Genomic DNA, 72089 nt, shown 5'->3' on the forward strand with positions numbered 1-72089 from the left:
GACCAGTTTTGTGTAGCAGCTAAAGCTATGACTGCCCTGACAGTGCCCATTTTCATAACAGGAGAGAATTTTTCCTGATAATCCAGGCCTTCTTTCTGATTGTAACCCTTGGCTACCAACCTGGACTTGAACCTATCAACTCACCATCAGCCTTGTATTTGATTTTATATACCCTATTGTATCCTATTTCCTTTTTATCAGGTGGCAACTTAACAATTTCCCATGCATTATTATCTTCCAGTGCTTTGATCTCACTCTGCATAGTTGCAACCCACCTAGGATCATGCATTGCTTCCTGATATGAATTTGATTCCCTCTCTTGAGAAAACTTAGTCACAGAACTTTTGTAAAAAAGTGATATGTTATCATAGTCAAGTATATCAGATATGGAATAAGAAATTGCTGCTTTTTTTTGTGTCGACACATAATTAGTATATTCCATAATGGAGGCTTAGCAGGTCTTGTAGACTTCCTGATGGCAACTTGTGGTATAGAATTATTTTCAGGAATAATGACGGGAACTGTTGAATGCCTTGAATCGGACCCGCTACAAACAGAAAGGACGGGGGTCTCGCTGCCCGGTCAGCGAGTCGGGGGGTCCAGGGGGGCGACGCGCCCCCTGGCCTGGGGTCCGGGGGCGGAGACGCCCCGGCCCGACGGTATACAATGTTGTTGTATTGGGCCCTTAATTTTCTGTTGATTCTGTATGTTGGGCCCAAGCCTTTTAGGGCGTAGCTTAGCACTATATATAGACGCTATGGCAAACCCTATTCTGTAATTCTGTTTTTGCCTCTCCATAATAAAACTGCTCCCTCTCTTCCCGTGGACGTAGCCAATTTATTGGTGAACCACGTAAATCTGTTGTCTTGTTTTTCGCGTTTATATTTTCTCGTATTATCTCAAATTCCGCACAACAGGAACATAAGGTAATACTGGATCTTCTGAAAAAACTCCAACATCTGTAGTGCTCTCACCAATGTATTCATCATTAGTGCACAAGAAAGGACCTGTACACTCAGTAACATTAGTAGTCACTGCACTCCGAAGGACAACACAAGGTGTTAGTTCAGAATCTCCTTCATGGAAAAAAAATACAGAAAGCTCATGATCATCATCTTTATTCAGACCTAGGAACTGACAAGGAAATTCAGTCTCGTGAAAAATGACATCTCTGCTAACAAATATGACTTTGGACTCAATATCCAATAATGTGTACCCTTTTTTATTGATAGCATATCCGAGAAAAACTATTTTTCTAGCTTTAGGAGCAAACTTATTATCTCTCCTTAGGTTTGTAGCAAATGCCAAACACTCTACTACTCTGATATGGGAAAGATTGGGTTGTTTGTTGTACATGATCTCATATCGTGACATGTTTCCTAATACAGACAATGGTATTCTGTTGATGATATATGTTGCAGCTTCCACACATTCACCCCAAAATCTATGTGGCAAGTGTCCCTGAAATTTGATAGCCCGAGCAGCCTCTAGCAAGTGTATATGTTTCCTCTCCACAACCCCATTTTTTTGAGGAGAATGGGAACATGATCTTTGGTGAATAATGTCATGTTGAACAAATAAGTCATGACAATTGGTATTAATAAATTCCCCTCCATTATCAGATTAAAAAACTTTAACACCTTTCTCAAACTGTGTCTTTATCATTATCAAGAACTGTCTCAAAACAACAATTACATCAGACTTCAAGGCAATCATAAAAGTCCATGTCCATCTAGATTTATCATCAACTAAAGTAAGAAAGTATTCATTCCATTGTGAGTAGTCACCTTATATGGACCCTATACATCCAAGTGAACTAAATTGAAAACATCATCTACTGTAGTATGACTCATAGGAAATGGAACTCTATTTTGTCTAGCTTGTGGACAAACCATACACTGTTCAATAGAAAAATTACGACATGTATTGAAATATTTTATTCTCCTAAGTACTCCCATAGGAAAATGTCCTAATCTCTTGTGCCACAGTTCTGGATTTATTTCTCCTGATCCAGCTGCAGACAATGACTTAATCTTGTTTTGATGTGACTTAGTGTCCCAATTCAACAAATAAAATCCATCCTCAACTTCACCAATCCCCTTGACCTTCCCAGACAAGAGATCCTGAAACACACAATATGTAGGAAAAAATCAAACATAGCAGTTTAATTCTTTTGTCAATTTGTTAACAGACAAAAGATTAAACTCAAAGGATGGTATGCATAAAACATTTGTGATCATATCAGTATCATTAAGTTAAAGACTGCCCATGTGTGAAACCATGGTTGAATCCCCTGTAGGTAATTGTACTCTTCCTATACTTCCCACTTTACTCTCAGAATGTAACTTATTATGATCATGTATCATATGATCTGTAGCACCAGTGTCTATGATCCATTTTAAGTATGAATTCTTACCTGCCATGTGTGCACTCTTCTAAGTAGTCAAAGTGTTATCGTTTCCCTGCAGAACATTTAGTATCTGGTTGAGCCGTGATGGTGAAGACTTGTTCTTTATATGCAACAACTGATCATGTGTAATTTTATCTCCCATCAGAGACATATCACGATTTGACTTCTCTCCCATAATTGTGTGTGCCTTCCATGCCATTTGATCCTGCATAAAAGGCATTGGTTTTCTGCATAGCACTATCTCCTGTTACTGCATTTACCTTTTTTTTACCTTTGAAATATTCTGGATATCCAATGAGTTGGAAACAATCAGCCTTTACATGTTCAGTAGCATTACAGTGATCACATTTATTCAGCTTATTGAATTCAACTCGAGTATGCTCCTTCATATTACGAAAATCACAGAATAATGAATGGAAGTTCCTCCTACAAAAAGCCTGCCCAGTATTTGGTTGTGGTGACCTAAAATGTCTAGCAGTATACAATGCTAAAGATTCCATTTCTTCATGTACAGATCCAGCAATTCCTTTTTGACGTTCATCTTGTATAATCAAGGAATAAGCCTGATTCACATTAGGAAGGCAACTCATCATCAAGATCTGACCTCTAGCCTGTGAATAACTTTCATTTAGCCCCATGAGAAATTGAAGTAATCACTGGTATTGCATTTGTGCAACATATTCCTCTGCCTTGTTACAATCACAGCTAGGTGGGGGTAAGATTGAATCGTATTCATCCCATAGATTTTCAATCTCGTGTAATATGAAGAAACTTGTAGAGTCCCTTGTGTGAGAGTGAAAATGTTTCTATGTAGTTGATATAGTCTAGATCCATTTACCTTATCAAATCGCTCCTTGAGATCAAGCCATACCTGATTCGCACTGGAGGAATACGAAAATCCACTGAGTAGATCCTTGCTCACATTACAGGTTAACCAAGAGAGTATAATTACATTACAACGATCCCAGATCTTCTTCAAATCACCATCAAAATCAGTCCGCAAGACAGAACCATCAATAAATCCCACTTTGTTTCGTCCAAGCAATGTAATCTTCATAGCTCGACTCCACAAGGTGTAGTTCTCCATTCCTGTTAGCTGAATTCCAACAGAAAGAGCTCCAGGAACATCAGAAGAACTAAAATATAATGGATGATTATGGTCAATTACCACAGAATTTCCATTGACAAAATCTCCTTGAACTCGACCAGCAGTGCTTCCCGTCAGTTCTTCCTCAATCGCCATGGTGAATCTCTCGATCTACCTCCAATTTTCACGAAGATAACCCTAGATCCCTATTGCTGTGATAACATGTTAAGATTAGTGCATATGAAAGAATTGTATATTGATTGCTTGAAGAAATTTACAGGTGCTAAAAGTGTGTTTACAACTGCTACTTTATCCTCTATATATAATGAATTATCTAACTGAATTATTGACACCTCTAACTAACTCATAATCTATTAACTTCAACTAACTATCTTCTGTTAACTAACAGTAGTACATTTAACTATCTGCTTAACAAATAGTTGTATGAAGTAGCAAAAATATTGGTATTATACACCGACCTCGAATATTAAGGCTTTAAACAACTATTTAAATTGGTATAATATTTGATGTAATAATGGCAAATGATTATAAAAAAAAATGTGATATGTAATGAATAAAATATTGATATTATACATCAAACTGACGCATTGAATTGTAAATGTGAAAGACTGTATATGTTGAGAGCATAAGAAAGGATAAAATATTTTATTATGTACCAAACCCACACAATTCAATTAACCAATAAAAAATAATTTGACACCACAATGAAACACAGAAGTTTGACAAATATTTGTCAAATAAGTGGACATATTATAAGCACCAAAACTGAACAAAAAAGTGAGATATTCTCGACGAACATATTCCGCAAAATCACAAATATACAAACCCAAAAATAAAAACCATATGGCAAGATAAAACATTATATAGTTCAAGCAATTAAGAAAAAAAATACAGTACTAATACATTGAATCATCAACTTGTTGTGGCATGTTTTCACGCTTGATGTGGGACAATGAATCACCAATTGATTATTTTAGCATAATGTGAATTAATATTTCAGTCAATGTATTTCAATTTCTCATAGTAATCAATGCAAATAAAAAATTAAGGCATCATATTTGATAGTTTTTGAACCAATGTCATGACAACTTTAGCATTCTTTCCTCTTTGTCATTCGTCTCCCAAGTATCATGAATTTGAACAACCAATTGATGAAAAATGAATAAGTTGTAATAATTCTTGAATTATTGTTACGAACATACTTGCAAAATTTATGGAGAGAGTACATAATCACATCAACATGCTGTATAAAAATTATTTATCAACCAATAAAATATATACAAAGCTAAATGAATTCACTTTAAACATTTATTTATGATAATTAAGTATTATAGTCTCTATTTAATGCTCTATGTTTGTATACTACAGTTCTTGTTTGTATACTACAGTTCTTCTTTCTTATACATAAAGCACATAAAAATGAAATTCACAATTTAGACAAGATGAAATTAATAATAATTTTACTTACAAAATCAAACAATAAACACACCAAACATAAAAATAATAATTTAAGTTTATCACAAAAAAAAGTGACAATAAATTTAATTACCCAATCTTCCAAGGATATACAAAAAGGTAAATCCAATCAATTAAGTCCACTGTACCAACTCCAAACTCAAAAGGAGGGCCAATGGATTTTTAGCTGCCGTGAAGAAACTACTTTTCCTCACAAAAAAAATATCCACTTGTAAACATGAATCATATTATATTATATACATAATACATAAATGTACCATTTAACTTGGATTTAAATTACATTTATACCCTTCAACTTTGGTGTACACAAATAGATACTTTAACTGTATAAAGTTGAACCAATAGACACACATGTCCTACATGTTATTTTTTGTCATATGTGGTGTCCTATGTGTATTATGTCATGTAGGACTCATGTGTTTATTTATTTAAAAGTTGGATAGTTAAAGTGTTTGTTTGTACATTATGAAAGTTGGAGGTCACAGTTATAAATTGAAGTCAAGTTTAGGATGCAATATATGTATTATGTCTATATTATAAGTGGGAAGCTCCAAGATATGAAGTTGAATTACCTTTTTATCCCTATACAAAATAAAAATGTTATCTTGATTATTTTATTTTAAAAAATATATTGAGCAATAATTATTTCTTTTACTATTAATATATTGAGAATATTTGAACAATTATGAAAATTAAATAATATAAACGTTATAGAAAATGAAGAGACAAACGTTATTAATGATAGCAATTAGGTAAAAATTTAAGTTGCATATTAACCAAAACATAGTAACATTACCTTTCCATTGTTAGAATCTTAAAAGTTGTAGATTTCAATACAATGAATTCCATAGTTAATAAATGTTATTTTCAATGATAAGTACTTGAAAAGAAGCTAAAAAGACTAATTAATCATTTAATGTGAAAGTATTATATAAATCCAAGTATAACTTTCATTTCCCTGAAGTCCCCCTCTCCATTTTATGGACTCTAAAGAAGAATATATTATTTCTTTCAGCAGTTTTCTCTCAATCAATGTCAAAGTTGAAGGCTATTAAATACGTTCTGAATGTTGTTGGATTTGTCTAAGAATTTCAATTATGGATGTTGTTGGATTCGTCAAAGAAATTTCTTAGTGCAGAGGAGTATTAGTTTTTTCAGTCGAAGAATATACTCACGTCACTTGTTATTTAATTTACTTGCCATTAATTTTGCGGTAAAAGATCTATATATATATATATTACTGATTTACACATATTTCATTAACATAACACATAATGTTTCACTTTCTCATTTTAATATTGTAGTTGTACTTTATTTAGTTATTTTACTTTATAAGATTATGTGTGTAGATTGATATACTAGTCTTTTACTTTTTATCAGAAAGAAGATATCTCGTAGAAGTTACACTGAGTGATAGACTTCGTACATCATGATTTCTATTTTTTTTTGTTAAAGTAGATATCTATAATTTTATGATGATTGCTAAGTTTACCACATAAATTGCTCTATGCAATACAACACATCTTAAAAATAAAGCAAGAATAAATAAATGAATAATGGTATATGCAAATAGTTTTTTTGATTTTGGATCTTAGAATCAAAACACCATATGAGATATTTATCAATTTTAAGAACATATAATTTGTATTTTATAACATATAATATAACTTTAGAATTTTCCAGCGGTCTTCACAATTATTTATTTATTCATATGATCACACGCCTGTCGCGCGTATCCAGACACTAGTAATAAGAAAAAGAACTACTAAAGTACATTCAAATTACTATCCGTACTTGCCACATTTTTTGTATAGTTTATTATCAATCTATCTTTTTGAAATTAGGAATTACATTATCGTGCATATTAAACTCTAAACTTCACTTCAAATTTTAACTTTGACCTCCAACTTTCATAATGTACAAACAAACACTTTAACTATCCAACTTTTAAATAAATAAACACATGAGTCATACATAACACAATACACGTTGGACAAAAAATGACATGTAGGATATATGTGTCTATTTGTTCAACTTTATACAAGTTTAAGTGTCTATTTGTGCACATCCAAAATTGAAGGGCATAAATATGATTTGAAGTCAAGTTAAAGGGCACATTTATGTATTATCCCTTAGATATAATTAGGATAGTAAATATAATTGAATTTTTTATTTAATAGAAAATATTTAAGGAGAAAATCTCAAAAAAGGGAGAAAAAAAAGATAAATATGAATGAAAGTAAGAGAAGTGTCACATCACTTTATCTATGTTTCTTCTTTATATTATATACAAATATAAATATTGATTTAATGAGGTTGTTGACTTTTGACACAATACATATATATGACCTTTAATTTGACCTTATTTTACATTTATATCCTCCAACTTTGAATGCGCACAAATAGACACTTAAAGTTATATAAAGTTAAACAAGTTGACACACTAGTCCTATGTGACACAATACACATAAGACACCATGTAGGACACAAATTGCCATGTAGGAGCCACATAGGATGTATGTGTCTATTTGTTCAGTTTTACACAAGTTTAAGTGTTTACTTGTGCACACTAAAAGAATAAGTGTTATTTCTGCATTGACTTTGTGAAATGACAAATATACCTCCATCCACTTTTAATGGTCATATTGCGTTTTTGAAAGTTAATTTGACTAATTTGACTAAGTTTTAAAATAAAATAAAATAAAATTAATTTAATATATTTTTAAAAAAATTAGATATTCAAAAATATACGAAAAGTACTATAAATTACAATTTTTAGCATATCAATATAATTAAAAAATACATCATAAAATATTAATCAAAGTTCTTATAATTTAATTTAAGTCTAAAAAGGAAAATCATGACAATTAAAAGGAACGGGGGGGGGGGGGGGGGGGTTGTTAAAAATCATCTAATTTTAGTAAGAATGACATATAAATAGGAATAAAGGAAGTATTAGCTATGCTTGCATAGTTATACACCGATTATTTCTTATACATTATATGGATTGCAATAATAAAATTATACATATTTTATTATTTCTTATGCATTATGTGATTCACAATATTAAAAATAACATATATTGTATAAAAATATTTATTTACAAAAATATTTTTCACAATTATAATGGAAAAGATGTTAGAGGGCTTTTGAGAGATAGTTATATTTTTAGAGAAAAGACATAAAGTTACTATTAAAGTTGTCCCGTATATATAAAGACACCTTAACTTTGAAAGTGTCCTATCACCCCACAAAACTATTTAATATTTTTGTAAATGAGTCATTTCGATCCATTTCCTCATTTGAGTTATTACCACGCACATGAGGCGCGTGAGAAAGTGTTTTCACTGCCATAAACCAGTTATAAAGTGTCACGTGTCGTGTTATTTATTTATTATTATTTATTTAATTAATTTACATCATCTTCCCAATATTAAAGAGAAAAGAGCCATTGATAGCCCTAAATCGATTTCAACTTCCCCCCCCCCCCCCCCAAAGCAAATCAATGATGGTGCTCTCTCTTTGACGAATTCATTCTTCCATTATCTTTTTCATCGAAACTCAAAAATTCAATTACCTTATCTTCATCTTCTTCAACTTAGAAGTTCAATTTACTTCATCCATTTTTATCACTTTTTTTCTTGGCTATTGCTTTTCTTTGTTTTTCTTCTTCTTTAATCCTCTTTTTTTTGAAAAAAAAAACAAATGTGAATTCCATTATTCGATTGATTAGTGAGTACTATGAAACTCCAATTTTTATTCTTATTTTTGGTCTGAATATAATATTTCATTACCTTGCTTTAGTAATATGAAAGTTGAATCGACTTTTATCTAGTGATGATTTAGTGGCAAAAATAGTGTTGTAACAGGGAAGCCATCACGGGAGGCGACGTTGAAGGCGACAATGAGCGCTACTTTTGAAGGATTTACAACAAAGATGAATAATTAAGGTCGAAGAAGAAAGAGGGAAAAAATGAAAATAAAGTTAATAAGAATTAAAAAAAATTTAAAATGAACCTAAAAATTAAAAATAAAAAGAATTTAATATGTGTCAAATAATCATTGATGCATGGTGACACTTCTTTTTTTGCAATTGAGGTTGGGTGAAAATGAGATAGCTATAACACTTTTAAATTGTTTAATGGGGAAATAGGACACTCACAAAATTACGGCGTGTTTTTGAAAATTCAAGACAATTTCAGTAGTGACTTTATGTTTTTTCTATATCTTCGCCATGCCAATGCATATATTAAATCTTTGAGAAAAGACTAAAGTCACCATTCAAGTTGTCCCAAATTTTTAAAAGGACACCTTAACTTTGCAAACGTCCTACCACCACTAAGCAATTTTGAATAGATATAATTATATCATTTTTCGTCCATCTGATATAGAGAGTGATGTGCACTCTCTCAAAGAGAGTGAGCAGTCTAAAATAACCAATACAATTTTATTTTTACAAGTATTTTATTATAAATTATATTTTCTTATTATTTTAACTTTTTTATTTTTTCTCTTTTTTCTTCTTTCTTTTCAAAAATTCATTGTCAACTCCATTCATTGAAGCTACTTACTTTCAACGCCACCATTTTTATCACAACTTCACCTTCCTTCTTTTTTTAATACTATTAGTTTTATTCTCTTTAGTTTTAAAATTTTATCTAAATATTTTCTTACATTTTGAACAATTCGATAAACTCATTAGATTTCAAGATGATTAGGAAGTATCATATAATTTTTTTACTCGATTTCAATTAAGTTCTTTCAATTTTTGAGGAATTAATTGATTCTTTTACAATTATCATTTCTAATATATATGAAAAATGAGTAGTTGATAGTACCTTCAAAAATTTAAATTTTCTTATAAAAATAATTAATTTTATTATCAATAATTCAATAAAGTCTAAACAATAGTATAAATTATATAAAAAATTTGACGAGAAAAGAAGAAAAAAAAAAGAAAAAAATAGAAGTAAATTTCAATTTGACATGAAGGGTGGGAGGTGAATATATGTTCAAAATTATTTAGTGAGATAATAGGACAATTACAAAGTTGATTTCTCTTTATGAAAATTCCCATAATATCAATAAACTTAATGTCTTTTTTCTAAATCCTTTTACATTTTTAATATTTAAAAATTTATTAAATTAATAATACACTTCTTAACACATAATAAATGAAATTATTATACATAACATGGAATAAGTACACTGTACACCAAACAAATTTACTGATATACAAAATTAATATCTATATTTTTGCCCTATCAAATGACGGCATTGCATAACACTCGGAAAAACAAACGGAATCCGACAAATGTCCACTGAGACACCAACGTACAAGAGAGAAAGAGAAAAAAAAGAAAAAAGAAAGAAGAAGACTTTTCAAGATATGACCAATAAACTTGTCTTCATAGTTGTCTTTGCTTGACTTTCACTCCTATACCCTTTTCCAGAATCGCCACATATAGTCAAGAATCTCAAAACCCTCTAAAGAACATAGTCTTGATCCTACCATTAATGGCTGCTGCTGTTCCAGTTCAAAGGGTTCAAAGAAATGAAGGTTTACCCACTTCTACTACTTCAGTTGTTCCTCAAAAGAAATTGTCTAATTGGTTGCCTTTGTTGGTTGGTCTTGTGGTTTTAGTTGAAATTGCTTTTCTGGGTCGATTAGATATGGCTGAAAAAGCTAATCTTGTTAACTCGTGGGCTGATTCATTTTACAAGTTTACTACAACTGGTAAAGTGAGTAGTATTAGTAGTAATGGTGATGATGACCCTACTGGGTTAGTTGACTTGAGCGATGAGGTTGATCAAGATTTGGTACCTGGGAGCTGTGAGGAATGGCTGCTAAAGGAGGATTCCATGGAATATTCTAGAGATTTTGACAAAGATCCAATTGTTGTTCATGGTGGAGATAAGGTTATATTGTTTTTCATGTATTAATGTATATACTTTCTATTTGCTAAGAGATCAAATTAGCTTTTGAGGTTGAGCTAGGCCGTATGTGTGGAGCAACAGTCATCTCAATTTTCATTTTCGATGTTGGGCCTCCTATATATTGTCTACGCTTTAGTTAACAAGATTTGGGCTTGTGGGGGGAGTGTTTAGAGTCCCACATTGGATATTGGGATGAGTCTCGTTATATGATGTTGGACAATCCTCATCGTGTGAGCTAATTTTTGAGACTATTGAACTTTTTTCTTATCAGGATTCGAATGAAATGAGCCGGAATAGGGTAGAATGAATATAGAGGGTTAGACCCCAATAGTATGGGAGACGGTTGATTTTTTTGTTTTTGTTTTTTGGAGCATTTCTTTAGAAGATGTCTGCACCTAATATGGATTTTTGTTGGCATTTATGTTTTGGTATTTACTTCATTTAAAATGCATTATAAACTGTTTGCCTATATGTCTTTGTCTGTTCTAGACACGAGGCTTGATAGATGGAAGAACATAAATTTGTAGTTTTAAATTATGTTTTGGCATTTTGAAGCTTGTATGCACAAGATACTGACAAATTGATGGGTTCTTGTTACATGTTTCTTTTAAAATGTGTACATCCCTAAACCAAACACTAAATACCTACCAATTATAGATCAATCAATATGCTAAGCTAACACATCCATGGTGGTGATCTGGATTTTTGTTCTTTTATCTTGGTTACAGTAAGATTTGTTATAAAGTACTGGCTTTTCCAAAGCCTATTCGATATGGGTAAAGATACTAATGGATTTTATATACAAGTGGGGGATAAAATATGTGGAGGAACCATGAGTATCTTCTTTTCTTTTACCTTATTCCTTCATTAAATCAAGTACTGGCATGTAGGTGAGAGCAGGTAACAGTTATCTGGTTACCGTCTTTCTTCTTGAATGTTTTTGTTTTTACCATATTAAAGATCTGATGACCATTCTTTCATAATCTAGGATTGGAAGTCCTGTGCCGTGGGATGCAAGTTCGGAGGGGATTCTGATAAGAAGCCTGATGCAGCATTTGGAACAACACAAGAGGCTGGCAAAGCTGGCGTGCTTCGGTCAATGGAGTCAGCTCAATACTATCCTGAAAATGATGTTGCTATGGCACGACGGTGGGTAAGCACATCTTGAAAAAGACTTAAACATTCCTACCTACATGGTGCTCCTGAAAGATAATAGCCTTTGCCAGAGATCTTTTTTTTTTCTCGCTGTTAGTTTCTGGCAAGAGCTTATAACATTGTGAATGCGAAAAGCAGTTGCATTTTGCTCAAAGAAGAGCTAAATCCAAATAGAAGTGTGAACTTATGCTTAGTCCCTTAGGCCTATCATGCTGTGAGATAATTGCCCCAGCTGACTAGTAACACCTTTATTGAAGAAATAATTAGGTAAATAAAAACATGCTCTCTTTGACAACTTAAGCTTTCAGATGAGATGGTCACACTCTGACCACACTTAAACATGATATCAAACAAGCAAAGGTTCTGCATTTGTCTCACCGTACCACTACCAACGAAGAATATCCATGTGCTTAACTCATGAAAAAGATCAAGGCTCGCAGATTGGGGTGGTGGATGGTGGGGCATTGAAGACATAAATTATCAAAAATGTGGTCTCACAAACAATTTAAGCTTTTAGATGAGATGCTTCTACACTTCAACATCCACAATGCAAAGAACAAATGACTGTTATTCTCTTATTTTGCATAGAATTAATAATACCTTGAGCTTATCTGAATTCCTCCTCTTTGAATTATCCTAGGTTAAGCAGCTTGCCTGGCCACCAACCGCACAAAACAAACTACTTTGAAAGGAGCCTTGATTTTACTTGGCAATTTTCTTTTTTAGTACTCAATGACATTTTCTTTCGTTATGCATATGCCATATAGCAATTCGATAACCATGCTAGATTACATATTTTAAGGTTTAGACAAAATGGGATGTAAATGCCATGTTCCATGGATTTCTGAGACATTAATTTGTATGAAGGTGAATTCTGGATGCATCAAGTGACTCATTTAGAAATATGCTTAACTTATTGGAAGAAAAATGCTTAATACCTACATATACTTAAAGCCAAGCCACTTTCCACAACAGAGGCCAGACAGGTTGTCTACAAATGCTTTGATCATAAATTGGTGCAGGGAGACCACATGCACACAATAATTTTAGGATCATATCGTGGTTATAATATAAATTGTAACTCTTCCATATATTTTTCTTAATCTTTATATCTGTTTGGAGAAATCATTTAACAACTTTATAATTGTTTCTCCTGTTTCAGAAGGGGATATGATATTATAATGACAACAAGCCTCTCTTCAGATGTTCCTGTTGGGTACTTCTCTTGGGCCGAGTATGATATAATGGCTCCAGTGCAACCTAAAACTGAGAATGCATTAGCAGCTGCTTTTATTTCTAATTGCGGTGCTCGCAACTTCCGGTTGCAAGCTCTTGAAGTTCTTGAAAGAGAAATGATCAAGATTGATTCTTTTGGCAGTTGTCATCATAATCGGGATGGAAATGGTCAGTGTCTTTCCATTATACATGATGATATATTGATCGTGTCTTTTTCGAAGTAGTTACCATTAAGGAGCTCATTGTCTAAAAAGTATTACTCCTTCCTTTTCAAAAAGAATGACCTCCTTTAAAAAAGAATGACCTCTTTTTCTTTTTGGTAACATTTTAATTTCAGATTTCCACGTGACATGTTTAAAGCCACAAGATCAAATGACAGTTTTGTACATTTGACCTAACTTTAATTTAGGACCACAAGATTCAAAAGTTTTCTTTATATTACTAAACTCCATATCAAGTCAAACCAGATCATTCTTTGTGAAAGGAGGGAGTATAATATAATGGGTTTGTCACTCTTCCTCAATTGTTATACATTCCTTCAAAACCAACTGGAAGTAGAAACCTTATATTTGTTTCCTTGCAAAATGTGCTTATAAACACATAAGGGGTCGTTTGGTAGGAAGTATTAGGAGGAATAGATCACGTATTATGTATGGTATTATTTAGTACTATGTTTGGTTGGAATTTGGGCCTATATATGATTAGTGATACACCCTACATGGTATTATATGATGTATTACTAATACATTCCATTTGGAGGTATCGGTAATATATATGATTTAATATCACGTGATAAGTCTATGTAGAGACAAAACTATTCCTCAAATCATTTTAATTATTTTGTTTATTTTCTTGATTTTATGTTTTATATTTGTACTAGTAAATTTATTTAAACAAATTAGCTTATTAATCATTTATAGAGAGTTGTTTGTTACTAAATAAATCAAATACAAATCAATACAATATTTGAAATGTGAGTTGTTTAGCATTTACTAACTGAAAAAAACAAATAATTCACAACACATGACGTTTGTGATCTTTATTGAATGTATATGTATTTGTGTGGTTTTCTGATTATTTGTATTTTGAACCATTTCTAAAATTTCATACATATTAAAATTATAACTTACGGTTTTTATATGTAAATGGAGATGGTTTATTCAATTTTACTATTGTTTATCGTTTTTTTGGTTTTAAAATTAAATGGTTTATCCTTTTTTAAATTAAAAATTGATATTTTTTTAGTGATCAATTTATTAAGATGATAAGTATCCTCGTATAATTCAAGTGAAAGAATAGCAAACATGACAACAAAATTTTTTTCTTAGAAGGCCAACAAAATAATTGTCCGACAATTATTTACCTTGACCCAATCACATAATAATTTAAGGGTATAATTGGAGAGAAGTTTTTTTTATAGAATTTTAATCTGAACATAAGATGAGGTGAGAAACAATGAATCAAACACTTGATAAAATTAAACCCTGCATTACTATTTTCTACACTAATTACTGCATTACTAATCCCTATGTTGTTAATCTTTGTACCAAACACCCCTAAATCCTCTAAAGGTCTTTCTGGAAAGCTACCTCGTAAAGCTACCTTGTAAACAAAACAAACACTTGTTTGTTTGTCATAAGCCATACAGGGGTTAGTAATGCAGGGTGTATTTTTTTTAATAAAGTGTTTGGTTCACTGAATCTGGCCTCACCTTGTGTTTGGATTAAAACTTTATAAAAAGTTTTTTTCCAATTATACTCTTGCATTGTTATAAGATTTTCTATTTTATGTAATCCGTCAATAGATGATTGAGGAACAATATTATATTTTTATGGCCTTCTAAGTAGCTAGGAGAAGAACAATTTTGTTGTCATGTTTGCTATTTTCTAACTTAAATTATTTGAGGGTAAACAATTGTTATCTTAATAAATTAATCACTTAAAAAGTTAATTTTCAATATAGAATAGATAGACCATCTACTTAAAAATCAAAAAGTCGGTAAATAACAATAAAATCGAATGAATCATCTAAATATACATAGAAAAAAATTGCAAGTTGTAATTTTAATATGTATGCAATTTATAAATTGTTCAAAATACAAACAATTAGAAATCACATATAAACCAACAAATAATATATTCAATTACGATCACAAACCTCATGTGGTGATATAGTTGCCTTTTTCAATTTGTAAATGTTAAACAACTTACATTTCAAATATTGTATTGATATGTATTGCAATTATTTATTAACAAACAACTATGTAAATAATAAAATTTGTAAGCTAATTTATTTAAATAAATTTACTTGTATCAATATAAAACATAAAATCAAGAAAACAAAATAAAATGATTTGAGGGATAATTTTTTCTTTACATAGATAATCCTATGGTATTAAATCAAATGTATTACTAATACCACCACATTTCTATAATACCATGTAGGGTGTATAACTAATCCATGGATTAGTTATACTTAAACCCAAAAATTCTACCAAACATAGTACTAAATAATGCCATACATAATACATGGACTATTTCTGTTTATACCTCCTACCAAACGACCCCATAGTGTAATTACGAACACAATATTTTGTTATACATGTATAATTACATAGTTCAATCCTTTAAATTTTAAAATTAAAAATTAATTATTATCAAAATTTAACATTTATTATTTGACAAATATATGTCTATATCAGAAATATTACTAAATTTTTATCTATAATAAGTGTAGATACGTATTATTTTTTAGTAATGTAGTATTAAATAATTATAGATTGATAACTAATATTATAAAAAAACTGGTCTATAAACTTCAAATAGATAATATTCTAATTTAATAAATAAATATTCTAAATAAGCACACATTTTGGAAGAATATTATGGATTGCATGTTTAATTAAAAAATAAATATTTGGAACCCTACACCCCCCTACGTGAAAAGCTGAAATAAAAGTATCTACGTAGCACCACAAAAAAACCAGAATTTTCTTATAATTTATTTATTTTCAAAACTTGCATTCCCTTCCTCTCATAAAACTTCATAACCGTCACCACCATCTTACAAATTAAGCCTCCACCATATCTTCTATATGTATAAATATAAGTCCCTTTTGAACTTACGTGAGCAACTGATCGCCAGATAGAAAAACTAGGCCAAACTTAAGTTTAACCAACTAATACCACAATGAAATGTTGGGCCAAACTATGTGAGTTAGTTGGATCAGATGTATATATAACAGTTATACCTTGAGAATATTCTTTTTAGTTTTGGAATTGTGAATGCTTCTCCTTTAATTCTGTGTACTTGCACTATGGCATGCATTAGTCTACAGTTTTTCCATAATCTTACTCTACCTTTGGTGATTTGAGTTGATGATTTTCTTTTGTCTAGGAGTGATACAATATAAGTTGAAGATTAATGTCATTTAATTAGAGCTTTGAATTGATATATGAAGTACATATTGTTGGTTTTTTAAAGGTGTCAATGACATATGAAGAGTTGCGATTTACATAAAAGTTGTGACTTTAGTGAAGAGTTGTGACTTTTATGAAAGATTGTGGCCTTTCCAAAGGATTGTAACTTTTCTAAAGAGTTGTGACCTTTACGATAAGGCACAATAAGCATTTGTTCACACTACCCTTTGTTGTCTATAAATAGAGGGATTTCCTCTCATTTTAAAACAACATAAATTCTAAACTACTACTGCTTCTGCACAATTAAATATTCCTGTACTTTGTTTCTGTTGAGTGACTCACTTACACCATTGTTATTTATCAATACACTAGTGAATTAAATCGTTTATCTTGAGATGATCTATTCCTTTAAACCTCGGGTACTAGAGGGGAATAATTACCATAAGGGGACATTGTGCATTTAATGAGTGTAACTTTTTTCTCTCTTTCATTCTATTGTTATAGATCCTGAAATGTTTTTTAAATCATTAATTTACACTTATGGTATTAATTACTGTTTTTGAGTACATGCTTTAAACTTTGTTGTTTATGTTTCTTAAAGTTATTGTCTCAAGTATTTGTTAGTACAAGTTAAATAACACACATTAATTGAGTGTTCACGCAAGTTCTCTACTAAAACTTTTTTTGAAGGTACAATAAAAATATTCCTTAAAGATCTATACTACCATCTCTCGAAGATAATTCAAATTTGGTATATGCCATTGTAAGGACATAAAGGACGTAAAAGCCTTATCACACCTTGATGTGCGAAGTGAACCAGGAAAAGAAGAAAAAAATAATAAACTTCTGACATGGCTTCAAGGATATTGTATCGGATGACCTATAGAGGAATATCATTAGGCTGGAGCCTCTTTTAATCCCAAAGACATAGATAACTACACAATAAATTAATTGCTCATATTAAATATGAAGTATGGATAAATTCTCACATTTACTGCAAGTTGTATATACTTTTCTTAAAGTAATAAATGTGTTTCTCGACACTACAATTGGAATAGAAGTATCGTTTCATATTGAACACCATCACTCTGGTATGCTGGTTTTTGAAACGCATCCAAACACACTGAATAGTTTTGTGTAATAATTTCCCTTTCAAGTATATATAATAAGTCAAATTCTTGTCCAATATGATACATTCTCTCTTTAGTTTTTCATTTTAATAATTAGTTATGATACATTTAAATGAGGAACTTTAAAATGATATATATAAAGCAAAATGTAGGGCTTAACTTTCTACACGTTAAAATTAGAATCCTTTTTTTTTTTGAAACCGGTAACATTTGTATTTCATTTAGTACTTAGGTAGTGTTGGGAAACCGTATTTACAAATGTAGAAAGTATGTATAATCTATCCAAAAGCTGAACGAAATATAAATGGATCCTAAAACATCTATGAATTGACTTAGTTACATTGGAGTAGAAATTTGTACACCAAAAGCAGAACAACAAAATACACTTAAGCTTTACTTCCTGCTGGTTGTTGTTCCTATTCTCAAAACATCTTTCGTTTCTCTCCGTCCATATAGTCCACCAAATACTAGCAGTGATCATCCTCCATGTTTCTCTGAAAATCTGCCCCAGCTACTCAGTAAAGTTGCAATGCAAGAAGAGATGTCTCACTAGCCTTACCACATAAGGAACATCTGTTGCATAGAGAGATTCCTCTCTTGGCCACATCATCCAATGTCAAAACTGCTTCATTGGATAGTAGCCATGTAAAGCATGCCACTTTGTGTGGCATTTTAATCCTCCAGATTTGCTTCATAAGCCATTTGAAGTCTTGAATGCCACCAGGACTTATCTTTTTGTATCCTTCTTTCACCTTGTAACTACCTTTGTTGTGCCCCTGCCACCATAAATAATCCTCTCTTGTTTGTATACCTTGAAAATTCTCCAGAAACTTAAACAATTCAAGTATTCTGGGAATTTCCCAGTCATTCAGATTTCTTGGGAGGATCAGATCCCAGCCTTGTTGTGTCCACATGTTTTGTTGGTGTTGAGCCAATGTAAAGATGTCAAGAAAACGATTTTTGAGGCTCATACCATCCAACCATTTATCAAACCAAAAACTAGTTTTTCTGCCATTTTGTACCTTGACAGTTGACTGATTACTGAGAGAAGGCCAAAATATTCTGATGGATTTCCAAAGGCTAATCCCATAGGGGTACTTTCCTCCTTGATTACCCATATATTTAGCTCCTCATACTTGTTGTTGATCACCCTATACCATAGTGCTTGGTCCTCCTGATGGTACCTCCGTAACCATTTCACCTTTAGAGCTTTGCCACGGTTTTGGGGATTCTTGATACCTGATCCACCTTGCATCTTACTTCTGATGATATTCTTCCACTTGACTAAATGAAAGCCTTTTCTTTCCTTATTTCCTTGCCACAAGAAGCTTCTTCTAATTTTGTCCAAACGAAGATAGATAGCATATATGTAGGGAGAGCATCCAGAACAGAGTTTATCAGAGTTAATCTACCTCCCAAGGAGAGGAGGTATTGTGATCTCCATCTGGCTAGTTTCTTTTCACATTTCTCCAATATTGGGTTCCAAATGTCTATGGCTCCAGACTTTGCCCCCAAAGGCATGCCCAAGTATACTGATGGCAGAGTACCTGTCACTCCTCCCAAGGTTTGTCAGATGTGTTCCATATCCGGAACCACATTAATTGGATACAAATGGCTTTTGTTCCTGTTTAAGTCCAGATATGCTTCAAAGTAGACTAGTATAAGTCTCAAAATCATCAATTGCTCCTCCTCATCCCCACAAAAAATTAGTGTATCATCAGCATACTGTAGGTGTGTGATCTCCATACTATTCCCAGCAATCTTACTGACTTCAAATCCCTGTATTCTTCCTGTTGTCTTGCTATCTTCAACATATTGTTAAGCCCCTCCGTAGCTATGATGAACAGGAAGGGTGATAAGGGATCCCCTTTCCTGATTCCTCTGTGCATTGAAAAAGCCTTCAAAAGACCCATTTAAAATTTATTTATCCCTTCACCGACATTTATTTGTTTATTAGAAGATTTAATATCTCAAGGTGGTATTGATTTGATTCCCTCAAAATATCAAATAGTAACACTTTCCGGTAGCAAAAGGATAAATTATAAAGATGTTATAATTATCATTTTCCTTTACATTAATAATGTTTGTTACTATGTAATCTTGTATGTAAGATAATATATTCTTTTAGTTTTAACGACTGATAGGTTTTAAGTATTTATTTTATAAAGTCTGTGATATTAAATTTCCGTGCAAGGCGTGGGTAATTTTAGTAGTTGCCAAATAAAAGAAAGGGGTAGTTGTTTTTGAAACAAACTACAAAGGAAAATGTCCTTTTAATCTATTCAAATGGATTACTTCCTCCTTTCGAAAGGAGGAAGTAATCCATTAGAATAGAGTTGAAAAGCAGACATCTCCTGTAAATTAAACACAGTGCAGGCATAAAGAGAATTCTGCTTTGCAAATTGCAATTCACTCGAATAGAGTTGAAAAGAAGATGGCTCCAAAGCTTTAGTCTAGTGGTAACTGGTAAGAGTGCAGCGCATAATGTTTGGGTTAGATGCCCATCACAGTTTGGGCCTTCCGATAGATAAAAGCCTTGTATTTAAGTGGAAAAGAGTGTTGGGAAAGACAAGACACTAACAAAGAATGCTTGACAGGATAACAGCGGAAGAATACCCAAGTCTATACTTTCCCTTCTCGATTTGAACCAAGAGAAGACAAACAACCACAAGCAATATAATAGTAAGGCAGCAAGTAATTCAACCAAACAAATATAACAAGACAATAATAAACCAATCACACAAGACACCAAGATTTACGTGGAAAACCCTTGATGTGAAGAGTAAAAAACCACGGGACCAAAAGCTCCACTATAATCACCAAGAGTTACAATATTGTTCCCCAAAATTGGCCACAAAACAAGTGTCAAACAACGAGCAACAACAAAATAAGATTGCACCAAATCTAGAGAATTAAAGGAGCAAAATCACCAATTTCGCAGCTACTGTTCACGACAGAAAAACTGAAGCTGCAGGCCATCAAATCCAACTCTGTCAGTTCCTAATCAAAGATTGAGATGAAGATAATATGCTGTCCAAAAATCAGCTCAATCGGACAAGAAACGAAGCGGGAATCGCAATTTGAAGTTGGCTGTTAGGGCTGAATTTTGACTGCGAAAACTGCTCTCTCTCTTTTTGGTTGCTGAAAAACTCTCTGTGTATTTGAAAATAAGACCTAAATAGGCTTATATTTGCCTCGTAAGAATGGGCCTATGGGCAAAAATGGGTTGGTCCAAATTGGGCTTTTATTTATCCACATAGGAAGGGAAAAAGGCCCATAACCCAACAAAGAGTAGATGGTCTGGCTCGTTATCTACTAGTTTCAAATCTTGCACTATTGACCATTGGGGTTTTTCCAGTTATAAGAAAAAAGTTGAAAAGCAAACCTTTTCCTGTAAAGTCATAATGGGAAGCTATACCTTGATTTGTTGGAAAGAGAATAGGTAGTCTGGATAAATCAAATATTTGGATGCGGAACATCTTCATGCATGCATGTAAGCTTAATTTTACATCGCCTTTTAACTCTCACTTATCCTCTTTGTTCTCAATTTTGTGGCAGTGGACAAAGTGGAAACTCTCAAGCGCTTTAAATTTAGCTTCGCTTTTGAGAATTCTAATGAGGAGGATTATGTCACTGAAAAATTCTTCCAGTCTCTGGTTGCTGGTATTAACTCTTGACTGTTAACTTTTATTCTGATTTGTTCACTTAGTTTCCAATGTTATCTATTACTATATCGAAAGTGCCCATCCCTCTATATTGATCCCTTTTTTTTTGTTTTTCTGCAATGCAATATTTGTCACAAAAAACCTTGAAGATATTAGCTTTAAAGTGTGCCATGAAGAACAAATGTTGCAAAAAAAAAACGTTTACTTATGAGTACCTTTTGGTACTTCAAATATGTTTCGTATCTTGATTTGTATATTCTGGTACAGCGCACAGATGCTCAGCTCTTGCTCATTTTGAGAAGATTTAGAAATTTTGTTGAAATGATCTTACATGAATTATCCTGGTTTAACCATTTTCTTTTGTCTTCCTGGGTTTATTATTTTTCGCAAATTACTACTTCGGAATTAAGATTTATGGTGCTCAACTCTGCTGATCAAAGCAAGCATATAAACTTGCAGGATCAATCCCTGTGGTGATTGGTGCTCCAAACATCCAAGAGTTTGCTCCTTCTAATAATTCACTTTTACACATTAAAGAGCTGAAAGATGCTGAAAGCGTTGCCAATACTATGAAGTACCTTGCAGCAAATCCTAGTGCATATAATGAGTTGTTAAGGTATGATCAAAAAGTGGTGCTTTTCTTGCGTCAAATTCTTATTTGTTCGGCGTTCCTCTTGATTTTAAGTGTTTTTTCTGTCCTAAATCAACTCTTTTTTGGTTTATCTTGAAGTTTTATCCGCTCTCAAAAAAAAAAAAAAACTTTTTTCCAACATCTTTCTGTACTTTTTCAATATCTTTTCACTAAGAAAGTAACAAATGCTTGTCTCTATAGTTACATAACTTTTACTACCTTGTCCTAGTTTTCAACGTAGGGATATATTATTTTGGACAAATTAGAACTCCTGCATAGGGATGAATTGAGTCTCGGTCTGCCGCTCCCCTTAGGCTTGCTGGAGTTGTGGTTGACCCTCTCCATACAAAATTTATTAAAGGTTTCTTAAATTTCCTGGTTCTGACTAACAAGTGACTTGTTTTGATTATATAGGTGGAAGGTTGAGGGACCATCTGATTCTTTCAAAGCCCTGGTTGACATGGCAGCAGTCCACTCTTCATGCCGTTTGTGTATCTTCTTAGCAACAAGTATTCGGGAGAGAGAAGAGCAGAATCCAAAATTTAAGAAACGTCCCTGCAAATGTACCAGAGATTCAGAAACTGTATATCATGTATATGTACGTGAAAGAGGGAGGTTTGAGATGGAGTCCATTTTCCTAAGGTATTTTCTGCCATGACTACAACTAACATATTATATATATATGTGTGTGTGTGTGCGCGCGCGCGCATTTTCATCAATGTCCTCTCTGATTCTGAGGAAATGTCTCAAAATTTGAGTTTTTTTTTCACTACATCATTAATGGGTTGCATTGTTTTGTCTAACGATTGTAGCATGGGTGATGATTCAACTTTCTAGTCAAGGTTACGTAATATATGGCATTTCAAAATGACATTCTGTTGGTAAAATTGACGTGTGTGTTTTTTGGGGTAGTTTGCTTCGTACTCAATCTTAGGTGATATGAAGGCATATTGTAGGTGAAATGAAATTGGTTCTGTTTATATTTAAGAGTCAAAAAGTGTTGTTGGGAATGAAATTGGAGTATTGTGAAAGTTGAGTTTATGGTGCAGAACTTAAAGGTATAGGGTGGTTAGAATTGCTTTACAGGAGTCATATTTACCTTGATATAGTGTGAGAGTTTAATATTTGCCCTTGCATACGTGGTAGTTCAAAATTAGCTATATATTATACATGGTGCTTTAAAATGGTGAAGGGGGGGGGGGGGGTTGGTTAATAATAGGTGGCATTTCTTTTGTTTTCAAAGCATAAATTGTGCTCCCTCCGTATTATTTTATGTGACACCATGTCAAGTGACACCGTGTCACTTGACATGTTGTTTAAGAAAAAAAAGGACCTTTAGAAACTTGTGGACTAAAACCAACGTGTGGGTGTAAATCATGTCATTAAGTGTAAAAGGGAATCATAAAGTCAAATTGTTCTAATTATAGTAAGGGGACACTCTTTTTGGGACGGACTAAAAAAGAAAGAGTGCCACATAAAGTTAGATGGAGGGAATAACTTTTAATAGGGAAAACAGTTTCTTTTAGCCAATAATGGCAAATTTGGGGCATTTGGTTACAAACAAGACACTGTTGAAACGAAGGGTAAAATTACTCCATATCGAATATGTATTAAGGGTATATTTGGCCCCTTAACTTTTAAATTATTCAGACTGTCCAATAAAGTCCAACTGGTTAGTGTTGTGGGCGGCCATGTTTTGGAGCTTTGTTAGTAGTGGTGGTAGGTTTGAGTATGTACTAACACTTATGAGACCAATAACTTCTCATTTCTCCACTAAAATTGGACAATAAAGCTACAACAAAGCTGCTCTTAGATATATCTAGTATGTATCATAATCTCAACGTTTGACTAGTCTTGTTTATTTCTTGATTAAGTTGATATATAGAATGAAGCAGCAACGTTCCAGAAAATATTTGGTAAATGGTGTTTGGTTCCCACTAATTATGCCACTAGCTGGATCATTAGCATGTTGAAGTTTAGGGGATCAGACCATGAAAAACAAATTTGAAACCGTTGTCATTATATGAATTCTCTCTTGCACTTTTCCTTTGTCGTGCTGAGCATGTACAACTGTTTTCATGTCTCTTTCTTACAGCTTACCTAACTATTGATGTAATATTTCAATCAACGTCATTGCTGAAACCTTTGCAGGTCATCTAATTTGTCGTTGGAGGCTTTTGAATGTACAGTAGTGTCAAAGTTCAAATCTCTAAAGCATGTTCCCATTTGGAAAGAAGAAAGACCTGAAATACTACGCGGACGAGATGAACTAAAACTCTACAGATTACATCCTCTTGGCATGACACAACGACAAGCATTGTACAACTTCACATTCAAAGGAGACACTGATTTTAGGGATCACATTGAAAGCCACCCATGTGCAAAGTTTGAAGCCATATTTGTTTAAGATCATGCCAAAACACAGTTGGGTCTCGACAGCAGCTTGTTGTAAGCCAATGGCTTAGTGCTCATTATCCTTACAACCTGCCCCCATTGTCTACATTCTGGTTACAAATTTTTGCAGTGTAAAATGTTGTTATCCTGTTGAGTAAGGATTTGATTATTACAAGGACAGTCTAATTTTGGGTGGAAAATTCTCACTTTTTACATTTTCAAGGAAAAAGAAAGGGTTAACCTTGAATTGTTTGGGAATTTTCCCTTGCAGGATGGTTCTAGTTGCTCAATTGTAGTGTAGTTCAGAGGTTCCATGTAATGACAAATGCAAAAACTTCTTTCTGTGTGTTGGGTGGATGGATGGTGATGGGAGTAAACCTCTTCCTCTTTTTTTTTTTTTTTAAAAAAAAAAAATGGAAAAAGGGTAAAAAGGCCTCTAACCTATTGGATCGTATTATATACTCTTTCTGTCTCAATTTATGTTTTTGTTGTTTGTCTTACACAAAATTTAAGAAACATTAAAGTTATTTAAGCATCTATTGCTAGACAACAAAAGTTATTTACCTCGATCTTACTTAAGAAAAAATTGGTGGTGCCTTTGTTAAAATTTATTCTATCTTATAACTTTTATCACCTTTGTGTTGCAAAATGTGAGATTTATCATTCATCAACAACCAAGAGCCCAACGTCAATGTATAACATGTATATGAAATAATCAAGGGAATAAATGAATTAATAGCATTTACTTCTAGAAAATAATCATCGTTCTTCCCAGAACGCCGGCCTTGATCTTCAATAACTTGTTGCTTGCATTATGAATGTAGTATGGAGGCATCTCTCTTTTAGCTGACTCCAAAAAATGTTAAGTCTGGCAACCTCTTTGCACCTTAAAGAATACTAGGATTCCATAGTGAAAAAAGCCTTTTCAAAGCTATCATCAATGTCTGCTAATGTTAGACAAGAAAAGTGCATTAGATATTTAACGTTTTCCATTATCTTAGTCCTCCATAACATTGATATCCTTGCGTGCTGTAATCTTCTGCACATAACCTGTAGCGACAAAGATTTTGTGTTAAAAAAAAACAAGTTTGCTCCACGATCTTGAGAACAAGCTGAAACTTCTTTACTGATATAAAGTGAGTTTTTGGCCAAATGCATCCCTAATGTATACCAAGACTACATCTTTAGAAGATAACCGTAAACAAAGAAGTTCCTTCACACTTTTGGAAATGAGCATGTTTCATTCTGCAATTACCCATGGTAATAGACCTAACAGAACCTGAAAAGACACAGACAGGGCATGACATTCGGAAATAAGATTACAAGCTTAGCAACTCCATTCCAGATACACTGATCCTTAACTACAAACAGAAAACTTCAAAGATGCTTGAAGTTGGTACTTACAACACTGGTAAACCACTAGACTATCCTTTTAACTGATACTTATACTTATAACTATTGAGTTGTAATTGAGCATGATGAAGATGCGGCTTCAAGAGAATGATCATTCAAATTGTACTAGAATGTTACTGTTAATTAAAAAGTCTGGCCAACTCATCCATTTCACAGCTACAGGCTACTGGCCAAGTTGAACAATTAGGACATGTTGCAGAAATGCAACATACACACAGTAATTAAAAAATAACCATGAACATATTAAAATTGGTTTCACCAGTATTATTCACCAAAAAGATTCAGCCACGCCTACAAATTTAGAAGTTCTGTAATAACTTATTCAACCACATTCTATTTTTTAAGAAAATTATCTGAAACTCCAGTAAAATGCAGAAAGTGGTAAAACATGCCAGAAAATACAAAAACCACTGAAATACTTTCGGAGTATGTAGAGAGACCTAAGTCGATAAGAAATTAACCATAAACAGTTCTTCATACCAAATACTCCTAATCAGCAATATTTTCTTCATTACAAAAATAGCAACTCTTTTCTCCTATTGACTGTGTACCCATAATTTTTCTTTCCAATCAACAATGGTGAAGCAGGCTGATGTTTTAAGAAAATGTCACATCATGCACGGGATTTTGTGGGGGTCTGTTGCGGTAAGGTAACGGAAGGATGAAAACAACTGAATTTAGAATATTACAAGGATGCTTTTTGTTCAAAAGTAAATTTCAAGGATGTAATCCAAGTAGTGCATATACAATATGGATGTTTTTGGTCAAAAACATGACAGAGCTCTCATTATGAGAATCTGTAGACTTGCTAGGAATTGAGACATGGTTGTTATTGTATACGGACACAGTAAGTTAATATCATTTTAGTGCACCTGCTTTTAGACATGAAATTAGCTACTCTTCACAATTTATACTACATAAGAATATAAAGCTTACTGCATACTACTATATACAAAGAAGCCTTGAATGAATGAGTATGCATTCCATGCTTTTCAAAGTAAAGAAGAACAGAGAAGCCAAATAATGATCATGAAAATATAATGCACACAGGAAATAAGAGTAAGGTGCTTGCACCGATTCCAAGGCAAGGTATGCATTTACAGATGGTCTCCTGCCCTCGTTTATTGTAGTAACTTACAAATCCCGTTCCTTGGCAACTCCAACATTTCCCAGTCCACTCATAGACGACTTCCTTGCAATCCTAAAGTAGCAATAATTACCAAAGGGCTTTCATCAAAAAATAAGAATGAACAAAGAAAACTGACAAACATAGACCAGTGAATATCTTTAGTGTTCTCTTGTAAACGTCTTCTTTACCTAGACAAAGATATTACACTGTGATAACAAATAGCATACTCATTCCTGCCAATATTTTTAGTAGTCTAGTGGTGGATAAAATTTGAAAAAGATTAGACTATATGACCAATCATGGTCGGTAACTCTATACATAACTTTGTGCCACAACATATTAGACAAAGTGCTGATCTTTTTCTTTTTCTTTTTCTTATTTTGGTAACCAAGAAATTCTCGAGGGTCATTGGCACACCGTTTGAAACTTGACGGATAATTGGCCCGCCCATTTGTCATTTTCCACTTAAATACCAAGTTTTTGTCTATGTTTATAAGTGTTGGGTTATGGGTCTTTTTTCCCCTTCCTATGTAGATAAATAAAAGCCCAATTTGGACCAATCCATTTTTGCCCATAGGCCCATTCTTATTAGGCAAATATAAGCCTATTTTAGGTCTTATTTTCATATACACAGAGAGTTTTTTCAGCAGCCAAAAAGAGAGAAAAAGAGCAGTTTTTCGCAGTCAAAATTCAGCCCTAACAACCAACTTCAAATTGCGATTCCCGCTTCGTTTCTTGTCCGATTGAGCTGATTTTTGGAAAGCATATTATCTTCATCTCAATCTTTGATTAGGAACTGATAGAGTTGGATTTGGTGGCCTGCAGCTTCAGTTTTGCTGTCGTGAATAGTAGCTGCGAAATTGGTGATTTTGCTCCTTTAATTCTCTAGATTTGGTGCAATCTTATTTTGTTGTTGCTCGTTGTTTGACACTTGTTTTGTGGCCAATTTTGGAGAACAATATTGTAACTCTTTGTGATTATAGTGGAGCTTTTGATCCCGTGGTTTTTTACTCTTCACATCGAAGGGTTTTCCACGTAAATCTTGGTGTCTTGTGTGATTGATTTATTATTGCCTTGTTATATTTGTTTGATTGAATTACCTGCTGCCTTACTATCATATTGCTTGTGGTTATTTGTCTTATCTTGGTTCAAATCGAAAAGGAAAAGTATAGACTTGGGTATTCTTCCGCTGTTATCCTATCAGACATTCTTTGTTAGTGCCTTGTCTTTCCCAACAAAGTGGTATCAGAGCATTGATTATTGTTGATTGTCGTTTTGAATGATGGAGGCAAATATGAGCAAAATGGTGTGTTTAAATGGTAGTAACTATCATATTTGGAAAGGCAAGATGAAAGATCTTCTATTTGTCAAGAAGATGCAATTACCTGTGTTTGCTTCTAATAAGCCTCAGTCTTTGAATGATGAAGAATGAGAATTTGAGCATCTGCATGTTTGTGGCTATATTAGACAATGGATTGAAGATAATGTTAGAAATCATATTGTGAATAAGACACATGCCAAAAGTTTGTGGGACAAGCTCGAGACACTTTATGCTTCGAAGACTGGCAACAACAAGTTGTTCCTATTGAAACAATTAATGAATATCAGATATAAAGAGGACACTTCTATTTCTGATCATATTAATGATTTTCAGGGTGTTCTTGACCAGCTGTCCGGAATGGGTGTAAAGTTTGATGATGAGATACATGGACTTTGGCTTCTTAATACTTTGGCAGACTCTTGGGATACTCTTTGAGTTTCTTTGACTAATTCTGCTCCCAGTGGTGTTGTAACCATGGAATATACTAAGAGTGGTGTCTTGAATGAAGAAATAAGAAGAAGATCTCAAGCCTCATCTTCTTCAGCTTCACACTCCGATGTTTTGGTTACTGAATATAGGGGGAGAAACAAGTCCAAAGGTCAGAATGATAGAGGTAAAAGCAGAAGCAAGTCAAAGTCTAAATACAAGAATATTACATGTGACTATTTCCACATGAATGGGCATATCATGAAATATTGTTACAAGCACAAGAGAGATATGAGACAACAAAAGAGAGAAGGCGATAATGAAAATCGTGTTGCTGTTGTTGCTAATAATGATCTTCTTGTTTCTTGTGATGCAAATGCCATTAATCTTGTTCGTGATGAGTCTAGCTGGTTTGTGGATTCTGGTGCTACTTCTCATGTCACGCCAAAGAAGGAATTATTTTCTTCTTATACTCCAGGTAATTTTGGAACGTTGAAAATGGGCAATAATCATGAAGTTGAAGTTATTGGCGTTGGGACAGTTTGTTTGGAAAGTAACAATGGTTCCAAACTAGTTCTCAATAATGTCAAGCATGCTCCAGATGTTCGCTTGAATTTGATTTCTGTGGGATATCTTGATGATGAGGGTTATGTTAATACACTTGGTGTTGGCCAGTGGAAGCTTACTAGAGGTTTGATGGTTGTGGCCCGTGGTGACAAGTTGTCTAACTTGTATGTATTTCAAGGCTCCGTGTCCAGAGACTCAGTAAATTTGGTGGAGAATGATACTTCATCAGAGTTATGGCATAGAAGACTGAGTCATATGAGCGAGAAGGGGATTGATAGTTTGGCTAACAAAAATTTTCTTTCTGGAGTGAAACAAGCAAAATTGAAGAAATGTGTTCATTGCTTAGCCGGTAAACAGAAAAGAGTTTCTTTTCAGAGTCATCCACCTTCAAGAAATCTTGATTTGCTAGAGTTGGTACATTCTGATTTGTGTGGTCCTTTTAAGGTAAGATCTCATGGTGGTGCACTTTACTTTGTGACTTTTATTGATGATAATTCTCGCAAACTCTGGGTATTTCTTTTGAAGTCCAAGGATCAAGTACTTGATGTGTTCAAGAGTTTTCAGGCCTTGGTTGAAAGACAAACAGGGAAGACATTGAAATGCATCCGCTCAGATAATGGTGGTGAGTATATTGGTCCTTTTGATAGATATTGCAGAGAGCATGGTATTAGGCAGCAGAAAACTCCTCCAAAGACTCTTCAGTTAAATGGTTTAGCAGAGAGGATGAACAGAACTCTAGTTGAGAGGGTTAGATGTATGCTTTGAGATGCTAAGCTGTCAGATTCCTTTTGGGCAGAAGCACTTAATACTGCTGCTTATGTTATCAATTTATCTCCTGCTGTTGCTTTAGATGGTGATGTCCCCGACAGAGTTTGGACTGATAAGAATGTTTCTTATGATCATCTTAGATTCTTTGGGTGTAAAGCCTTTGTACATGTTCCTAAGGATGAAAGGTCAAAGTTGGATGTTAAAGCTAGGCAGTGTATCTTCATTGGTTATGGTCAAGATAAATTTGGCTATCGTTTCTATGATCCTGTTGAGAAGAAACTTGTTAGAAGCCGTGATGTTGTGTTCTTTGAAGACCAAACAATTGAAGATCTTGACAAAGTTGACAAGGCTGATTTTCAGAGTAGTGAGAGCTTAGTTGATGTTGATCCAGTTCCTTTGACTATTGCACCGGAAGAAAATCTTCATAATGATGAAAATCAAGTTGATAATGAAGATGGTGATCATGTTCAGAATGATCGGCATGATGTTGTTGATGCTCCAGTGCAAGATGATGTGGTTTCCAACAACCAATTATAGATGCTCCAGAGAGTTCTCTCAGACAATCTAGTAGAGAGAGAATTCCTTCATCTTGTTATTCTCCCAATGAGTATGTACTCTTGACTGACGGGGGAGAACCTGAGAGTTTTGATAAGGCCATGGAAAGTGAAGAAATAGAAAGGTGGTTTGATGCTATGGAAGATGAGATTAAATCCTTGCATGATAATCATACCTTTGATTTGGTTAAGTTACCTAAAGACAGAAAAGCTTTGAAAAACAGGTGGGTTTTTCAGGTGAAACATGAAGATGGTAATCCAGTTCCACGGTACAAAGCTAGATTAGTTGTCAAGGGATTTAATCAGAAAAGGGGACTTGATTTTGATGAGATATTCTCTCCAGTTGTGAAGATGTCATCCATTCGTGTGGTTCTAGGCTTGGCTGCAAGTCTAGATTTAGAGGTTGAGCAAATTGATGTTAAAACTGCTTTCCTCCATAGTGACTTAGATGAAGAAATTTATATGGAGAAACCGGAAGGTTTTGAAGTCAAGGGTAAAGAGAATTATGTTTGCAAATTGAAGAAGAGCTTGTATGGTTTGAAACAAGCTCCGAGGCAGTGGTACAGGAAGTTTGGTTCTTTTATGAGTCAGCAGGGCTTCAAGAAGACTTCTTCAGACCATTATGTTTTTGTGCAAAAGTTCTCTGATGGTGACTTTATTATTGTGTTGCTTTATGTTGATGACATGCTTGTTGTTGGTCATAATACTTGCAGGATTCAGAAGTTGAAGCAAGTGTTGAGTAAGTCTTTTGCTATGAAAGACTTAGGACCAGCAAGGCAGATTCTTGGCATGCAGATTGTCCTTGATAGAAAGGCCAAGAAATTTGTATTATCACAAGAGAAGTACATTCAGAAATTACTTCGCAGATTCAGCATGGACAAAGCTAAGGTTGTCAGTACACCTTTAGCTATGCACTTCAAATTGAGCACGAAACAGTGTCCTTCTAGTGATGATGAGAAGGAAGATATGAAGAAAGTTCCTTATGCTTCAGCTGTTGGTAGTTTGATGTATGCGATGGTTTGTACAAGACTGGATATTTCTCACGCTGTTGGAGTTGTTAGCCGTTTCTTTCTAATCCGGGAAGAGAACATTGGAATGCTGTGAAGTGGGTTATGAGATATCTCTGTGACACTTCTAGTCTGAGTTTGTGTTTTGGTACAGGGAAGCCTATTCTTTGTGGTTATACTGATTCATACATGGATGGTGATGTTGATACTCGCAAGTCTACTTCAGGGTACTTGGTTACTTTTGCAGGGGGAGCTGTGTCTTGGCAATCTAGGTTGCAAAAATGTGTTGCTCTATCTACTACAGAAGCTGAGCTTATTGCTGTCGTTGAAGCTTGTAAAGAATTGCTTTGGATGAAGAGATTATTGGGGGAACTTGGTTGTGCTCAAGAGAGGTATGTACTTTATTGTGACAGTCAAAGTGCTATACATCTTGGCAAGAATTCTACGTTCCATGGTCGGTCTAAACACATTGATGTGAGATACTATTGGATTCGAGATGTGTTGGATTCTAAGTTGCTTGAGCTTGAAAAGATTCATACAAATGACAATGGTTCCGATATGATGACTAAATCTTTGCCAAGAGGGAAGTTTGAAGATTGTTGCATGGTCGCCGGGATGGCGGTCTCCTCCACATAGTCGTGAGGGGGATAATTGTTGGGTTATGGGTCTTTTTTTTCTTCCTATGTAGATAAATAAAAGCCCAATTTGGACCAATCCATTTTTTCCCATAGGCCCATTCTTATTAGGCAAATATAATCCTATTTTAGGTCTTATTTTCATATACACAGAGAGTTTTTTCAGCAGCCAAAAAGAGAGAAAAAGAGCAATTTTTCGCAGTCAAAATTCAGCCCTAACAGCCAACTTCAAATTGCGATTCCCGCTTTGTTTTTTATCCGATTGAGCTGATTTTTGGACAGCATATTATATTCATCTGAATCTTTGATTAGGAACTGAGAAAGTTTGATTTGGTGGCATGCAGCTTCAGTTTTGCCGTCGTGAATAGTAGCTGCAAAATTGGTGTTTTTGCTCCTTTAATTCTCTAGATTTGGTGCAATTTTTTTTTGTTGTTGCTCGTTGTTTGACACTTGTTTTGTGGCCAATTTTGGAGAACAATATTGTAACTCTTGGTGATTATAGTGGAGCTTTTGGTCCCGTGGTTTTTTACTCTTCACATCGAAGGGTTTTCCACGTAAATCTTGGTGTCTTGTGTGATTGGTTTATTATTGCCTTGTTATATTTGTTTGATTGAATTACTTGCTGCCTTACTATCATATTGCTTGTGGTTGTTTGTCTTATCTTGGTTCAAATCGAAAAGGGAAAGCATAGACTTGGGTATTCTTCCGCTGTTATCCTGTCAGACATTCTTTGTTAGTGCCTTGTCTTTCCCAACAATAAGTGTGCCTAACCCACATATCCCATGATACGCTCTTACCACTAGACCAAAAGCCTAAGCCTCAACAGGTAGTTCTTTTGTTCTACAAAAGATGTTCCTTACACAAGCATTAATGTTCCAAAAAGTCCATTTTATACATAAAAGAAGTTAAATTACAAAACCAAAAGTTAGTTCATAACTCAATAGAATGAGACAAAACCGGGTAATCTAACTGTGCAGTTCACTCAAATTGACAACTCATCAACACGCTGCAAAGTTTGAATATATTTCAGACCTTTTCTCCTAAAATATATAAGATTTCTATGAATATTATATGATATAGAACATGTTTATAGAAGATTACTATTATAAATTTAATATCATAAATTATGAAAATATTTGACACTGAGATAATTATCGAGTCTAACTAAAAAATATTAAATTTGCAATGTGAAATATCAAGTCAATACAGTAAAATAAATGAAATTGAAAATATACCATAAGTTTTAAATTTGAACAGAAATTTAATGTAATACTTTGATGTCATTTTTCAACATAACCTACATTAATGTGTTTTAAAAGCACATAAAAACCTAAATATATAACCTTATCTAACAAGAATTTTCCTTCAATTAAAAAATTAAAATACTAACAAAATTATGCTAATAAAATAACTAAATAAAACAGATAATAGGAGAAATCACATAATATAAAATAAAAAAGACATTTTTAGAATGATAAAACTAAAAAAAGAATTTAGAATAATACTCCATATGTCCCAATTTATGTGACACATTTCAAATGTCAAGATTCAAACAAATTTATCTTTGACCGTAAATTTTTCATGTGAATTATTAATTATTGTTATTTATAGTACTTTTTATGTAGTTATCAAATATATATAAATTTCATTTAAAAAATATGAAGATTTCATGAGCAAATTATCAGTCAAACTTAAATTGGTTGACTCTCGTAAAGCGAAATGTGTCACATAAATTGGAATAGAGTGAGTAGAATTTAAGATTAAATTAAATCAACAAATAAAAATAATAAATTAAAAATTCATCGGTACATCATGTAATTAACAACACTTCATAGTCCCTCATTATGAATTGAAGAGTGTAATTACCCCATGTTAATCACACCTAATAACCTGCTAACCAAATAATTACATGACCAACCAAATATAACGACTCAACCCGCTAGTGATATTGTCTTCTTTGGGCCTACGCCACACGACTTATAAATGCATCATTAGTTGGTAATGTCTACTTACATATATACCCAACATCTATTCGATGTTTTGTCGATGTGAGAATTCGAATCTTAACCTTGGTTGTCACATACACCCTCTCTATGGACTGAACGTCATCGTTGAGGTTTGCGCCACCATATGGAATTTGCCTAGACTAAGCACTGAGATTTAATGTGTCTTATCGAAATTTTCCTAAACTTAATTGAACTCTTGCACATATCGAAAAGGCTAATAGAGGAGCGATTTTTAAAGACCACGAGAGTGGTGAGAGAGTTCATAGATGTGTTTTCTATCGACTTGCCAAGTGTTCATCTAGACAATGGCATTAATTTTCTGATTGACTTGGAGCTGGGCGCTAAGCCCATTTCCTATCTATTCTTATTGGATAGATCCGACAGAGTTGAAGGAATTGAAAGACTTGTTGTACAAACGAATTTATTCTACCTAGTGTTTTACCATGAGGTAGAATGGTCTTATTTGTGAAGAAGAAAGATGGTACTATAACAATGTGTATATACTACAGGTAGTTGAACAAGACTACAATTAAGAATAAGTATCCTCTTCTTCACAATGATGATTTTGTTGATTAGCTTAAGGGTGTGTCAGTGTTCTCCAAGATTGACTTGAGTTAGGGTTACCATCAGCTGAGAGTTCGAGATGTTGATATCCCAAAGAATGCTTTTATGACTCGTTAGGGGCATTGTGAGTTTGTGGTTATGTCCTTTGGATTGACTAATGACCTGATTACTTTTATGGAGTTAAATAATTGGGTATTTGCCCTTATTTAGACTTTTTTTGTGATTGTATTTATTGATGATATCTTAGTTTATTCCAAGAATGAAGTTGATTATGTTCTTCACATGAGGACTGTACTTTAGAGACTGAGAGAGGAGAAGCTATACATAATATTTAACAAGTGTAAGTTTTGACTTGAGTATGTGTCTTTCTTGGATCATGTATTGATAAAGGAAGGTATTATGGTTGATCCAACTAAGGTTGGGCCAATTTGTGATTGGGTGAGACCTAATTCCCCTATCGAGATTTGAAGTTGATCGGATTAGCAGGCTATTATTTTCGGTTTGTTTAGATTTATGTACCATAGCAGCTCCATTGAGTAAGTAGACTCAAAAGACTGGTACTTCTGTGAACTGATAAGTGTGAGGCAAACTTTTAAAAACTGGAGAAGTTATTAACCTCATTACCTATCTTAGCATTACCCGAATAGGGTGTGTTATTTGTGATATTATGTGATGCTTTGGTGTTGGTCTAGGTGGTGTATTGATGCAAAAAGGGGAAGTCATAACATATGCTTCCCAACAACTGAAGGTGAATAAAAAGAACTCCCACACTAAAGAATTGACCTTAACACCTAAGCACATTTAAATATCACCCGATATGACTTGATACGCAAATGAAGAATTATTCAGGTCTTAGCTTAGAAATTTTTGGAGTGTAACAATATCCCCCCCCCCCCGGGAATTTAAGAATGGAAGGGAAAAAAGTTACCTCAACTATCTTTCTTAGTGAAGAACTTTTCTACTGACATAATCGAAACTAATTCATACCGAGAGTTTTGAAATCGGCCTAAATATTGAATAGGATTTTAAGATTATAGGTCATGGAACGAATTTCTATGAATCACAATAGAAATAGGGTTATAACCTCAAACGTTCTCATCAAAATTTCTCCTAAACTTCTGAAAAAGAATGTCATGACCCGACTTCTGAGTCATCATAAAACCTACTAAAACCCACCTATACATAGGTTGACCTATAGCCAGAACAAAAAGTAGTGAGTATTAGCATAAAACTAAATAGAAATCAATGCTAATATAAGAAAAGACAGAATCAGAAAGCAACCAAAAGCTATATAAAATAGATACACTCTGCAAAATTTGAAAGTCACGAGTATAGGGACGTCTAACAAAAATAAATACAAGTCCCAAAAGTGGAACATGATAAACCATATCAAAGTCAAAAGATAATATAACATATGTACAGAAGAAGACATGCTGATCCAGGCACCAAGTGCTCACCTTGGTATCAGATATTCCAAAGCTACAAAGGATGAGACAAACGATCATTGCTATTAGCCGGTAATAGGACCTGCAACAGGAGAAGATGTAGAGTGCAACATAAGTACCAAACAAAGGTACTCAGTAGGCATCATAGGGCGATCGATCAAGAAAGGTAAATACTATAACATCCCAAAAATTTCTCATTATTCATTGGTCAATAAAATTGTATCGAGCGATTATTAATTTTTATTAGCTGTTAAGATCAATTATTTAGTCTGGGATTATTTTGGATATGAATCAAGGTCTCTAAAATCCCCTAGCATAAAGTTGAGTTGAAAGCTTCCATAACAATTGAGTTTCAATATAAGATATTACGTGGGTAAACATTAAACAATCATATCTCTTAGAACATACATAATTAGGTGGCCCATGACCTATCAAAATAAAGGTCTTTGAGTCCTTTTTACAACATGCCAAGTTTTCTTAATTTCGAGCTTGGAGTAAGAAGTTATACCCGTTTGAGTTAAACCTCTCTATTTAAAGCATCTCATTCATTTTTAGAAAGGCAGATTGGTATTTTCCTTTTCCTGAGAGCCTAACCACATTTTTTTCACCCCAAATAAGCTTCTAATTAGTATTAGACCACTTTTTCATGTTCCTAAACACTTAGATATTTACACGGAGTTTCAAGCATTCTTTTAAGAACTGAGTTACTTTTGATATTTATTTTATGCTAGACCTAGGGGAAAGTTAGTCTTTTGTAACTCCTTATGTTGCAAATAAGTTTGAAATTATTCCTGAGAAACTTTGTGAACCCTTCTGTGTTTTGTACACCTGTTGGGGAGTCTATTCTAGGAGAACGAGTCTATCGTGATTATCCTATTTCCATCAACCACAAGAAAACCATGGCTGACCTAGTTGAGTTAGACATGGTAGATTTTGATGTTATTTTAGGTATAGACCGGCTTTATGCCTGTTATGCATCAATAGACTGTAGAACTCGAGTTGTCAAGTTTCAGATTCCTAATGAGCCACTTATAGAGTGGATTAGTATATCAACAGTGCCAAAGGGTCGTTCTATTTCGTACCTTTAGGCGAGAAAGTTAGTTTCAAAGAGTTGTATCTATCTCTTAGTCCGAGTTAATGGCTCAAGCGCTGATGTACCTCCCATTCAGTAAGTTCCTATGGTAAAAGAGTTTCCAGAAGTCTTTCCTGATGATCTACCTGTAGTCCCTCCTAAGAGAGAAATAGACTTCAACATGTATATCATTCCAAATACTCGTCCTATATCTATTCCGCCATAAAAAATGGCACCAGCAGAGTTGAAATATCTAAAAGAACAGATGAAAGATCTGTTAGATAAAGGTTTTATTCGACCAACTGCCTCACCTTGGGGTGCTCTGGCCTTATTTGTGAGAAAGAAGGATAGGTCTCTTAGGATGTGTATAGACTATCGGCGATTGAATAAGGTTACCATCAAGAAGAAGTATCCTCTTCCAATGATAGATATTATATTTGATCAACTTAAGAATGCCACCTACCCTCATATCTGGCTACAATCAGTTAACAGTTAGGTAAAATATGATATTCCTAGAAGACAACTTTTGGAAACATATATGAACATTATGAGTTTTTGGTCATGTCATTTGGCTTAACTAATGCACACAACAACATTCATGGACCTTATGAATAGTCTTCAAACCTTATTTGAATATGTTTGTTATCGTCTTCATTGATGACGTACTAATCTATTCAAGGAATGAAGGAGATCATGCTAGTCATCTCAGAATAGTCCTTTAGACTTTGAAAGGTAAGATGTTATATACTAAGTTCTCAAAATTTGAGTTTTGGCTTAAGTCTGTGGCATTTTTGGACCACATAGTTTCCGACATGGAATTAGAGTTGATACCCAAAAGATAGAAAAAGTTTAGAGTTGGATTAGACCCACTTCTCCAATAGATATAAGGAGTTTCTTAGGTTTGGCTGGCTACTACAGAAGGCTTGTTAAGGAGTTTTCATCTATCTCATCTCCTTTGACCAATCTGACACAAGACAATTAAGTTTCAATGGTCTAAAGCTTGTGAGAAAAGTTTTCAAAAATTGAAAATGAGTCTACTACCTCAATTTTGACTTTGCCGGAAGGTACTCAAGTCTTTGTGGTGGACTATGATGCATCTAGAGTTAGTTTGGGTTGTGTTCTAATGCAGAAGGGCAATGTTATATATTATGCCTCCAGGCAATTGAAAATTCATGTGAAGGATTATCCAACCCATGACTTGGAATTGACTGTTGTAGTTTTTGTTTTAAAGATATGAAGGGACTACTTGTATTGTGTTCATGTTGATATATTCACTGATCACAAAAGCTTACAATATGTGTTCACCTAGAAAGAGCTCAATGTCAAACAGAGGAGGTGGTTAAAATTACTCAATGATTATGACATGAGTTTTTTTACCACCCAAGTAAAGCTAATGTGGTCTCTGATACTTTAAGTAGGTTATATATGAGAAGTACCACCCATGTCAAGGAAGAAAAGATGGAGTTAGCCAAAGATGTGCACAGACTTGCACACCTAGGAGTCAAACTTATGGATTCCACAGAAGGAAGAATAGTGGTGAAAAATGGGGCAAAATCATCACTAGTGTCAGTAGTGAAATAAAAACAAGACCAAGACCTTATTTTGCTTAATTTGAAAGCAAATTTTCTTAAGCAAAGAGTATTAGCTTTCGAACAAGGGGGAGATGGTGCATTGAAGTATCAGGGTAGGTTGTGTATATCAATGGTAGATGAGATCCAAGAGAGGATAATAGAGGAAGCACATAGCTCCAAATATTATATTCATCTGGGTTCAACAAAGATGTACCACAATTTAAGAGAGGTATATTGGTGGGATGGTACGAAGAAGGGTATTACTGAATTTGTTGCTAAGTGTCCGAATTTCCACCAAGAGAAAGTAGAGCACCAATGGCCTGTAAGGTTGACTCATAATATAGAACTTCCGGAATGGAAGTGGGATATGATTTATATGGACTTCATCATAGGGTTACCAAGGTCTCGCAAGCAGCATGATTCAATTTGGGTTATTTTTGATGCAAAATCATTCCATTTTTTGTCGATAAAGACTATTCATTCGATAGAGAATTATGCAAAATTATACATTTAGGAGGTGGTGAGACTTCATGGAGTACTTATTTTGATTATTTCATATTGAGGTGCACAAATTTACTGCACAGTTCTGGAAATCTATCAAGAAAAGTTTGGGTTCAAAGGTGAACTTAAATATTGTTTTTCATCCTTAGACGGATGGGAAAACAGAGGGTACCATCAAGACATTGGAAGATATATTGAAGGCTTGTGTGATCGATTTCAAGGGAAATTGGGATGATCACCTACCTCTCATTGAGTTCCCTTACAACACCAATTATAATTCGAGCACCCAAATGGCTCCGTATGTAGGTCTTTATGAGAGAAGATGTATATCTCCTATTGGGTGGTTTGAAGTTGGTAAAGTAAGGTTAATAGAGTCGTTAAAAATCCTACACAGATGTTAGGAGAAGGTCGTTGGAGTTTTAAATGAATGATTGGGTTTACTTGGAAGTTTCACCCATGAAGAGTGTTATGAGGTTTACAAGAAGGGGAAACTTAGTCACCGATATATTGGATCTTATCTCATAGACAAAAGGGCTGGCAATGTAGCTTATAAGTTAGAACTACCACAAGAGTTAGCAATAGTTCATTCGGTATTTCAGTTCTCTTTGTTGAAAAAGTGCATGGGCAATCCTTTATTGATTGTACCAACTAAGAATGATGGGAATAAGGATAATTATCTTTTGAAGAGATTCTGGTTTAGATTTTAGATCACCAAGTTTGGAAATTGAGAACAAAGAAGGTTGCATTAGTCAAGCTCCTATGGAGGAACCAATTTGTTGAAAAAGCTACTTGGAAGATGAAGAGAATATGTAGAAAAAATATCCACATATGTTTTAATCTGGAGAAGATGCAGATCAAGATACTAATTCTCTTCTTAGTACTGTATATATTATGAGTAAGCATGTTTACTTGCTTTTGCTTGATTGAATGTTGAACTTGATGTTGCTACCCTTAGCTTAGTGAAAGAAATCTCATTCGAGAATGAATGTTCCCAAGGGGGATAAATTGTAACATCTCACAACTTGAAATGGTTAGAATAATCTAAGAAACCAAAAAATACATTTTTGGTAAGAAAAGGAAAAATCTGGAAAATTTGTCTAAGTTAAGAAAATGAGTTTCGGTCATTTTCAAACAACTATAAATTTTAGCGCAGGATGAGTTGGAGGTAGTTCTTGATATGGTTGGAAATACCTTGGTAAGATCTTTCCAACTCCGCCGAGTTTGTGCGATTCGATATCATATGATTAAGTTATGCCTTTCGGAAGATGGGCTGTTGGATTAAGAAAAGTCCAAATCCGAATTTAAGAAAGGGCTTACTAGTATTTTTTCTAAATAATTTACTAATTCTTTTTTAGGGAATTATTGGAGTAAAGAAAAATAAATTAGTTCAGTTCAAAAGAGTTAGAAAAAGTTGAAATCACGCTTAGGGCTTATTGAAGAGAGAAAAAAAGAAAGAAAGGGAGAAAAATCAAGAATTCGCCAAGAATGTCAAAGCTTTGTGAGTGGAATTCATCGAGAGTGATCTCTATAAAGGTACATGAGATCATTTAGTGGTAGGTTTGTTCACCCACACACCAAACTTGTTTAAATTCAGTGATTGGTGAGTTGTTTATATGTTAGTTGTGACGTTCTTGAAGAACATTGTCAAATTCTTGTTGGTTTAGTTGTTGAATACTTAGTGTTTATTTGATTCGTAATTTTGGATTTTTTTTGTTTAAATCTATTGTACATTTAGGATACTAATGTCCTAAGTGTTTGGGGAAAGAACCATGGAAGTTAAGAGGGTTTAGAGATGAAAAATGAAGGAGAAAGGTCGGAGATTTTCTAGGAAAGGGATAGGGCGCCGCGCCTGCTAGAGTGCCACAAAAGTTTTTTGAACTTTGCCCTCTTGCGCATTGCGCCAGCCAGAGCGCCATAGAAAGTTCTCTGAACTTTGAGGGCTAGCGCCCCACGACTCTCAGAGCGCCAGGGACGCCAATTCTCCCCATTCTTCCCCCACCTTTTCGTACTAGTTTCTAAGTGATGTACCTATGTTTCTTAGTTGATTACAACACTCTAAGATACATCTAAACATCATGAAATCATCCATAAACACGAGATCATGAACCTTGAATCAATAATCCAATTCAAGGAAAGTTAAGATCAAAGTCATAGAAGGTAAGAGTCAAGTCTAAAAGTTAATAAACAAGTCAAAGTAAGTTCTTAAAGTTTTAAGAGTATTTAACAAACGTTTTAACTTTGTTTTAAGGCTCAAGTGTCAAGTTACACAAAGAGTAAATAGTTGTGTTCATTTCTCAAATGTTATAAGGGAACTAAGTATTCCCTAATAGTTACAATCTTTTTCACATTTTGATCAAGAAAGGAAGCTGAGACTTCCAACAAAGCCTTTGGCTAGTTTTTGTAAAGAAAAAACTATGATTTCCATAGAGCTTTTAAAGTTAAGTTTAAGTAATTACCTCAAACCATCAAAGAAGTTATATCAAAAACATATGAGCTAAGTATTTTTGGAAGTAGTATTGAGCACTGATATGGGGACGATTTCGTATTACTCAATCCCCCAGAAACCATGTAGCCAACATGGACAGAAGAATGGTCATACTTTTTAGATGATTACTTAGCACTTTTTTGCATAGACCAATGGATTAACTTAATAGTTCAGGTTCAATACTGACGGCAAGGTATAGGATACTTCTCTTGAAATGTGAGGTGAGATGTTGTACCATTACTTAGGCTCATAGTAATGGTTGTTGGTTAGAGAATCTCCCATAGAAACTATATTACTTCATATAAGTAAAGTTGAGTTTTCATTGCATTTCTTTAACAAACTAAGTTGATTACACTGTCTTACAAGTTATATATATATATATATATATATATATATATATATATATATATATATATTGCATGTTTCTTACTGCTTTATATTGAGTTAAGTTATTTTTGAGTTGAGCAAATCCAAGATAAGTGTTCCTTCTAACTCTTTTTCAAGCTTAAGTTGTTTTAGAAATCCAACTCGCATACTCGTACATTCAATGTACCGATGCTAGTCGGCCTGCATCTTATTATAATAAAAACACAGGTAACCAGTATTATCATCATCCAGTGCCTCGTAGATCCAGGTGAGCACGAGTTATTGGTGAGCCTCCTTACATTCCGAATGACATCTTTATGATTCAGTTGTGGTCTTTAGTTTTCAGTTGTTAGAACTATTTGGGACCTGTTCCGACGTATTTTTTTTTTATAGATGCTTTATAAATAGTCAGACAGTTAGTTTTGATTCTCTCATCTTTGTATTGCAGATATTTTCTTATCAGATTTCAGTGTCATTTTCCCCAACTTACTATTCTTGTAGTTATTAATTATACTATTTTATTGATTTAAGTGAGTTAGGCCAAGGGTCCGCTCGAGTCCAACAATGGTGTTCGAGTGACAATCATGCCCTGGGTGTAGGCTCGGGGCGTGACACCACATTCTGAAAAGCTAACTTGGATCAGATTGCCACATTCTGGCAAACTAACTTTGAAGCAGATTGCCATGTTACGACATGCTAACTGTTTGACCTTGGGTTTTGTGAGGTGAACCATTGATTAAATCCCTTGAGAGGTCTAGTGTGGTGTTAATTTGTGTAAAGATTATGGTTGATTGCTTATACTGATATTATGTTGTATGTGAAAGTTAGTTAGAGATTTGAGTATTGTTTTGTATGTCGTACCAAAGGGAGTGTTATGTGGCGATCTTGAATCGGAGTCGTTGGGTGTTGTAAGGGCGAGAGTACGGATAGGGAGTGTGATGACCAAGGTGTAGGTGCACCTTGCTTGTGGAACCATCAAAGGGTTAGTGTTTGATAGGCTTGATTGATAGTGGTGTAACTCGGGTTGGTCTTATAAGCAAGGATAGACTGTGGTAGGTTGGTCAGAGGCAGTGAGGAAATTCACGAGGTTTACAATTTAGGAGTTAGAAATGTTAGGTTATGACTCGAGAGAAAGGGGTAAGTAAACTGACTGAGAGAAGGAAAAGGTGAAGAAGCGAGTGGACCTTACATGTTCCTTGTGTTTCCTTCTATATTATGAGGTGGACATCGGGTTGACCGATGATGCCTACCACTACGTGTGATTGTACTGATACTACTCTTGCTATGTCTTTTTGACATAGTCTGAAAGCTGGATTTGTGATGTTTCATCACGTGAAGACGAAGAGAATCATCCAGCAACTTTGACTCCTCATTCCGCATGGTGGAAGTTGTCTCGCGGTCTTTTAGTTTCTCGATTGTTCTTAGTAGATCTTGTACCTGATAGACTAGATCCTTGGGGTTGCTTAATTACTTTATGTGTTTAACAAAAAGTATATTTTGATTCATTATTTATTAAAATCTCATAATTTACCCTTTAGTACATTATTTTCCGCACGTTTTTCACTAAAGACATATGAGGGTTCTCTTACTTAGGTGTTAGAGTGGGTGTCTGTACGGCCTGATGAATTTGGTCATGACATAGAACATGGAATATGGTCTTATGTTTTTCTCGTTGATTAGAGTAAGGGTTAGGGCGTATTTTAGACGGGCTACTGGATATCAACTTGCGTGATTTTCCATGCTGTATATGTGAATTGGTCACGTGAAAAAAAAAATTCACATGGGTCAACTATAAAAAATTTCCTTGTAAGAAAGTTCTTCAATATACATCTATTATTATTATATGCTTTTGAAAGCGCACCAATCTTTAAAATACTTTTATTTTGCTACGTAATTTCAAAGATTAAATTTGAATCTACTTTAATGAATACTAGTCAAATATTAATCTTTGGTCAACTACAATGATCAATCAATTTATTCCTCTAAAATAATTTTTTTTAAAGAAAATGGATAATATTCATAATAGGAAGATAAAGGGAAAATGCACAAGTACCCCCTCAACCTATGTCTGAAATATTAGACACACACTTATACTATACTAAGGTCCTATTACCCCCCTTATTTTATTTTATAAGTAATATTCTACTCATTTTCAGCCTACGTAGCATCAGCTTGAAAAAAAAATCAACCAGTATTGGGCCCACAAGATAGTTCCACGTAGGCCGAAAAGGGGTAGAAAATTATTAATAAATTAAGTTTAGAGGGGTAATAGAACCTTAGTATAGTATAAGTGTGTCTTTGAGATTTCAGGCATAGGTTGACGGGATATTTGTGCATTATCCTGAAAGATAATTACATACCACCACTATTTTTCTTATCCTACTCTACATAGAACCAAAAGAGTGCAATTATTAAAGTTTGTACATCTTCAGAAGCTGCTCTTCAAATAAGAACAAAATTGATGTGATTATAATTAGTGCTCATTCACCAAATTTGAATTCTTTTAAACTATTGGCACAAGCTGCAATCTTGGATATAATTTCACTATGTAAGCATTTATTCCATTCTTCCACTTATGACATTTAGTTTGCTATTAACATATAATTAAATTCTTTAGAGCTAAAGAATTTGGTAAAATTCACTTTAATTGTGAGTAGCAATAAATATTTTGTTGTTTAGTGACATTAGTTATTTATTTTTAATGCCTACTTTACTTAGTAATTGATAAGTTATTACTTTGTAACACAACTTTTCAAGTGAATATGCTTGATATTAACTATTCATATAATATTTAATACAATTAAATTTTAATTGTCAACTTCTTGAAATAATTATGCAGTTGTAAGCGATAAATTCAATGAACTCGTATCAGAAAAGGCTTTGAAAGAAGAAGCATGTCTTTTTTACGAAGGTCACTAAATGAAAAAATTGTGAAATAGTTGTGGCAATTTGTATTGAGGAGAAAAATAGAAAGAGAGAGAGAGCGAAAAAAGGATCAAAAGATGGAGAGAAGATGATTGTTAATGATGTTGATACAAATGATATGGTTGGAGATAATGAAGAATTATTTAAAGAAACAAATGGTGTGACTATTATTGAGGAACATAGAAATAATATTCATGAAGTTGAAGACAGTATCGTGTCGAATGAAAAATATAACTGGAGGAGGATACTGTCTTCAACTTAATGAACATTATCTATATGTTCCTCAATATTCAGCACACCATTTGCTTCTTTAAATAATACTCATTATCTCCACCCATAATATTTGCATCGATATAATTAACAATCAGCTTGTCTCCATCTTCTTATCATTTTTCCACTCTCTCTATTTCTATTTTTCTTTTCAATAAAAATTGTCACAAGTGTTTTACAATTTTCTTGTTTAGTGGCCTGGCCTTTGTAGAAAAAGACATGCTCCTTTTTTCAAAACCCTTTTTGCTAGGAGTTCATTGTATTCATTGGATATAATTGCGTAATCATTTCAAAGTTTGACAATTAGAATTTAATTCTATAAAACACTATATAAATAGTTAATTTTAAGCATATTCACTATAAATGTCGTAGTACAAAACAATAACTTATCATATACTAAATAAAATATAGGGAAAATGCACAAGTACATCCTCAACCTATGCTTGAAATTCCAGAGACACACTAATACTACCCTAAGATCCTATTACCCTCCTGAACTTATTTTATAATTAATTTTCTACCCCTTTTCGGCCTACGTTGCACTAGCTTGAAAAAAAAGTCAACCAGTGTTGGCCCACAAAATAGTGACAATTATAATTTAATTCTATAAAACACTATATAAATAGTTAATCTCAAGCATCAAATAAAATAGGTATTAACAACAAATAACTAATGTCACTAAACAACAAATATTCATTCTACTCATGAGAATTAACAGTGAACTGTACCAAATTTAGCTCCAAAGAATTTAATTACATATTAATAGCAAATATTTAATCGATTTTTATAGTGTATTTATAAACGTAACCGATTTTTCTCACAATAGATGTCATAAGTGGAAGAATAGAATAAATACTTACACAGTAAAATTATATCCAAGATCACAACTAGGCCAAGAGTGTAAAAGAATCCAAATTCGGTGAATGAACATTAATTATTATCACATAAATTTTTTTCTCTCCTTTGTAGAGCATTTCCATTACTTCAGAAGATGTACGGACTGTAACAACTGCATCAATGTGTCTAAAAAGTTAGAAAACAAAAATTATATATATATATATATATATATATATATATATATATATATATATATATATATATATTCATTTCTCAAATCCAATTAATTTCATCATATCTTAAAGTTATATTGCATTCTTTAGGTCATGCATTAGCAAATATTTATCAATTTATATTGTAATAAATCTTAATCTTAGATAGGTTTACCTAAAAACTATTTACAATATTATTGATAAATAATTGAATATATCTATGTAAAGCAGGAGAAGAAATGAAATGGTGGTATCATCATTATCTTCCAAGTTTGAAACTTATTTTGTAACATATATATATATATATATATATATATATATATATATATATATATATATATATATATATATATATATATATATATATATATTATGAAAATTGTCCATTGTATAAAAAATTAGGGATTATGCACTAGTACCCCTCAACCTATGTCCGAAATCTCAGCGACACACTTATACTATACTAAGGTCTTTTTATCTCTCTGAACTTATTTTATTAATAATTTTATACCTCTTTTCGGCCTACGTGACACTATTTTGTGGGCGCAATGCTGGTTGACTTTTTTTCCAAGTTGGTGCCATGTAGGCCGAAAATGGATAGAAAATTACTTATAAAATAAGTTCAGGGTGGTAATAGGTCCTTAGTATAGTATAAGTGTCTTCTTGGAATTTCGGGCATAAGTTGAGGGGGTACTTATAAATATTTCCAAAAACTTAAAATAGAAAAATAAATTGATTATAATTATAGTTGACACAAATAAACATAATATTTAACTTGTATTCATTAAAGTGGATTCAAATTTATTCCTTTAAAATTAAGTATAAAAATAAAAGTATTCTAAAATTTAAGATTGGTGCGCTATCAAAAGCATATAATAATAGGTGTATATTGAAGAACTTTCTTAGAAGGAGCAAAAAACACTCTTTTAAATTAAAAGGAATACTTTTAATTAAAACAAACAAAGGTTAATAGAAACCTCCTAACTATCTGGAATAGAACAAAATACTATTCGTTTGTGTTTTGGCTAAAAATACCACATTTTTTTGTTGGCTCGCAAATACCCCTAACTTTAACTAATCCCACCAAGCGTGCCATGTGAAAAATAATTTGCCATGTGACCAGTACACATCAATATCCACCATGGAAAATTACGCAATTTAATATCCATTAGCCCGTCTATTTTAATCCACACCAATCCTTACTCAAATTAACGAGCAAATATAAGACTATATTCCTTGTCCTACCAGTCCTAAGACAACAATACACCCACCTTTCAATCCACTATTCTCCATACATCCAAACAAATTTCATGAACACTGCCATACACAATTTTCTCACCTAAAACTACACAAAACTTCAATACACTAAACACACGAAATATATTTTTGCTCCATTTTGAATAATTCTTAGGTAGTTTTGACCCTTATCAAATTTAAAAATAAAAGAAAAAATACAAAAAAAAAGTTTTTTTAACAAAACAACACATTTTTTCTACATAAAATAAATAAAAATAAAAAGTTGTCTCAAGGTAAATAATAATGATAATCAAGCCCTTCTTATATTGTTGTTTATCTTCCCTCTTGGTACTCCAATTTTGTTTTTAAAGTGGAAGATAGATTTATATAATTTAAATATCTACAGCTTCTACAAATTACTTTTGGTGAATTTTATTAATTTTCTCCTATGATTTTATACCAAACGACCAATTATTATAGAAAAATTACCCCTTATTCTACAAAAACTCATGTGCAAAAAATGTATATATATATATATATATATATATATATATATATATAAGTCGATTAAATAATTAGACTTCAAGATAAAATTGTGGCACTTTCAGAACATCTAATGAAGTTGGAGCTATACAAATATTAACATTAAGATTATCACCCCCACCCCCATTTGAAAAATCATATACATTTTTATGGAGAAAGTCTATCGAGTTTATAACATGCCTATAACAAGAACAAAGACTAAACAATCTAATTTGCTTCTCTTCTATTAACACATAAAAACATTTATTAATAATTAAAACAACATAATCAAATATAGAAATGGTGTTATGACCTAGAGAAAACATGAATTCAAGATTTACTAAAGAAAAACTAAATCTAAAAAGGAATCAATGTAACAATTACAACAAGCATAATATCAATTAAATCTCTTGTGAAAAGGTAATCAAATGAAATTTTTTTATATATAAAAAAACAAGGATTTGATGTTGAATATAGAGATGTCACCTTTGTAGTCATAAGACTTCAAGAAATCCACCATCTTACCAATATTCTATATTTCGTGATCAACTAGCACCACCTGAACTTCATCTATAACACCATAATAATCAGTTTCTATTAAATTTCTATTCCTTTAGAAATTTCAAAAGAGGAGATACAAAATAGTAATTTTGTAATAGAAGCTTGAATTTATTGGAGTTACAATTAACCTTTTTGGGGAGTATTGTATAGTAATTACAATGGTAAGTGAGTGTGTTTAAATAATTATTTAGTCCTTATATTATAGGTTTGCTCCTCTTTTAGTTCTCATTTATTCATTATTTTATAATTTATCTTTAATTAATATAATCATTAGGTTTTGGTCCTCATATTAATAAAAGTTGAATATTTAACGGAATCATATATTATTTTTACACCTTGTCTTCTTGCTCTAACTAACACTAAGTTCTAATCCCTATAAAGCCCAAAGTCATATATGCTAAACCCTAAATAACAGTCTCTTAGCCTTAAATCCTAAACATCCGTTAACTCTAAGTGTAAAAACACTAAAAACCTTATTTCCTAAACCGTAAGCCCTAAAAAACCTAGAAACACTAATCCTTAAAAACCCAAAAAACCTTGAAGCTAAAAAACTCTTAGATCTAAACCCTATATAACCCTAAATCATATACGCTAAATCCTAAAAAAACAAAAAATAACCCTAAGCCTTAAACTAGGTAAGGAATTAAGATGTTATTTTGCAATAAATGTGAATTGTACAAGTGTGGTATTATGAACCTTATATGAGAGCAATAATGTGTGGCTAAGTTATTAGACTAACAAGTGCATTAAAAGATGTTACCGAGATTTTATATAGTCAGACAAAATTCTAATTAAGTTAACGGAAAAGGGTCTAAAATACCCTCAAAGTATTGAAAATGGTACAAAATTACCCTCCATACACCTATTGGCTCCAAAGTACCCTTCTCACCCACCTATTGGATCAAAGTTACTCTTGTCATCCACTTTTTGGTTCAAAATTGACCACTTATTTAACGGTTTTATATTTAAACTATTTAAATATTTTTTTAAATCCATGGCGCAAACTATTTATTATAATTTAACTTATTAGTATAAGTTATAAATCAATCCATTACCCCACCCATTACTAATTAAACCCTTCCAAATTAATAAACCCTTCACATTATTAATGCAACAACAGAAAAACTACTGTTAATTGAGTGTTTATATAAATTTGAGGCAAAAATATTTGTAGAAGTTTATTATCATTCATTCAAGTGTCTAAATAAAAATTACCGATTAACTTAAAAGCCTGACTATGTTCATCTTAATTATTCTTACATCTCAATTATGTGATGTTACTTCATCGGTAACTTTTTTTCAAAATAATGTATGAAAGGTTTTAAAACAAATCATAAATATTTATAAAATTATATTTAAAAAAAGTGCATAAATTAATTCGGTATGCATTACTTCTTTATCTTTAATCATAAATTTCTAATTCATTAATCTTGAAAGAGAATCCTATTGAAAGTGTCCTACTAAATAAGAGCCTCAACCTAAATTTAATTGGGGCTTCAATTCCGAATCGAATAATTTTGGATGTCATTTTCGGGAATCTATAATTTCATCGTGTTTTAGTAGTATTTATGACGATTTTGATATTATAATTGGATTAATAATTGGGTGGGATTTAGTTAGTAAATGAGTGGGTAGTGGGTTGATTTATAAATTATATTAATAAACTAAATTATCACCAATAGTTGAACGCCAAGTATTTTAAAAAATATTTAAAGAGTTTAATTTTAAAACAATTAAAAAAGTGGTCAATTTTGAACCAAAGGTGGATGACAAGGGTATTTTGGAGCTAATAGGTGGATGAAAAGGGCATTTTGGAGTCAATAGGTGGATGAAAGGTAATTTTGTACTATTTTCAATACTTCAAGGGTATTTTAGGCCCTTTTTCGTTAAGTTAATGATTTTTCATGTGCATCTCGGTAGTATATTTGAGTTGTCAAAGTGGAGTAAACTTATGTAAGCATTATTTATCACTCTTAAGAGTCTGGTGGAAGGTATTATACATAGCCAATGATAAGCCTCTTAAATAAAGTTCAAGTTTCCTTCCGTTAGGTAGATATGAACTTAGAAGGATGGTATTACTGGGCTAAGAAAGAGAAGTCAAACTATTAAAAGTTAGATTAAGCAACTTTATAGGTTAATGCGTGTAACAACCCTAAAAATTTCTATGCTAAATAATGCCTAATGTGTCTAGAATGCCTACGATTAGACCGGGTTCACACGGATTAATGCGTGTAGAACCAGACCTCTGAACCCTTGCTACAGCCAACCAACTAACTTGGGGAGTTATTTAAGCTAGAAAAGGTTGGGTCCATCCATATAGAGCTCTCAAATACGAAGATTTACTCGGATGAGTCTTTACCGAACTTAAAAAGGGAAAATCATAGGTTTGAAAGGTCTAGGGGTAAAATGGTCTTCTCCAGGGCAAGGGTAGTATCATAATTGCACTAAGGAATTAATTAATTTATTAATTATTTAAATAAAATGGACAGTTCGGGTTGGGTTGATCCAAAATGGCCCATTTTGCGGTGGTCACTCCACATGGTTCGAACCTCAACGGAAGCATCAATTAAATGTATTTAAATTAAGATTTATAATCTGATTTTGAAGTGCTTTATGGTCATTTAACTAAGCTAATTAAATCAGATTTTTTGTTAAATTAATAAGGAGTCCTACTTTGACTAATTCCCAAACTAAAACTCCTATTCCTAAAATACTCTCTCACGCTCATCTCTCTCACGTTTCTCCACTCTTCTCATGTTTTCTCTGCCTAACAAAATTACATGAACAGAAAACACAACCAAAGTTCTTCACACTTGAAGAACTCACACAAAAAATATAATTAAAACATATACAAATGCTAAGCAAAAATGTTAGGCAAAGGGAGGAGTTCTCCGTCGGGTGGTGTTGGAGTTTCGAGACTTGAACGTGATTTGGAGAGGGTGTTGTACATCAGGTCGTGTGTTGAATAAACGTCAAAATAAGGTATGGGTTTTCTTACTCTTTGTCCCTTTTCCAAGAGACTTTTAAGATTCAGTCAATTCTAAACCGAAAACTAGGATTGTTCCCCGTTGCATGTTCCTGTCACTAGCTCCCATTGATTCGTAGGTTGGATATTTTTGCTGGTAGAATTTAGAGATGTAACATATTCTCGTGATGATTATGTGTATGTATGTATGTTCGGAATTACATGAGTAACGAAAGATGTTTTTCGGAAATGTTTGATATGGTTGTGTGGGTGCATTGTAGTGACTATTGGTCACGGATGAGAGTATGAAATGACATGTTTAAATCCTTGTATTTTATGTTCAAGATCATGTGTAAATCGTGAGTTCATATGTAGTGTAATGTAGATGATTTGAGTGAAAACTATTAGCTAAATGAATACATGAAAATGCACCTAAAGAGGTACTAAATGATCCATGAATTATCCTAAGAACTAACGTGTAAATATTGATGAAGAGGAGCTGGAAATCATGACCAAATTTCCAGCATTGTGTTAGCTTGGTTTCGGCTAATGTTTGAAGTTTAGGAGAGTTTGAAAAATAATGTTTAAAACATGTGAGGTAAATGGAAATTGAACCCAAGACCTTACTATAAAGAAGCTATAATTTATTAAAATAAAAAGGAGTGAGGCACACGAGATTCGAACCCGAGTGTCCTTAGCCGATTCCCCTAAAACTAAAACAGAATTAAAGAAATGAGAGGAGTGGGATTTGAAACCACCACCTCTCGGTCAGATTTAAGGAAAAATTAAAAGAAAAATAAAGGTTGAGGCGTGTAGGAATCGAATCCACGAATTTTAGGAAAAAAAAGGAATTAAGGAGAAAATTAAAGTGGGGCTGTGGGGGTTCGATCCCACACCCTCTTGGTCAAAACAAAAAAGGTTTAAGGAAAAAGAAAAATAAAAGAAAATGAGGTTGTTGGGGTTTAATCCCAAATCCTCTTAGTCCTAATGAACGACAATAAAAATAAAGAGAGAAATCAAGGGAAAATGAAAAGAAGGCATTGAGGCTCGATTTTGGGTCCCCAAGCCGTGTGGGTCAAACTAAGTTAAATAAAAATTTTAGTGTTGTCCAAAGGATTCGAAATCGGGTTCCCTTGCCCATTTTTCATATTGATACATAAGTCATACGTGAATAAATGTTCAAATAATGTTGCTTACATAGATCGAAATCAATGATCTTGGCATACATACAAGATGCATAAGTCTTGTATCACAAAATCATAGGAAGATACGAATCACTTAAACGAACTATGAGTAATGCCTCATTACTTGTATTTATAGACCCATAAGTCTAACATACATTTAAAAATAAGTGAACCTAAGATGTATGTAAAGAAATGATGAACTCCTAGAAGGGTTAAATAAGAGTGTGGAACACATTGAATGGCCAAGAACATTTGCATATGATGAAATAAACATTCACGTAAAAAGTGGTGAGTAATTATGAAGAGAAAATGTGCTAAAGCTAATGAATGTGGTGACAACATGATAATATGCTAATGTGAAAGATAAGAGTAATCTCAAATGAGCATAAGAAAATGTTACCAAAATGTACTCACCTATGAGACTGTAAAGTTAATGAAGAGAGCAGTCTCTATGAACACTCTAATGAAACTATTGAGATTAATGTATACTTAATACTAATGATGAGATGAGAAATCATCTATTGAGTTATGATGTCCTCATACTAGAAGCCAACTTCCATGACATATGAGTTGAATGAAATGAAACTTTATACTGAGCACCGATAGTCTAGCTATGAGCGGTGATGCCTTCTTTCGGGAAGGGCGGAGGTTCACGTAACTCTCATGAGATGAGACTATCCGACATGCTGGGTATGGGTCTCCTTATATCTCCTACTCTTTGAACCTATACTTCCAATATATGGATCTAATAGGGTTCAATACCCTATATACTCTAGCATGTTTTGGGTCACGTTGGCCGGTGATTCCACCTCTTTTCGGTGTGGGGCGGACACTGGATTTCATGATGCTCACATGATCTATGTTGGTTAAAGTTAAAGTTTCCAAGAAAGAGGCCAGCCTTAAATGATGCACATCATGAAATGAATGATACCAAAGGTGTTAGGATAGGATAGTTATGAGGTGAGCTAGACTTAAGTAATGACTCTAGGTCATTCTTGGCCATTGCACAGCGAACCCGATGAAAGTATTAAACTACATCCTAGGTATAGCTGGTGTATACACTATCTTATGAATGAATGAAATCAAGTACATATGAATGAATGAAGTAGCCTCTGTGTTTGCTAAAGAAGACTCCCTAGTTGAGGTCCTATATGTTGAGCCCTCATTTTGGGAATTCTTAATGCCAAGTCCATGATTCCAAGGTCTTATGGCATATGAACGAATGATATGAAAGATGTTATGTTCTATATGCAATATGTTATGCGCTATGTGTAAGATGTCATGTGCTATGTGCAATATAATACCTATGATGATGCATGTTACTCTCATGGCATGACTTTTCTAATCCAAATTTGGTAAGTCCCTTGACTTTCCTAATCCAAATTTGGCAAGTCCCCTGACTTCCCTAATCAAAATTTGGCAAGTTTACTGACTCGACTTTCTATAAATCATGTTGTTAAGAATGTCCTTGTTGAGTGATTTAGTATACCAATACTTAGTACAAGTTTGTACTAATCCCATACAATATCTACTTGTAGGTGCAGGCATAGGTGGACGTTAGAGCTTACAGTACGACGTTGCAGCTATCCAGACATGGAGCTTTCATCCGGAACTGGTAGACCTTTCGAGGATGTCTACTGTTATTATCTAGATTAGTTATAGGATTGAGCTAGTGTAGTATGTTACACTATCGTTTCTTTCCCGTTTTATTTCAGATATTCTATTGGTGCCATTTTTGCAAGGATACACTTAATGAAGTATTGAACTATTTCTGTCATTTGATGATCTTAATGTTAGATAGTTGATTGTGAACGTTAATGAGTTTGAGTAGAATGTTTTATATGAATGGTAAGTAACAAAAAATTCAAAATTTCCTCTAAAATTAACCTAGATGAAGTAACGATGACGTATGTAGGCTTGTCTGCAACCTCTAAGAGGTCAACGACGCAATATCGTCTGGGATATAGATTCCGATCATGACAAAGTTGGTATTAGAGTGTTAGGTTAAATTCTGAGGATAATAAGTTCACATCAACCACATCGAGTAGTTTCTAAGTTATGGTAGTGAAGTGCACCATTATCCTGAATTAGAAACTGCATGATGCATAGGAAAATTTCCCTTCTTCTGATCTTATTGTGCCTTTTCGTAATTTATGATTTCTTGATGTTATGAGCGTGTCTAACATCAATCTTTGTTGTTTTCAGAGAATGAATACTAGGAGAAACTTTGGTCAGAGGAGAGGAGGAATAGCTACTGGGGACAATTAGGTTCCACCTCAGGCTCTAGCTGAAGGAGTAGCTATGCCGGTTAACCCTACTAGGTGATTGATGCGGAGGTGCGAGCGTCTCTGGCCCAGATGGCACATGCCATCACTATGAAGACCCCGACCATGACTGACCAGGTCAACCAGTAGAATGTTCAGAGGGAAAACCCACCCATTCGTAGTATGGCTGACAGGCTGCGAGACTTCATGAGGATGATTCCTCTTATTTTCATAAGGTCTAAGACTTCAGAAGATCCCCAGGAGTTTGTGGACGAGGTGCTTAATATTTTTGCGGCTGTGGGGGCCATAGATACTATGAAAGCAGAGTTGGATTCCTATCAGCTTAAGGATGTTGCACAGACTTGGTGCAAGATGTGGCAGGATATCTGAGATTTGGGTGTATTTCTGGTCACTTGAGAGCTATTTAGGAGAGCCTTCTTGGAGAGATTTTTTATAGGAAGATGAGGGAGGCCAAGGTTGAGGAGTTTATCAACCTTAAGTGGGGGGGATCAATGACAGTCAGGGAGTATTCCCTGAAGTTTGTTAAAATGTCCAGGTATGCTACATCACCTGTATCAAACAACAAGGATGAGATGAGTAGGTTCCTCATAGGAAACAAGGGAGATATGGAGAAGGAGTGTCGATCTGCAATGTTCCATGATAACATGGACCTCTCCAGGTTTATGGTGCATGCCCAGCAGGTAGAGGACAATCGGAAGAAGAGTCGTCCGTTATGGTAGGAGGCCTAAGCCTCATGATCAGACAGGTCCTAGCAATGGGGGCAACAGGAACAACTTTGGCATCCGTGAGCAACCCAGATTTAAAAAGGGGTAACAAAGTTTAGGGAACTCTAACTTTCAGAGGAGTACAACACGTAGAGGAGGTAGACCCGAGCCCAAGAAGGGCAATGGAGGTGAGATGCAGTGTCCCAGAAAGGACTGTGTTAAGTGTGGCTATGCTCACAATGGAGAGTGCAGATAGGGCACTAATGTCTGCTTCGGTTGTGGTAAGAGCGGGCACATGGTTAAGGACTGGCTTCATAGTTGTTATGCTTGTATGGATTGTCGTACTAGGGTTGTGAGATTTCATTTCCCTAATGAAGAAGAGCTAGTTCGGTAAGGGTACAACTCGAGTTGTCCTAATCCCTTGATTGCGAACCTTAAGGCCAATAAAATGATTTCCAAGGGGTTATTGTGTCATCTTGTGAGTATTAATGATTTAGATCATGACATTCCTTCCATAGACTCAGTGCCTGTAGTGAATGAGTTCCAAGATGTATTTCATGATGATTTGCCTAGAGTTCCTCCCCCTCGAGAGATTGAATTTTGTATCGACTTAGAATCCGATACTAAACATATTTCAATTCCTCCTTACAGAATGGCTCCAGTTGAACTCAAAGAGTTGAAGCTGCAGTTAACTAATCTCACTGATAAGGGTTTCATTCAGCCGAGCATATCCCCTTGGGGAGCTTCAATGTTCTTTGTGAAAAAGAAAGATGGATCCCTTAGAATGTGTATCATTTATCGGCAGCTCAACAAAGTCACTATCAAGAATAAGTATCCACTTCACAGAATACATGACTTGTTCGACCAACACCAAGGGTCTACTTTCTTTTCGAAGATCGATCTTCGTTCAGGGTACCATCAGCTCAGGGTTAGGGATGGAGATATCCCAAAGACAACCTTTCGTACCCGTTATGGTCACTGTGAGTTCCTAGTTATGTCATTTGGTCTCACGAATGCATGAGCTGCATTTATGGATCTCATGAACAAAGTCTTCCATGAGTACCTTGATTCTTTCGTCATAGTATTCATTGATGACATTCTCATCTAATCTAAGACCAAGAAATAGCATGAACAACATTTGAGACTAACCTTGCAGGTAGTTAGACAAGATCAACTTATGCCAAATTCAACAGGTGTAAATTCGTTCTCAGATCAACGACCTTCTTAGGTCATGTTGTGTCAAGGTGTGGAGGTGGACCACAAGAAGACTGAGGCTGTTAAGAACTTGCTAAAAACTCCTACTCCCACTAATATTCGTAGTTTTCTGGGATTGGATGGTTACTACCGCAGGTTCGTGGAAGGTTTTTCTTCCATTGCTGCCCCACTAACAGCTTTGACTAAGTAGAAGGCCAAGTTTGAATGGACGGAGACTTGTGAAAAGAGTATTTAGGAGCTCAAGGACAGACTCACTTCAGCTTCGGTGCTTACTATGCCTAAGTATGGTGAGAATTACACTGTTTATTGTGATGCATCTAAAGTTGGTTTGGGTTGTGTTCTTATGCAGGGTTGTAAGGTGATAGCTTATGTGTCCAGAAAAATGAAGGTTCATGAGAAAAATTATCCCACTCATGACCTGGAGTTAGCATCTGTGGTCTTTGCATTGAAACTGTTGAGGCATTACTTGTACGGAGTGCACGTGGATGTTTTCACACACCACAAGAGTCTCCAGTACGTGTTCATGCAGAGAGAGTTTAGTCTACGTTAGCAGAGATGGTTAAAGATGTTGAAGGACTATGACATTAATGTTCACTACCATCCAGGTAAGACTAATGTTGTTGCTGATGCTCTGAGCAGGATGAGCATAGGAAGTACAGCCTATGTTGAGGATGGGAAGAAGGAGTTGGCGAAAGATGTACACAGACAGACTGGGTGTGCGGTTAGTTGACTCTACTAGTGGGGGTGTTTCAGTTAATCCTAGTTCTGAATCGTCCTTGGTAGTTGAACTCAAGAAGGGTCAGCGTCTTAATCCTGTTTTGATGGAGTTAATGAACTCAGTGCTGATAAAGATGAATGAGTAATTTGATTTGGGAGGTGACGACATACTTAGGTACTAGGACAGGCTGTGTGAACCAGATGTGGATGATTTGCGGACCAGGATCATGGCAGAGGCCCATGGTTCCAGATATTCCATACATCTAGGTTCCACCAAGATGTATCATGATCTTAAGCAGATCTATTAGTGGGATGACATGAAAAAGGACATTGCAAAATATGTGGCCAAGTGTCCTAATTGTCATCAGGCTAAGGCAGAACATATTAAGCCTAGCGGTCTTACTCAGATTATTGAGGTTCAGAGTTGGAAATGGGAGGCCATTAATATGGACTTTGTGGTTGGTCTTCCAAAGTCTAGGAGATAACATGACTCCATATAGGTTATTGTGGACCATATGACTAAGTCTACCTACTTTATCCCTGTGAAGTCTACTTACAAAGCCGAGGATTATGCGAGACTATACATTGATGAGATTGTGAGAAGGCATGGGATTCCTGTGTCTATCACTTAAGATAGAGGAGCTCAGTTCATTTCACATTTCTGGAGATCCTTCCAAATGATCTTAGGCACAGAGGTGAAACTTAGTGCTGCCTTTCATCCTCAGACTGATGGGTAGGGAGAGCACACTATTAAGACATTAAAGGACATGTTAAGGGCATGATGAGTGACTTCAGGGGTAGTTGGGACGACCATCTGCCTTTCATAGAATTCTTGTAAACAGCTATCACTCCAGCATTGGGATGGCACCATGTGAGGTAACTTATGGTTGGAGATGTAGGTCTCAAGTTGGGTGGTTCGAGGTTGGAGAGTCATCCATTTTGGGTCCAGAGATCATTCAAGAGGCCTTAAAGAAGGTCAGAGTTATTAGGGACAGGTTGGCTACTGCTTACAGTCGGCAGAAGTCTTATGAAGACAACAGAAAATGGCCCTTAGAATTTGATTTTGGTGACCAAGTCTATTTGAAGATATTACCTATGAAGGGGGTGATGAGGTTTGCTAGGAAGAGAAGTTGATTCCGAGGTATGTCGGGCCATATGAGTTCCTACAACGTATGGGTGAGGTGGACTATGAATTGAATTGCCTGCGGAGCTAGCTTCTGTTCATCAAGTCTTTCACGTATCTATGTTAAAGAAGTGTGTAGGTGATCCAGCATCGATCCTACCTATTGAAGGTTTGTTAGTCGAAGAAGACTTGTCCTATGAGGAAGTACCTGTTGAGATTTTAGACAGACAGATCAAACGGCTAAAGAACTAGGAGATTGACACAGTAGAGGTATTGTGGAGGAATCATCTTGTTGAGGGTGCTACGTGGGAGGCCGAGGACGATATGAGATCCCACTACGTGCATCTTTTCAGCCCTTGAGGCAAAACTTCCTACTCTAAAGTCTAAGTTTCATTATCTCTCCATTCTTTTTGCTTATTTGTGAATAGTATTTATATTATGATTTGACTAAAATTACGATAGATAGTTAGTAGTTTCATTCGGGGACGAATGTTCCTAAGGGGGGATAATGTAATAACCCTATAAATGGATATGCTAAATAATTGTTTATGTGTCTAGAATGCCTACGATTAGACCGGGTTCACATGGATTGATGCGCATAGAACCAGACCTCTAAACCTTGCTAGAAAAAAGCCAACTAACTTAAGAAATTAGTTGATCTATAAAAGGTTGGGTCCAGCCATCTAGGGCTCTTGATTACGAAGATTTACTCAGATAAGTCTTTACCAGACTTAAAAAGGGAAAATCTTAGGCTTGGAGTGTCTAGGGGTAAAATGGTATTTTCCAAGCCAAGGGTAATATCGTAATTACCCTAAGGAATTAATTAATTTATTAAATATTTAAACTAAATGGACGGTTTGGGTCGGGTTGACCGAAATGACCCGTTTCGCGGTGGTCACTCCACCTGGGTTCGAACCTCAACGGAAGCATCAATTAAATGTATTTAAGTTAAGATTTATACTCTGATTTGTTTAAGGGCTTTGTGGTCATTTCACTAAGCTAATTAGATCAAAATTTTTATTAAATTAATAAGGAGTCCTAGTTTGAGTAATTCCCAAACTAAAACTGCTAATCCTAAACTACTCTCTCGCGCTCATTTCTCTCACGTTTCTCCACTTTTCTCACGTTTTCTCTGCCTAAATTAATTACGAGAAAAGAAAACACAACCAAAGTTCTTCACACTTGAATAACTCACATGAAAAATATTCTCAAAATATATGAAAACTCTAAGCAAAACATTAGGTAAAAGGAAGGCTCCCTAGTCGAGGTCCCATATGCTGAGCCCTCATTTTTGGAAGTCTTAATGTCAAGTCCATGATTCCAAGGTCTTATGGCATATGAACGAATGATATGAAAGATGTTATGTGCTATATGCAATAGGTTATGTGCTATGTGTAAGATGTTATGTGTTGTGTGCAATATAATACTTAGGATGATGCATGTTACTTTCATGGCATGACTTTCTTAATACAAATTTGGTAAGTCTCCTGGCTTTCCTAATCCAAATTTGGCAAGTCCCCTGACTTTCCTAATCAAAATTTGGCAAGTTCACTGACTGCACTTTCTATAAATCATGTTGTTAGGAAAGAAAAATTCTTACTCATGCATGTACTTGGTGTGTGATTGCATATACCCATACTTATTACAAGTTTGTACTAATCCCATACAATATATACTTTTAGGCGTCGGCATAGGTGGACGTTAGAGCTTACAGTAAGACGTTGCAGGTATCCGGGCGTGGAGCTTTCATCCGGAGTTGGTAGGCCCTCATGCTTTCGAGGATGTCTTTTGTAATTATCTATCTTAGTTATAGGATTGAGCTAGTGAAGTATGTTCCACTAGCGTTTCTTTCCCGTTTTATTTCAGACATATTATTGGTGCCAGTTTGGAAAGTATACACTTAATGCAGTATTGAACTATTTATTTCATTTGATGATCTTAATGTTAGATGGTTGATTGTGAACCTTCATGAGTTTAAGTAGAATGTTTTATTTGAACGGTAAGTAACAAAAAAAATCAATTTTTCCACTAAAATTAACCTAGATGAAGTAACGATGACATTCGTAGGCTTGGATAGCACCTCTGAGAGGTCAATGACGCTGGTCTCGTCTGGGATCTAGATTCCGATCGTGACAATGTGGATAACAATTACTGAAAGACTTCTTGTAAACATATTTTTTTCGTAGACAAATATATTACATTGTGATAAAAAAAATAGCATACTCATTCCTGCCAATATTATTAGTAGTCTAGTGGTGAATACAATTGAAAAAAGATTAGACTGTAATCTGTATACTGACCAATTATGGTCAATAACTTTATAAATAACTGAGTTGAATATATATTTGTAGAGATGTCATCTTTGTAGTCATAAGACTTCAACAAATCCACCATTTTACCAATATTCTCTGTTTCGTGATCAACTAGCACCACCCCAACTTCATCTATAATATTATAATAACCACTTTCCATTGAATTTCTATTCCTTCAAAACATTCAGTAGATTATATACAAAATACTAATTTTCTATGTAGAAGCTTGAATTTTTTGGAGTCATATTTAACCCTTTTGGGGGTATTATATAGTAATTACAATGGTAAGTGAGTATGTTTAAAAAATTGTTAAGTCTTTAAATTATAGGTTTAGTCCAATTTCAGTTCATATATTATTCATTTTTTCATAATTTATTTTAATTAATATAATCATTAAGTTTTGGTCCTCATACTAATGAAAGTTGAATATTTAAAGGAGTCATATATTATATAGTAATTACAATGGTAAGTGATTATGTTTAAATAATTATTTAGTCCTTATCTTATAGGTTCAGTCAAATTTTAGTTCTCATATTATTCATTTTTTCATAATTTAATTTTAGTTAATATAATGATTAGGTTTTGGTCCTCATACTAATGAAAGTTGAATATTTAACTGAGTCATTTATTTTTACACCTTGTCTTCTTGCTCTAAAAAAATTCTAAATTCTAAACCCTTTAAAGCCCTAAATTGTATATGCTAAACCCTAAATAACACAAGTCTCTAAACCCTAAATCCTAAAAATCCGTAAACTCTAAACCTAAAAACACAAAACTCTAAGCCCTAAATCGTAAAACCTAAGAAACACTAACCATTAAAACCACTAAAAAAAACCCCAAAAACCCTGAAGCTAAAAAAACTCTAAGCTCTATATCCTATAAGATCCTAAATCCTGTACGCTAAACCCTAAACAGAACTAAGCCTTAAACTAGTTAAGGAAAATAGGTGTTACTTTGCAATAAATGAGAGTAGTACAAGTGTGATATTATGACCCTTATATGAGAGTAATAAAGTGTCGCTTAGCTATTAGACTACAAGGGCATTAAAAGGTGTACCCCAAATTTTCTGTAGTCAGACAAGAGTCTAATTAAGTTAATGATTTTCATGTGCATCTCAATAGTATATTTGAGTTCTCAATGTGGAATAGATTGATGTAAGCATTATTTATTACCCTTTAGAGACTGGTGGAAGGGATCATATATAGCTAATCATAAGCATCTTAAATAAAAAAGTTCACGTTTCCTCCAGTTAGGTAGGTATGAACTTAGAAGGATGGTATTAGTGGTCTAAGAAAGATAAGTCAGACTATTAACAATAAGATTAAGCAACTTTATAGATCACTGTGAGTAACAATTATAGAAAGACTTTTTGTAAACATCTTCTATACATAGAAAAATATATTATATTGTGATAAAAAATAACATACATATTCCTTCTAATATTATTAGTAGTCTAGTGGTGGATAAAATTTGAAACAGAATAGACGGTAATCTGACCAATCATGGCCAGTAACTCTATAAATATCTCTCCGCCACCAGATACTAGCAAAGTGTTGATCTTTTTGTTTTTCTTATTTTGGTAACCAAGAAATCCCCGAGGGTCATTGGCACACGGTTTGGAACTTGATTGATAATTGACCCCCCCTTTTCATTTTCCACTTAAATACCAAGCTTTTGTCTATGTTTATGAAACTTGACGAATAATTGGTCCAATTAGCTTGGAGAATACCGATGTTGTTGAATGGCTAACTAGAGTTTAGAATGTTGAAGATAGTGTTCTGGAAAGCGTGAAGTAGAAAAAAATGATAAGGCCTAGCTTCACGCTTTAAGCGATGAAGCGCTTGCATACTCATTCTAGTTTGTGAAGCGTAAAGGCTCGTATCGCTTTACTTTAAGCGATAAAACACTCACTTTCATGAACTTTGGTTGAAGATGAAGCAATTTTGAGAAAGATTCTAAGTTCACTCGAGTATTGTTGCTGAGGCAAGAGTTGAGGAGAAATGTTATGGTTTGAGAGAAAATACTTCAAGTTTACATAAGAAGGGGAAAGAGATAGCTAATTCAAGTCGTGTTGATCAAAGTATGAACAACAATATAATGATAAAAGAGAAAAATTAGATTTTGTCAATATTGTATAAGTAGGGTTAAGTTTGAAGAATATACTAATTCCACTCGAGGTATTGTTGTTGAGGCAAGAGTTGAGGAGAACTTGTATGGTTTGAGAGAAAATACTTCAAGTTTACATAAGAAAGGGAAGAGATGGCTTCTTCAAGCCGTGTTGATGAAGAATGTGTTAGATAGTGGAGCCTGATTAATTTTAGGTTTTCCTATTTATTCTCTATTTTAGGTTTTCCTATTTATTCTCTGTAACCAAAAATACTCTGATTTATTAATATAAATATACCTCACTGCCGTGGAAGTTTACTCATGGGGTGTTACCACGAAATATTGGGTTTTTTCTTTCTCTCTCTAGATCTCTCATCTCCTTCTCTTGAAAGTTCTTGTGTTCTTCATTCATCTAGTGTGTGTGCGTGAATTCGATCCTAACAACTGGTATCAGAGCTAAGGAGATTCAACACGATCACAGAAGATGGATAGTTCGAAGCTTGGAATGGAGAAGTTTGATGGATCTGATTTTAGTTTTTGGAAGATGCAGATCAAAGATTATCTGTACCAGAAAGATCTTCATGAACCGTTGACCGGGGTGAATCCATGACGGAGGAGAAGTGGAAACTCAAGGATCGCCAGTCTCTAGGGTTGATTTGGTTGACTTTGTCAAGAAATGTGGCGTTTAACATCGTGAAGGAGAAGACTATGTCCGATCTGTTGAAGACACTGTCAAACATGTATGCAAAACCATCGGCTATGAGCAAGGTATATTTGATGCGTAGATTGTTCAATTTAAAGATGTCTGAAACTGGATCCGTTTCTGATCATATAAACGAGTTCAATATGATTGTGAGTCAAATCAATTCTATGGATATTAATTTCGAAGATGAAATTAAGGCGTTAATTTTGATGTCATCTCTGCCCGAGTCTTGGGTTACTGTTGTTGCTGCGATTAGCAGTTCCCGTGGATCTGAGAAACTGAAGTTTGATGAAATCCGTGATATTGTTCATAGCGAAAGTATTCGCAAATGAGAAGTGGGAGATTCATCGGGCAGTACTCTCAGCGTTGATCGAAGGGGGAGAAGTAAGACAAAAGGCCAAAATCAACATGGTCGATCAAAATCAAAGAATCGAGAAAAATCACTGAACAGATCAAACGTGACTTGTTCGAACTATGGAGAAAAAGGGCACTTTCGGACAAACTGTACAAAGCCAAAGAAGAAACAGAATCAGAAATTTGGAGATGACAATGATTCTGTAAATTCAGCAGAGGACATTGGGGATGCTCTAATTCTTAGTGTGAACAGCCCGATTGAATCATGGATTTTGGATTCTGATGCATCTTTCCATTCGTGTCCAAGCAAGGAGTTGTTCCAAAATTTCAAATCTGGAAATTTTGGAAAAGTATATCTTGCTGACAATAAAGCCTTAGAGATTAAAGGAAAGGGGAATATTTGAATAAAGACCACCTCGAGAAACCAGTGGACATTGGAGGATGTTAGATATATTCCTGGGATCAAGAAAAATCTGATCTCTGTTGATCAGTTGGATAGCACGTGATATGCAGCAAAGTTTGGGAAAGGTTCGTGGAAGATCGTGAAATGTGCTATGGTATTAGCTCGTGGCACCAAATCTGGAACCTTGTACACCAATGCAGGGTGTATAAACATGGCCATTGTTGCTGAAGGTACTTCCAGTTCATGTCTCTGGCACAACAGACTTGGATACATGAGTACTAAAGGAATGAAGATGTTGGTTGCAAAATGAGCATTAGAGGGTCTAAAGTCTGTTGATATGGGTCTTTGCGAGAACTGTGTTATGGGCAAACAGAAAAGAGTAAGTTTCACAAAGACTCCTAGAGAGCCAAAGAAAGTGCTGTTGGAAATGGTCCATACAGATGTTTGGGGACCATCTCCAGTATCATCACTTTGAGGATCCAGATTCTATATTACCTTCATTGATTATTTCAGCAGGAAGGTATGGATTTACTTCTTAAAGCATAAGTCAGATGTCCAACTTTCAAGAAGTGGAAAGCTGAAGTTGAGAATCAGACCGGTTTGAAAGTCAAATGCCTAAGGTCTGAAAATGGAGGAGAGTATGACAAATCAGAGTTCAAGGCATTCTGTGCAGCCGAGGGAATTAGATTGATGAGAACAGTTCTTGGTAAGGAAGGGCAGAATGGAATTGCTGAGAGGATGAACAGGACATTGAATGAGCGTGCAAGGAGTATGAGGTTACAATGTGGGCTGTCCAAAACACTTTGGGCGGATGCTGTGAGCACAGCTGCATACTTGATCAACAGGGGACCATCAATTCCTTTAGGGTTCAAGATTCCAGAGGAGGTGTGGACAGGAAAAGAACTCAAGTACTCACACTTGAGGACTTTTGGCTGCACTGCTTATGTTCATGTTGATCTAGAAAAGAGAGACAAGCTTGATGCCAAGGCTTTGAAGTGTTACTTCATAGGATATGGTTCTGATTTGTTTTGTTACAGGTTTTGGGATGACAAGAACAGAAAGATCCTTAGACATTGTGACGTGACATTTGATGAGTCTTTCTTGTACAAGGACAGAGAGCAGAACGTTCTAGAGATTACAAAGCAAGTGGGAGTTGAGGTTGAGTTGGAGAAGAGTAACCCCAGAGATGTCGAAACAAATACTCAACTAACTCCTACTAAAGAATATGAAGTGGAGCATGTTACACCTGAGCAGGTGTTATGGAGATCATCCAGATCCATCAGGGCACCAGATAGATATTCACCTTCATTACACTATCTATTGCTGACTGATGAGGGGGAACCAGAGTCTTTTGATGAGGCCCTACAGGTGGAGGATTCGATCAAGTGGGATCAAGCCATGGATGATGAGATGAGGTCACTTGAGAAGAATGACACATGGGTGTTGACTGAGTTACCTGCAGGGAAGAGAGCTTTGCTGAACAAGTGGGTGTTCAAAATCAAGACTGAACCAGATGGCAAAAAAAGGTTCAAGGCTCGTTTAGTGGTTAAAGGATATTCACAAAGGAAAGGTATTGATTATGTTGAAATATTCTGTCATGTTGTGAAGTTAACCTCTATTCGAATTCTGTTGAGTATTGTTGCATTGGAAAATTTGCATCTAGAGCAAATGGATGTAAAAACAGCATTTTTACATGGAGATCTGTACAAAAAGATATTTATGCAGCAACTGGAAGGATTTGTGATTCCAATCAAGGAACACATGGTGTGCAAGCTCACCAGGAGCTTGTATGGACTAAAGCAAGCACCAAGGCAGTGGTACAAGAAGTTTGACTCCTTCATGACCAAGAGTGGATTCTGCAAAGCATAAAAGGATCCTTGTTGTTACTTCAAGAAATACACTGATTCATATGTCTTTCTACTCTTGTATGTGGATGATATATTGATTGCAGGATCTAGTATGAGGGAGATTAACAATCTGAAGACAAGGTTGTCTGCAGCATTTGAGATGAAATATTTGGGTCCAGCAAAACAGATTTTGGGGATGAAGATTTCTCGGAATAGATCTGCTGGCACTTTAAATCTATCTCAGGAGCTGTACATTGAGAAGGTGTTGAGCAGATTCAGGGTTAATGATGCTAAACCCAGGACTACACCATTGGCAAATCACTTTAAATTGTCAAAGGAGCAGTCACCCAAGACTGCCGAGGAGCGTGATCACATGGCACTTGTTCCATATGCTTCAGCAGTTGATGTTTGATGTATACTATGGTCTTTACTAGACCTGATATAACACATGCAGTGGGAGTAGTTAGAAGGTACATGGCGAACCCTGGGAAAGAGCATTGGGAAGCTGTGAAGTGGCTTCTGAGATATCTGAGAGGTACATCCAGTATTTCACTTTGTTTTGGCAAAGGCAAGGTGACTCTACAGGGTTTTGTGGATGCTGATCTTAGTGGGGATGTTGACTCGAGCAAGAGTACATTCGGGTACATTTACACCATAGGTGGAACAGTAGTGAGTGGATGTCCAGACTTCAAAAGTGCGTTTCTCTTTCATCTACTAAAGCTGAGTATGTGGCAATAGCTGAAGCTGGGAAAGAGATGATATGGCTGGAAGATTATCTTGAGGAATTGGGCAAGAAGCAGAGCTAGAAGATTCTTTACTCAGATAGCCAGAGTGTCATACAGTTGGTGAAAATCCAATCTATTATTCCAAGACAAAGCACATCAGAAGGCGATACCATTTCACTCGCAGGGCAGTGGAGGATGGTGATATGTGCTTGGAAAAGATAGAGGGTGCAAAGAACCCGGCAGACATGTTGACGAAATGTGTTCATGTTGGGAAACTGAGGTTATTTAAAACCTCGGTTGGTCTTCTGTAGTTGTTGCTACACATGTTGCAGTGCGGTAAAGATGTTGATGATGAAGAGATTTTTTTGAGAATGTATTTTTTGGATGACTGAGTCAGTCTCCAAGTGGGAGAATTGTTAGGTACTGGAGCCTGATTAATTTTAGGTTTTCCTATTTATTCTCTATTTTAGATTTTCCTATTTATTCTCTGTAACCAAAAATACTCTGATTTATTAATATAAATATACCTCACCGCCGTGGAAGTTTACTCACGGGGTGCTACCACGAAATATTGGGTTTTCTCTTTCTCTCTCTAGATCTCTCATCTCCTTCTCTTGAAAGTTCTTGTGTTCTTCATTCATCTAGTGTGTGTGCGTGAATTTGATCCTAACAGAGTGATGAACAATATAATGTTAAAAGAGAAATATAAGATTTTGCCAATCTTGTAAAGGTAGAGTAGAATTTAGAAGAACAAGAAATAGATGTTGAAAGATCATTAAATTTTATGTGTTTGTCCTATGATCTAAGAAGGATTTTTTGTATCTCTATTTTGTATTTTAATAAGAGCTTTTGATTATATATATTGCGCTGTTATTTTGGTTGTTTTTCTTTAGAAATTGTGTTTCACACTTTAACCAAAGCAATGCATTGTCATTTTTTCCCACTTCACACTTCTTTGAACACTAGGTGGTTGTTTTGTAGAGTATATTAACAAAAATAATGTTTGCATTAACTCTGTGTATTAGTAGTACCTTGTTTGATACTCTTTTACATGTTATGTACATTCTATTGTGTATTGGGAAGTATATTACTAATACCATGAATTTCTACTTATTAGTAATGCAAAAGGATTTAATGCATATATTAGCACTTTAAAGACACAAATACCCCTAAAAGGCACCTTTACATCTTTTTCACTATAATTTGATTATGTGAAAAATATTTTTATAAATAAATAATTTTGTACAATATATGTTATTTTTAATACATCAAACAAAACAATGCATAAGAAATAATGTATCTACAACTAATGCAAGCATTACTAATGCAAAGTATTGCTAATACACTATATTTAACAATATTTTTATACGGTCTACCAAATGACCCCTATTTTATGATGAGTATATAATTATAAATACACTCAAAAAGATGAAATTTTGTCAAACACAATTGTGATGATAAATTTTTATTGAATGTCTATTGTAGAATTTTTTTGTCTAAGCTCTGATGTTAGTTTTTTAGTTATAAAATTGTAGGTTTATTACACTATTTATATGGTTTAGCTAAATATTGTGTAGTTTGACTAAGAAATTTGCGCACCCATATTTTTTATTGACTTCTTTAAAATTTGAGGAATCTTGAAGAAATTTCTGACTACGCAACCATAGTCACCCCCAACTTGCTAGGAATTGAGACATGATTGTTATTGTATACAGACCTGATAAGTTAACATCATTAAATAATCCTGTTTTTTCTCTGTGAAAAATCATGTTCATGTTGTGCTTTAACAACCTCAACATAGACCATGATAGGAAATGTTTGGTTCACAAAGACTACAAGACTCAATTATCTGAAACATTACTCATAAGCGTGACTCAACATTTAACACTTGGAATTGTCGTATGAGTACAATTTGGACATCAATGTAGCTCATAGAACAACACATTCATGTAGCATTATAATACGGCAATTAGTAAATACAACCATATTATGAATGCGGAAAATACAAACAGATATTCTAGTAGCACAACGATGTCTGATATTAATGCTAAAAATTCGATTAGTGACGAACTTGAAACAATAAATGCTAAATTTACAACATATTGTTGAACCAAATATATCTTATTCAAGCAATATTGCGACAACATATAAGAGTGATATAGAAGGATATTATTCTAATGAGAAGGAATATTGTGATGCATATTCTAATTTAAATAATATGGGTTATTTCGTCCAAAATTTTGGACCTTTAGGTTCTAACCTACACAATTTATATGACAATGAGTTTGATGAAGTTAATTCTGATGATCACGTAAGTGCTTCAATCAAGTTATTCCATATTGTATTTTTTTTGTTTATTTATTGGTATTAGCTAAAATCAATATAAATTTACAACAATAAAGGTTAGTGCTAAACCAACTGGGCATCAAGTGGCGTAGTCAAGTTTTGTTGTAAATTTATATTGATTTTAGTAAATATCACCAATCAATATATATATATATATATATATATATCCAATTAGATTGAAGCATTAAACTAATCATCAGAATAAACTTGATCAAATTCGTTGTCATATGAGTTGGGTTGGTTAGTGTAACGACCCATTTGGTCGTTTCGAGTGCTAAAGCCTTGTGTTTCATAAAATATTTTTCAATGGGTTCTAATTGGGTTTGGACTATTCATAAGTATATATGAAATTAGTGGGGTAATTTTAATAATTTATTTAGTTGGTGGTTAAGAGGATAACAGTGAAATAAATAGTGCGTCACTTTTACCACTCTTATAATTAGTAATATAAAATTTAGGAAGAAATATTCTGTAGAAGGGAAATAATGGTATAGCCAAGAGAAACCATATCTGCAGCAGTCATGAAGCGGTTAACAAGATTGAAGCGACAATTTAAGGTATTCCATGAAATTTTCTTTACTTTACAAAGAGATATTAATTGATACTGTAGGAATATTTATATTATAATGTTGAAACTGAATCGAGTTACGATTGGTGTCTGCGTGGAAATTCTCTTAATGTTTGGTCGACTAGTTAATTTATTATTATATTGTTAAATGTTAAAATGAAAGAGGCGAATACGTGAACAATAATGGAACAGAAGGGAACCTATTGAATTTTTTTAATGTTTATAATCTTAGTTCTTAAGATTTTATTTTGGTGAGACAAAGAATAGTGGATAATAAATACATGATTATTGCAATGATGAGGTAATGATAATCTAAATATTTGATTAATGTAGAATTGGCCAAATTCAATTACAGATGGAAATTATACGTCATGGTTTTTAGTATTAACACAGTGACTTTTGATGTTCGAGGTTTTGTTCATATGATATAACAATTTAATCTAAGTTTTGATGAATCGATATAGGTAAATAAATATTATATTTATCGAATTATTCAAATTTCATCAAAGTTATTCTAAATGGAGGAATGAAGACTTATCCGTTGGTTTGAACTTTAGAAAACTGATGATAGAATTAGGTGAGTCTTTGGGTTTGGGATAGACATAGAATAATACAAGTGTTAATAGACTTTTTAACTTACAAATCATGTATATATAATTTATAGTTGGAATGGTTCGAAGGCATTGAGGAATGGAAAAGTATTGGAGAAGTAGCTTGCTTGACTTCGATTCTTCGGTGGAGGTAGGTTATGGTTTAGTTCTATTTTATAGATAAACTCTAAATAGCGATAGATATGTATTGAGTGATATTGTAAAGTCTCCGATGTATTTGATTGTGTGGTTGTATGTTTTGATTGTGTGGTGTGTGGTTGGCCTAAAATTATGACACTGTTGAATTTCTAATCTTGAACCCTCTCTATTAAAATAACGCCTGGAACAAAGAAGACTTGATGAAAAAAAATAATGAGATAATAAGATCGGTGTGTCACGTTGCAACATGGTATTATTGGATCGGAGTGTCACATTCTGACACGGTATTATGGGATCGGAGTATCATGTTCCGACATGGTATATGGGATCAAAGTGTCACATTCCGACACAATAACATTAAAGGAAAGAAATCTTGAATTAACTTAATAAACTCAATCGCAAAGAACCCATTTTCCAAATGAGCGTGGTGTGGAGGCATGAGTCTTCATAGGTGTGCTTGATGTTGTGATTGATGGTGTACCTGCCATGGTGTTGTGGTCATTAGTTCATGTGTTTGTTGCTTGCCACCTGTTAAGTAGTGTATTTGATTTTATGTTATTATTCAATATATATTGGTTTCTATTTTGAGTTTGCCGATGATACCTACTCAGTACGTGTTCATTGTACTTACCCCTACTTGTATTTTCTTCTTTATTCTTTTGTGCAGTGCAGAAAGTGTACCATCAACTTCGACTAGCCCTCAGCTCTAGCCTGTCTCCAGCACATCATAGTTTAGGGTGAGCTATTAATTCTAGCTCGTGTTGGATTCTCTCATTCACGTCTTGATGTCTTCGAATTTCAGACATGGACAATCTTTTTGCTTATTTTG

The 72089-nt window shown here is 34.2% G+C and overlaps 2 protein-coding genes across 2 annotated transcripts; one reads left to right on the forward strand and one right to left on the reverse strand.

Moving 5' to 3' along the window:
• Positions 1–1641: 1641 nt before the first annotated feature.
• Positions 1642–3790, reverse strand: LOC104649648 (uncharacterized). Its single transcript, XM_010329166.4, has 2 exons — positions 2417–3790; positions 1642–2123 (listed from the first exon to the last, which is right to left on the reverse strand). Exon 1 carries the CDS (start codon positions 3651–3653, stop codon positions 3039–3041), a length of 615 nt encoding a protein of 204 aa, XP_010327468.1. The 5' UTR covers positions 3654–3790; the 3' UTR covers positions 1642–2123; positions 2417–3038.
• A 6437-nt stretch (positions 3791–10227) lies between these two features.
• On the forward strand, positions 10228–24819 carry LOC101251424 (putative fucosyltransferase-like protein). The gene is made up of 7 exons (XM_004248703.5): positions 10228–10913; positions 11920–12080; positions 13249–13490; positions 21430–21534; positions 21996–22152; positions 22582–22809; positions 24319–24819. Exons 1-7 carry the CDS (start codon positions 10512–10514, stop codon positions 24572–24574), a joined length of 1551 nt encoding a protein of 516 aa, XP_004248751.1. The 5' UTR covers positions 10228–10511; the 3' UTR covers positions 24575–24819.
• Positions 24820–72089: the final 47270 nt, after the last annotated feature.

The sequence above is a fragment of the Solanum lycopersicum genome, chromosome 10 (assembly GCF_036512215.1).
Source record: "Solanum lycopersicum chromosome 10, SLM_r2.1".
NCBI lineage: Eukaryota > Viridiplantae > Streptophyta > Magnoliopsida > Solanales > Solanaceae > Solanum > Solanum lycopersicum.

Bases quoted from the DNA above. Each gene is read 5' to 3' on its own strand.
- LOC104649648 (XM_010329166.4), bottom strand. From the start codon at position 3,653: ATGGCGATTGAGGAAGAACTGACGGGAAGCACTGCTGGTCGAGTTCAA.
- LOC101251424 (XM_004248703.5), top strand. From the start codon at position 10,512: ATGGCTGCTGCTGTTCCAGTTCAAAGGGTTCAAAGAAATGAAGGTTTA. The intron at 21,535-21,995 runs GTATTAACTCTT...ATAAACTTGCAG, and splicing joins CTTCCAGTCTCTGGTTGCTG to GATCAATCCCTGTGGTGATT. The intron at 22,153-22,581 runs GTATGATCAAAA...TTGATTATATAG, and splicing joins GCATATAATGAGTTGTTAAG to GTGGAAGGTTGAGGGACCAT.